We start from the raw sequence: 72,089 nt of genomic DNA, 5'->3' as shown, positions 1-72,089 counted from the left end.
AAATAAAAAGACATGGATGATTTCTACAGCTAAAACAAGCAAATTGTAAATTTTCTTCCTTAAAAGAAATTAAGTTTACCTTCTTTACCAGACTCAACAAATCTAACAGCATCCATAGTGGTGATATGCTCCATCACGACTTTTAATCTTGGAAGCCTTTGAATTAAAGGTTGCAAAACAGTGTTAATGAACACTTTCTCACGATCAAAGACATCAACATTAGAATCTGTGACCTCTCCATGAACCTATAAATAAGATAAGATTTCACACACTCTCTTACCCAAAAAAGAATTCATTATTTGAGTAAGCTGTAAGCAACAAAACTAAAGCATAACACAATGTTTTGATGTTTTGAAAAGGTGATTTAGGCTGGTTTTGTTTTTCTAATTGTATCTCAGAGATCACATATTTGGGAAAGCAGCTTTAAAAACTTCAACATATAAGCAAGAAAGAAGGAAGCTGCCTGTTTATAAAAGTCATTTGTCATTTTAGAGATAGATGAACACTGTTGTATAAAATGTTAAGGTACTATATTACCAAGTTCCATCATATGCATTGGTATAATGTTGCTTGTTCAAACATTCTAGTTTCTACTGCATGCTAACTCATGATCTTTCCCAATGTACAAGAGCCTTGTAGTTAACCAACAATTATAGTGACCTTAATACAGTTCAAATTACCAGTAATGGCATGTTTTGCTCAACCATCTCTTCAAGAACTGGTAGGCATTTCCCAAACAGATCAGTAACACCATCTTGAGAATTTGTGGTTGCGCCAGCAGGGTACAACTTAACAGCAAAAACAACTCCACTTCTTCCTGTCAATACATCAAGCGAGAACAAAAAGTGCCAAATTACGAATAAGAGGAGTCACCTTTTCAAGTTAGTTGCTCTATTATTCTAAATGAATAACTATATTTAAAAGGGCCAAAACTGCAAAAGCCTCCAACAGCAAAGAAAGAAAGGAACTAGGTAATGGTTTTCTGCATGTGAAACAAATAAGAGTCCTAGTTACCATATTGAATATAAGCTAGACTTACTAGCAAGCTTGATCTCATCAGGACTGGTAGTATCTGTTAAATATAGTGTCATTAGTGGAGTGAAGTTGCTACCAGCAGACACTGCTTTCAAGATGGATTCTCGATAAGCAATAGCTGCAGCAGTGGTCGTAATGGGAGGCTTCAAATTTGGCATCACTACTGCCCTTCCAAAATGATTTGCACTACAGGTATAATACTAATTAAAAATAAAAATGAAAACCACAATCATAAATGTATAAACAGATAATTTCCTCCTAAATTGAAGATGTAATTCAAGTTAACTAGATGTGAGGAAATGATCAGTTTGGTTAATTAGGTCAAAGATTTGTTAAAACCGAATTAATCCAACATGTAATTTTTTAAACCAAAACAGACCAAGTGATTAAGATAACCACTTAACTGAGAAACTCAAATGTGTCAATTAATTCAGTCACTACGTTCAGAAACCAAAATATTAATAAGTAGATCTTAAACCTGGAACTGATATATATAGATTGTAAGAGTTTCCTTAGACTGAACTTAGATCAAAGCAAGAAATGATTAATCTTTTTCTTCTCTGTTTAAGAATAAAAAATGGCTAGAAACATTGATGCTCAATTAAGATTAATAAAAAAATACAAGGCAGCAAGCGGATTAAACATTCTCGTTGCATAAGGGGGACTTGGAGATTTTGCACAAACAAAAACATGCACACATCTAAAAAATGAATTATAAATCCACTGAAATAGAAGAAAATGGGGAAAAGTATGATAATTTCAATGGAATAGATAATTAGACACTTAAAAAAATCAATCAATAGTATATAATAAATTGTGTAAGGAAATTTTTATAAGGATCAACACATCATAGAACTGAAAAGAAGGTAGTACAATTGTTTTTTTTTTTTGTTGGCCAAAAATCAGTAACATTTAAAGCGGGAAAGAAGAAAAGTTCAAAACAATGTATTTGTTCTAATTGCAAAAGGAATTCATATAAACGCCTTTCGTAGAAATGAAAAAATTCAACTAAATAAAGCATTTATGATCATAGATTGAAAAAGAAAAGAGACGAAATAAGAATTGAAAAAAAAGGGATTAAATTCTCAATCTTAAGAAAATGCAAGACTCTAAGCTCAATAAGAAAGGAAGAAGAAAAACTAAGTACAAGCATGCCCACAAGTTGGCACTGATGTCAAGAAAGCAGTAAATGTTACTATATGGACGGACTATAGCAAAGGAGCAGCAAGAGCTGAGACTTAAACAGAGCCATGAGGTTAGGATCTGTGGACAAAGTGAAAATATAATATGGGGATAGTTTCAATCAGTATCTGATAAATAGTTTTCAAATAATAAATTTTAAATTTTAAATTTCAAATTGGTTTACCCAGTATATAAATTTCGAAACCATAAGTGACCGAAAAACTCAATGAAACTTTAATTATTTAAGACATTAACCAAAACACTGGTTTAACTGACTTGCAACAGTGATTTTAGTCAACTTGGTTATAGGAAAATTTTGAAAACTCCTAAAGTCAACTATGATATAATGTTGTTAGAGTAAAAGAACTTGTAAGTAGGGATGTCAATCTTACCCCATATCCAATGGGGAACCCGATTTTTTATTGGAATGGAGATGGGGATAGATATTATATTATGGGTACCGGGATGAGAATGAGTATGATTTTAAATTTTGATTGGATATGTACCCGTCCCGTACCCATACCTTATAAATATTTATATATATATTTAGTAAATAATTTTTTTATTAAATAATATAAATTATTATTTTAGATTAATTAGAATTAATATATTTTATTAAAAATATATATATTAATATATATTTATAAAAAAATTACCTATATATACAAGATAAAAATTAAAAAATTAAAAAAAATAAATTTTATTTTTTATTTTCTTTTTTAAGTTATGGGTATAAGGATTACCCATACCCATTAAATACTCATGAGGATGGGGATGGAGATAAATTTAAAATATCCATTGCATATGGGTACAGGAATGGGTATAATATAAAAATTCGGAGATGGGAATAGGAAATGCTCTATCCTATCCATTGACATCCCTACCTGTGAGGGGCCACAGCTTCAAGAAGGTCACCATCACGAAGGTGAAGATGCCAATCATCAGGTTGAGTTAGGGTTAGCTCCATCTTTGGACCCCTGTACTTTGATTTCGTTGATCTGTCAACTTTTGTAGAGGAGAACTTCAATGCCTAAAACAAAAGAAACAAGTTCCAGGTATTAAGGCAAAGCAAAACCACCAAACTGAGTAATGGTCAAACATCAAAGAACAGTGAATGAAGAACCCATTATCAATGGATATAATATCTTATTATTAATTGATAAGAAACTTCATCAAAATGATTCTTCTGTTATATAAAACTAGGACTGAATTATATCATATTGTTGCATTATATTGAGGAAAAAACTTAGAATAAGAGATATCAATCACAATATCACTATTATGTACCAAGTAGCAGCAATGAGCAGTGCTTTTTCTTTTTTTCAACCATCACTGGTATACCTGTTTAAAGAAGCAAACATAGTTTACAAGAGAATCTGATTTAGATAAATAAAGCTCCTTTCCTTTTAAAACTAAAATGGTTATAACCAGTAATATCAGATTGCAAAAGCATCCGCTCTTAATGAAAAAGAAAAAAGTGGAAGTTGATAATAATGAAGATCATACATACTTTGCTAGGCCTAGGCAGAACCAATGTATTTATCATTTTTAGTAGGAGCAGGCAGCCTATAGTCCCTCTCAAAATTTGTCTGTTCAAGTAGAAGCGATGAGATAGCATCAAGGAAAATATTTTATCACATTCCAACAGTTCCTTTACCAAAATATCAGATCACCAAAACAGAAAATCTTTGTCCAGATAATTGTATTCTATAAATGAAGGATAAATTTGGGAGAAGCTTTCTTGTAGACAATTTAACAAATAGATTGTCTACATACGCGCCGTGTCCGAATGACTAAACTACCTAAAATTTTCCGACTATGAGTGGACTCGAAGCTCTAGGGAAGAGTGTTGCAATGACATAACTGCATGGAATTAAATAACGGTGGAGTAGCAGCGTAGCTGCCGCTATTCCGCGGTTGGGCCACAGTCGGCCACCGTTATCGAGGAAAAACGGAAGTGAATTTGACACAAGTTTAAAACTGTACGTAACGGCCGCTGAAAAATGGCATGACGGGGATAGAGGAAATAACAGTCTAATATTGCCACCTTCCCCGTTTTCCGGTTCTGAATTTTAAAACGAAAAAAAAAATCAATCCGCTAAAAGCAAAAACAATCGTTCAATCACATGCCAACCAAACAGAAATCACATAAAAAAACAAAAACCAATAATTCAATTCTTAGCCGAAGCCGAGAACGTGAGAAAGAGAAACCAAAAAACATAAAACAGAACTGGCAAGCCCAGATCTTGAATCAACTCAATTCACCCAACTTCATCCCCAATCAAACCCAATCAAGATCAAGTGCGGAAGAATAAGTAGTTTGAAGGTAAGAGCAAGTTAAAATTACCCTTTTTTTTGTTGAAAATTGCAGCTAATCGCTGTTGAATGGGATTGGAAAAAAATCCTCTGAATCTGTCACTAGGGACTGGGGGAGTTTGTGGCCTGACTGTGTCGTAATCGGTGTGGAGGAAGGAGGCGGAGGGCCAGAGGTTTGTGAGTGTGTCGATTAGCGGAGGGGATTTACCGATTTAGGGTTATATGGAATTAGGTCTTTGTGAGAGAGAGACGAGCAACATTTATGACAGAGTCGAGAAGCCAGAGAGTGACTGAGAAAAGCGGAAGAGTTTGTGAAGAGTGAGTGAATTTTGTGTAGCGTAGTCTGGCTAAATTGGGAAGAGTAGAGGCTGGAGGGTTGTGTGGCGTGTGCGCACTGGGCAGTGTGGCTATACCTAGTGTGGTTATTTTGAGCCTTCGAGGTTTTGTGGGAGTCTGCCTGTCATGCATACGTTTCTTTTTTTAATTTATTGTTTAATTTTATTAAAAGATAAATTTGGGAAATGTTAGTTCTTATGAATTAAAAAATAAGAATTAATATGATATATATAAAAAGATTTTAGATGAAAATTTTCATAAATTTTTTGCATAAGATTGTTTTGTGTAATTAAATAACAATTGAAGATGTCATCTAATATATATATATATATATATATTATAACATATAAAGTTATATGATAAGTTACTCCACATAGACATTTATGTGGATAGTTTATGATTTTTACACATAGGATAATAATTTAATTTTAATTATTTACTAAATAATCTTATTCAATTAATTATTTAATTTTAAAAATATTTGAAATTTTAAAAGTTAGGATTATTTAAATCTTTCAATTGTTTTATCTAATATCTTAATTTAAATAAGATAAAATTTATCTCAAAATTTACTCTTTTTAAAATATATATATATAACATTTAAAATTTAAATAGCTTTTTCATATTAAATTCCTTAATATTAAGAACAATTAGAGCATTTTATATCCATTTTCAATTAAAACTACTAAGTTCATGTCTAATCTAATCTAATATACATATATATTACAGGATACAAAATTATCGGATAAAATATGTTGACATGGATGCCTACATGGATAGTCTCTCTTTATGAGACATAAGATAATATTTATATTATATTATTTATTAAGTAACTCTATTTAATAAATTATTTAAATTTAAAATGTTTGGATAATTATGTAAATTTAATATATTTGGATAATTATTTAAATTCAAATCAAAATCTATAAAATGTTGAAAATTTTACATAAATTTTAAATTCGAATATATTAAATTATAAATTATCTTTCTTTTGTAATTTAATCATAATTCCAAATATATATAGGCTTAACAAACTTTTATTTGTTGTTAAATAATTTTATTTAATAAATTATATAAATTAAATATTTTTGGGTAACTATTATATATATTATATGTGTATGTGTAAGCTTAATACAATTTTTATTTACTAAAATCAAAATCTCAAAATAAAAATAAAGAGCTCATAAAATGAGAGCATCACCCGATAACCAATATTATTTTATTTGTTATTATTAGAATAAGAAATTGATCAATACAATCTTTTTTCTATTTGACGATTATGGTTTATGAGTTTAACAGGAATGGGTAAAAATTAGAAAGAATAATAATCACTTCATACTCATGAACAAGTAAATTCATTTCATGTCTTTATTATTCTTTTATTTCTTTTATTATTTTTTTTTTAGTTTTAAAAATAAGTTTGCGATGGTGTTGGATTGTTTTTTCTTTGTTTTTATAATATTTATTTATTTATTTAAGATTTCAATAATGAAAGGAAAATAAGTAAATATTTAGATTGGTTTCAAGTAGGTAATAGGTATAGTTCATTATTTTTTTCATATTCTATTTTTTTCCTCTATTTGGTTGTTTCATCCAACATTTTATTTGGTTTTATTTACATTATATGATATATACATTTTGATTTGATTTATTTAAAAAAAAAATTGGTTCATATGTTTATATATATATATATATATAAATGGATATTTACTATGCATAAGTATAAGAAATTTAAATTATATATACGTTCTCAATTTGTATATTTGGTCAAATCAAAATCTATAAAATATTACAAATTTTATATAAATTTTAAATTTAAATATATTAAATTATAAATTACTTTTTTTAATTTAATCATAATTCCAAATATATATATATATAGGCTTATCAAACTTTTATCTATTGTCAAATAATTTTATTTAATAAATTAAATAAATTTAATATTTTTGAGTAATTATTTAAATTCAAATCAAACTTTATCAAAAATTAGAAATTTTACATAAATTTTGAATTTAAATATATTAAATTATAATTTATCTTTTTCTTTTTAAAGTTAGTCATAACTCTAGGTGCATATGTGTGTGTATGTGTGCTTGTGTGTGTGTGTGTGCGCTTAATAAATTTTTATTTGCTAAAATCAAAATCCCAAAATAAAAATAAAAAAAAACTCATAAAGTGAGTGTATCACCTTTTAACCAATGTTATTTTATTTATTATTATTAGAATTAGAAATTGAAGAATGTAATCATTTTTCTATTTGATGATTATGATTTATGGATTTTGACAAAAATGGACAAAAGCTAGAAAAAATAATAACCACATCATACTTATGAATAGGTAAAGTCATTTTATGCCTTTATTATTCTTTTATTTTTATTCTTTTAGTTTTAACAATAAGTTTATGATGGTGTTGGATTGTTTTTCTTTTTATAATATTGATTTTTGTTTTTGTTTTTTTATATTTCAATAATGAAAGGAAAATGAGTGCATATTTGGCTGGGTTTCAACTAGGTAATAGGTATAGTTCATTACTTTTTTTATATTATATTTTCTTTTTTATTATTTTCCTCTATTTGTTTGTTTCTTCAAACTTATTAGGTTTTATTTGCATTATATGATATATGCATCTAGATTTTATTTATTCTAAAATAAATTGGTTCATATGTTTATATATATATATAGAGAGAGAGAGTTAAACTAGATATTTGTTATGCATAATTACAAGAGATCTAAATTATATATAATTCTCAATTTGTATATTTGGTTTATGTTCTAATAAAAAAACAACTATGTATGTTAAAGTATATATGTAAAAATAAGAACTAATAAAATGTAAATGGTTATGAGCAAATTAATAATTATGTTTGGTAGTTTAATCATTATTATTATTATTATTATTTGATGTTTTATTTTTGGTTTAGCTTTATAAGATGTAATAATTTAAGAATATTTTGCTAATATAAATTACTTTTACAATTTAATCTAATGATATGTTTTTTATATATTCATATCAATATATAAACAATTATTAATTTTGACTTTTTTTTAATAAGCCAAAGTAAAATTTTATTAAATATAGTGAAATGGTTATAAATATCTAACCATAATTAAAAGTACAATGAAACATAGAAAGAATATAAACTTTAAAGAAATTGTACCAACATCATGTGAGGAATCCAAAAGCGTAGATTACAACATATCTAACACTAAAAAAAAATAAAATAAACCAATAATAAAAATCTTGATTATTTAAAATTAAACTTTGCTTTTTTGACCGAATAAGAAAAAACGAGTAGTAAAATTTTCATTGTTTAGTAAATGAATTGAAAAAATAATTTTTATGAAAAAGAAAAAAATTTTTATAATTCTTTGAAATTTTACAAAAATTTTGACTTTGAAAAAGTATTACAATATGTATAAGCTTTTATTTAGTTGTTCCTTAACATTTATGAATGTATAATTATACATAATAAAATCAATAAATGTTTGCATTTTTTATTGAAGTAATATAAAAAAATTAAGATTAATAAAATTTTTTAATTATTAAAAACAATAAAAAAATTCCAATGCATGGCACAAATTAAAAAACTAGTTTCAAATATATATATATATATACACACACATGGCATTTAGAAGGAATTGGATTTCTTTTTTATCATTTATTATGTTTATTTAAATTCAAACAATTATCCATATATCTTAATTGCCATCCAAGAACTATCTTAAGATTCTAAATCTTTTATTTTTTTATTTTTAGTTTACAACTTAATTTTCCTTCAAAGGTATGATGCATGTATCATATGCAAATAGGTATGATACAAAAATTTTATGTAATTTGCTTTTTTGTTGACAAGGTTGACAAACCAAAACCTAAGACTACTATTGTGATAAGCTCTAATGAAAATATTGAGAAAAGTAAACTTGTTAGCCGAAGAGAATAATTTTTAAGGAAGTTAAAACCCTCACTTCACTCCTTTCTGCTTGAAGCAAGATAATAGATAGATAGATAGATCAAGTGAAGAATTGATTACATTTTTTTTCTTGCGTTATTAATTTACTATTTGTTGATTAATTGATTTCACTTTAGGCTGCTTGTAGTCTTACAAATAAGCATAAAGATTCCATTGAAAACATTAATGGAGCTGATGTTGGCAATGAATTGGCTATCACTGAATATGTGAATGATATCTACAATTGCTACTAGCTCCCAAAAGTAATAATCTTTCGCTTTTAATAATTTTCTATATATTTCATATTCTAACATCATAAGTCTTTTTATACAAGATGATGGTCGAGTACATGATTATATGGATATGCAGCTAGATATCAATGCAAAGATGAGATTTATCCTCATGGATTGGTTGATTGATAGTCCACCAAAAATTCAACCTTATGCCAAGAACACTCTACCTTACCATGAATATTGTTGATCGATTCATTTCAGTGAAGGTTGAACCAAGAAAAGAACTTCGGTTAGTAGGAATCAGTGTAATGCTTAATCATAGCATGCAAGTATAAAGAGATTTGGGCACTAAAGGTACTCTTTGTGCGAATTTGTATAATTAGGTTTTGCTTCCGCTAATATTGATGTTTCTATTACTTTACCTTATGGTTTTCAATTTTTCAAGTCAATTACGTACATTCAATTCTTTTTATATTTTTAGTATATGCTTATAATCTTTTTTTATATTTTTTTAGTAATTTGATCAATTTACAATAATCAAGGTATGGTAATACATGCGCAATAAATATTTTTGTCCTATAAAGAATAAATTTTCTTTTTAATTTTTTTTTATTTTGGTAAACGTCTCCTATCATTTTTCTTATTTTTTTTAACAATTTAATCAATTTCACGAAAATAAAATTATGCTAATAATTTTTTATAACTAAATTTATCATTCAACAATATTTTTGTTATTTTAAAAATAATGTAACGTATGTTCAATTAATTTTTAAAAATATAAAAAGAATTTGAATTTCTTTAGTTATGAACTTAGAGTATTAGATTTGTATTAGACTCGTGGTTTTTTCATCATCTTTTAAAAACATTTTTAGGATCTTGAATTGAATTTTTATAATCTTCGTGGGAGGGGTGACCTTAATTGAACAATTTTTATAGAAGTTCTTCCCTTCAATATACAAAATAATGAATGATGAAACCAAACATGAAAATGAGTACTACAAATTTGATAGCTAGCGATTTACCCTATTCACCTCTTCCCTCTACCTTGTTGCTTTGGTAGCTTGCTTGGTTACTTCAATGTTAACAAGGATTTTTGGATGAAAACCTTTCATGTGTTTTAGAAGCCTTGCTTTCCTTGTTGGCTCAATTCTTAATGGTATTGCCATGAATGTTTTAACTCTTAATCATTGGCCGTTTGCTGCTTGGTGTGAATGTTGGGTTTAAATTTAAAGAAATTTAATTTAATTATTGTTTAATATATATTTGAAATTTTTTCATTTTTTGTTTTTCAAAATTTTAATTTTTCATAATATATATGATATATAAGTTTCTAAAATTTAATTATAAGTTTAGAAAGAATAATAATTTATAGGTACTTATACATATTTAAATAGATAAATTAATTTGTACATCCCATGAGTCTCAAACTTGTAATATTATATCACAAAGTACAAAAGTATTTAATAAGTATTGCTTACATAGATGCCTATATGGATAACTTTACTATTTGACACATAAGAAATTCCTCAAAAAATTGCTTAGTTGATATTTCATAAATTTCTTTCAATTTTATGTACATTAATTTTTTTTGTATACATTTTCTTTTTTTTTTAATTTTTTTTAGCATTTTGATTAAGATTATAATAATAATGCTATGTCAAATAATTTTTTATAATTTCATTCTTTTTATTCAATTTTTTTCAGGAAAAAAGTTAGAACAAGAAATGACTTTTCAAAGATTTAAATTATGATATAGTCCATTGGTAGGCACACTCCATGATAAAATCTAAAACAAATTTAATTCAATTCATCATCTTTTTATTTTACTTATTTATTATGATATTTACAGTTGTAGACACCAAATTTTATCCAGAATATTTTAGTATGGTTAACCCAAACCCATTTGAAGCCCAAAAAAAGCCCTTTAAAAAGCTCATAAAATGCATCATTATTAGGTTTAATAAATAAAGAAAAATGAGACCCGTATGGTTACTATCAAACTCTTTCACATGAGATTTATATGGATGATACATTTTCACATGAATGCATAAGAAATAAAGAATAAATGAAATGAGTAAATCCCAAAGTCAACTTTGGTCAAATCCGATCAAACTTAGTCAATAAAGTTAAAATTAGTCAAACAAAGTCAAAATTGAATAAAACTTGGTCAAATTAAATAAAACCAAGGTCGATACTCAAAGTTCACAACCTAATTAGAATCAATGTGGTTTAAAATTAAATTTGGAGAATTTTAAAACACTAAAAATTTTTATTACACTAGGGAAGTATAAAATTATTAAAATACCCTTATAAGGGTATTTTCATAATTTGACCTTCCCAAGCTTGGATTTTCATAAAACTTTTCATACATTAATTTAATAATATTTCATGATTTTTGTTGCATTTGACATCATAGAATACCCCAGAAAGTGTGAAATTACCAAAATACCCCTATAAAGGTATTTTCATAAATTAACCTTTCTGAGCTCAGATTTTTCATGAAACTTTTTAGATCTCACTTTTATAATATTTCATGATTTTTGGTGTTTTAAAATCCTAAAAATGAGTGTGGGAACATTAATTTCTAAGAAAATGGACTAGATACCTAAAACTTTGCATTAAGGGTAAAATAGTCTTTTCATGGGTTTAAAGAATATAAAAATCTAACTTTTATAGTGAATAATGTGGGCCATTGGGTCTTTTATTGATCTTGATCCAATGACTAAATGTGGTTCCTTGAAAAGAAAAGAAAAGAGAAGCTTTGACCCTTCGATGAGATTTCATCGAAGGGTTTATATTCATTTAAAATGAGATTTTTTAGGGGGTTGATTCTTGAAGGAGGCTAGAGAGTTCAGTCAAAAAGGAAGGAACTGGATGAGACTAGAAAAAAAGAGACAAACATGAAAAAAAAAAGGAAAAAAAAAACTACTAAAAAAAATAAGGCAAGCTGAATAGAGAAAGAAGGAATAAAAAAAAAAGAAAAAATGAGAATAGTCTACCAAATAGCTAGGAAGAAGGTATGCTGAAAAAGAAAAAAAATGAGGCTGGTGGAAAGAAGAGGGAATGACATAAAAAAAGGAAAGGTTTACTAAGAAAAAGAGAGCCGAAACTTAAGGTAATCTTTTCATCTTTGCATTTTTTGTTCTTCTTTGTAAATGACACCATAGCAGTTAGCATTCTTGCTAACTTTGCTTTAGTTTCTTGGGTCTATTTTAACTATTTTTTTCTTCATTTTATTGCTTTTTATTTCAGCTTTATTTTATTTTCTCAACATTTGCATTTTGTTCTTCATTTAAACTTTGTTTATTATATCTTAATCAATGAAATTTCTTGTTTTCAGTTTAGCCCAATTTTTTTTTTCAAGTTTAAATTACTTTGCTTTGAGCTTGTTTCTTGTTGAAAATTATGGCTTTTAATGGTTGGATGGACCCTTGTTCATCATTGGGCATCTAAATAGCTTGATTCTTGAAGGTTTGACTTTTTTTTTTGCCATTTAACTATGGGTCTAATTGCTTTTGTTTTCTACCCAACCTTTGTTTATTTTGTATATTAAGCTTGTTTTGGTTACTATTTACTTGTTATTTTAATTTAGTTTCATGTTATTTTACTATGGTTTCATGATAGTTTAAGACCTTCTCTTTTTAGCACTTGCATTTCATTTATTCTCCTTTAATCTTCCATATGATGTACGATTTTAAGAGGGCTATTTCCATGTCATTTTGTTCAATTTTTGTAGCAAGTTGCCTTAATTTTTTTTTGTTTGTTTTTGAGGGTCCATAGTTGATGATTAAAATGTACTTATAGATGAAGGAAAATACAAGAGTTCATGTTTATTACTTATCTGTTTTGTGGTTGTTCATAGAATATAAAAATATAAGGATAAAAAAAAATTTATCTAATGATGAGATATTAAGAAATTTTGAGTAGTGATTCTTTAAAGTTTCTAAGTGAAAATATTTTTCTAACAATACTACCAAAGTAATGGAGTATTTAAGAAAATATTTAATATGAAAAAATTCCGTTTATCTATTTTTCTAAGATTATTGTACATTGAGAATAATATGTGATGATTAATATTGTGATCAATTAATTTTATTTATTACAAATTTTAATCAAAATTAAAGATTAGAATTAGAGTATTAATTAAGAAAAGAAAAAGAGAATTAAATTTTCGAGGATAGAATTCTAAGGAAGTCTTAGTGAAGATTCCTAAGAAATCCCTAGGTGAGAAAATTTTTCTAAAATATCATCAAAATATCAGTGCATATAGGAAAATTTTCAATAAAAATTTTTATTTACTTTGCTCCTTTTAAAATTTTTAGTGGTAATTGGAAAATAATTAAAGAAGATTAAAACATAATTAAAATGAATAATAAAGTGGATAACATAATAATAAGTAATGCATATTTTTCATGTGCATATTCTATTCTATTGTTTGCATTACATATTAATAAATGATAATAAAAATTTTCAATGATGGGATTCCGGGAAGTTCGAGTAGTGATTTTCGAGAATTCTTTAGGTGGCCTCCAATAAAATTTTAAGTACAGTTTAGCTGGCACATAAACCTAATAAAGACATTTAACTTGCATGATGTAAAAAAAAAAAGTCTTCTCATTTGCATTACTTGCATTCACATTTGTATAATGATAAGGTTACTTGATATACATATTGCAAAAAATGAAGAAAAAGACATTCGCATTTACATCACTTGTATTTATACTTGGCTGTGCATCACGAGAAAGATGTTTACATTCACATCTACATCATAAAAAAGACATTTGCATTTTCATCACTTGCATCTTCATCATAAGAAAGACATTTGTATTTGCATCACTTGCATTTATATTTATAAAAGACATTTGCATTTGCACCATAGGAAAGAAATTTGCATTTGCATCATGGCATCTGTATCCTAAGAAAAGGTATTTCTATAGGCATTTACATGAAAGGAACATTATCATTTGCATTGTGCAAAAGTCAAATGTATTTGCATCAAGCATTCACATTCTTGCATTTGCATTCGCATCGACATTTCCATTAGCATCATTTGATGAGAATAGATATTTGTATCATGATTGTGTTTATCAACTTTGTAAATATTAGAAAAATAGAAAAAAAAACAAAACAAAACAAAAACAAAGCAAAACGCAGCAAAAATAAGATTTAAAGCCTCTATTTGGAAGGAGTCATTTTCAAACTTTCAAAGTCTCTGTTTAGGGGGAGCCATTTTCAAATTTTCAAAACCTCTACTTAAGGAGCAAGTTTCAAATAATATTTTATTTTTAAAAAGTTTCAAAGCCTCTATTTAGGGGGTCATTTTTAAAGTTTCAAAGCCTCTATTTAAAGAGAGCCATCTTTAAAGTTTCAAAATCTTTGTTTAGGGAAAGCCATTCACAAAAAAAAAAAAAAAAAAATCTCAAAAACATCATTCGAACAAAATTGTTGTCTATGTCTTTGCATTATTTCTAATTCTTAGAAATATATAAAGAAGGGCAGTTATAGACACCAAATTTTATCCAAAACATTTTAGCATGGTTAACCCAAACTTATTTGAAGCCCGTAAAAAAGCCCCTTAAAAAGCTCATAAAATACATCATTATTTAGGTTTAATAAACAAAGAAAAATAAGACCCATATGGTTATTATCAAACTTTTTCAATTCAGATTTATATGGATAATACCTTTTCACATGAATGCATGAGAAAAAAAGAATAAATGAAATGAGTAAACCACAAGTCAACTTTGGTCAAATCTGGTTAAACTTGGTCAATAGAGTTAAAAATAGTCAAATAAAGTCAAAATTGCACTATACTTGATCAAATTGAATAGAACTAGGGTTGATTATCAAAGTTCACAACCTAATTAGAATCAATGTGATTTATAATTAAATTTGTTGGTTTTTAAAATACTAAAAATTTTTATTGCACTAGAAAAGTATAAAATTACTAAAATACCCTTATAAGGGTCTTTTCGTAATTTGACCTTTTCGAGCTTGGATTTTCATAAAACTTTCTAGATTTTAATTTCATAATATTTCATGATTTTTGGTGAATTTAAAATCATAGCAATACCTAAGATGTGTAAAATTACCAAAATATCCCTATAAAGGTATTTTCGTAATTTGACCTTCCCGAGCTCAGATTTTCACGAAACTTTTTAGATCTCAATTTCATAATATTTCATGATATTTTATGCATTTGAAATCATAGTAGTACCCTAGGAAGTATGAAATTAGCAAAATACCCCTACAAAGGTATTTTTGTAATTTGACCTTATCGAGCTTAGATTTTTATGAAACTTTTCAAATTTCAATTTTATAATATTTCATGATTTTTTGTATTTTAAAATCCCAAAAATAAGTATCAAAACATTGATTTCTAAGAAAAGGCTAAATATTGAAAACTTTGCGCTAGGGGTAAAATGATCTTTTCTGGGTTTAAAGGATATAAAATCCAACTTTTGAAATGAATAATATGGATCATTAGATCTTTTATTGATGTTGATCCAATGGCTAAAGGTGGTTCTTTGAAAAGAAAAAAAAAGAGAAGCTTTGACCCTTGGCTAAGATTTCATCCAAGGGTTTTATTCATTCAAAATGAGATTTTTTTAGGAGGCTGATTCTTGAAGGAGGCTTAAGAGTTTGGCAAAGAGGAAGGAACTGGAGGAGATTGAAAAAAAAAAAGGAGACAAACACGATAAAAAAAAAGAGAAAAAATTGCTAAAAAAATAAGGTAAGTTGAATAGAATAGAAAGGAAGAAAAAATGAGAAAATGAGAGGAGTATGTTGAATGGCTTGGAAAAAGGTATGCCGACAAAAAAAAGAAGAATAAGACTGGTGGAGAGGAGAGGGAAGGACATAAAAAATGGAGAGGTCTACTGAGAAAGAGAGAGCTGAAACTTGTGGTAATCTTTCCATCTTTGCATTTTATGTTTTATGGTTGATGATTAAAATGTACTTATGGATGATTTTCATGCTTATTACTTATTTGCTTTTGTGGTTGTTCATGGAATATAAAAAATAATAAGGATAAAAGAAATTTTTTATCTGATGATGAGATATTAGGAAATTTTGAGTAGTGATTCTTTAAAGTCTCTAGGTGAAAATATTTTTCTAAAAATACTACCAAAGTAATAGAGTAGTTAGGAAAATATTTAATACAAAAAATTTTCATTTATCTATTTTTCTAAGATTATTATACATTGAGAATAATATGTGATGATTAATATTATGATCAATTAATTTTGTTTATTACAAATTTTAATCAAAATTAAAGTTAGAATAAGAGTAATAATTAAGTAAGAAAAGAAAAAGAGAATGAAATTTCCAAGGATGGGATTCTAAAGAAGTCTGAATGAAAATTCCTAAGAAATTGCTAGGTGAGAAAATTTTTCTAAAATATTGTCAAAGTATCAAGGTATATAGGAAAGTTTTCAACAAAATTTTTTATTTACTTTGCTCCTTTCAAAATTTTTAGTGATAATTGGAAAATAATTAAAAAAGATTAAAACATAATTAAAATGAATAATAAAGTGTATAACATAATAATAAGTAATATATATTTTTCATGTGCATATTCTACTTTATTATTTACATTACATATTAATAAATGATAATAAAAATTTTCGATGATGGGATTTCGAAAAGTCCGAGTAATGATTCTTGAGAATTTTCTAGGTGAAAAGATTTCTAAAAATTACCAAAGTATTGGAATATTTAAAAAAACTTTTTTATACAATTTTTTAATTAATTTGAATAATTCTCATAAAAAGGTAGAAAGTATAAATATTCATAAAAGCATGTTTCTTTATTAATTAAGTAATAAAAATTTACTATGATGGGACTTCGAAAAATTCGAGTAGTGATTTTTAAGAATTCCCTAAGTAAGAAAAGTCTTCTAAAAATTGCTAAAGTATTAAAATATTTAAAAGTTTCTTTTCAATATGAAAGATTTCTATTTTATCATTATTCTTAATTTGAGTAGGTTGTTTTATATATGAAAATATACACTTTTGGAAATAAATTTATTTATAGAAAATAATAATATTACAATATTTTTAAAGTAATGAAAATTTTTGATGATGGGATTTTGGAAAATTGGAGTAGTGATTCCCGAAAATTCTCTTAGTGAGAAAAGTCTTCTAAAAATCATCAAAATATTAGAATATTTAGAAGCTTTTTTTCAATATGAAAATTTTTTATTTTTTAATTATTTTCTTTTATTTGAACAATTTTTCTTAATAAATAAAAGTGTGTTTCTAGGAAATAAATGTATTTGTAGATAATTATATTATTGCATAACTTTTAATAATTTTTATAAAAAATTGATGAAAATCTTCGAGGATGAAATCCTAAAAAAATTCAAGTAGTGATTATTTATAAATCTTTAAGTAAGAAAATCTATCTATAATGCTGCCAATATATTGGAGCATTTAGATTAATTTTCAATAAAGATTTCTCCCTCTTTTATAAACGGCATAAAGGAGTTTTTAGAAAATACTATTTATTTTTAAAATTATAAATATCATAAATACTGAAAATAAATATGAACCACTAAGTATAGGATTTTTAAGAATTTTGAGTAATGATTCTTAAAGATTCTTTAGGTGAAATGGTTCCTTTTAATGTTATCAAAATTTTAGAAAATTTTTTAAGAATATAAGGTTCTTATTTATTTTTCAAGCTTACTAAAAAATAAAAATATGTTTTTTAAAGAAAATTAAGAAAACTAAATTTAAATACCAAAAATTAAAACCATTTTAGTCAATATTAAAGGATAACACATAATTAATTGGTACCATTTAAAACAGGCATTGTAGGGGTAAAAATCATTCCCTATGCATAATCGACTCTAGGACCTAAACTGTTCTCGCATACCCAAAAAATATCTTTTTAATAAATTTTAATTAATTTTAAAATTTTATTAAGAAAGTAAGTTTTAATAGGTAGCCAATCACACTTAGCCAAAAAAGATTAATGATGACTCCATTTTTTTGTTTTTCAAATTCGTTTAGCGGTTCCCAAAACCATTACAACAATAGTAATAAAAATAAACATAAATTTAATTTGTGTTTATACATACATATTTAAATAAATAAAATTAGTTCATGCACCACACGAGTCATAAACTAGTTTATTATATAATAAATTGAAAGTAATTTGTGATAAAAATGTTAAATCAATTAATGTGACAAAAAATTAAATTATTTAATAAATTGAGCGTCTCACAATCTATTATTCTTAAGATTTAAAATTAAAAAAATTAACATAGATTTAATTTTAGAGATGGAATATATACATAAATATTTCTAAATAGAAGTTTATTTTGCCTTTATACAACATAGCAATCCTATCAATACGTGAGGAATTCCTGAGTAAAGAAGTAGGTGGTGCATCAAGTGATAATATAGGTGGTATTGAAATATCTATGACAAATACGAAAAAAAATGTTTTATGTAAACTATGTGGTAAAGCTATAAAAAAATAATAATAAAAATAAATAGCACGCTTCAAGAAACACATTGCTTATAAAATTAATAATGTTGCACCATGCCCTGATATTATCGGTATGTTATGTTTTAATAATTTATTTAAAATATATTAATTTCTCAATAAAAATTATAAAATAATATAAGTATGTGCAACTAGCTTTTTCTTTTATTTTTTAAATTATATTATTAATAGGTGTGGTCAGAGAAAATATAATTAAACTCTTTCAAGAAAACCAAATCAAATAAAATTGACAATAAAATGAGAAAAAATAAATTCTTATATCAATTAAAAGGGTAGGATTGTGATTATGAAGGATTCATTGATAAATATGCTATTATAAGGTAAGTTATGTGAGATAATATTCAATTACAATATGAATGGCATAGAAGACAAAATTTTAAACTAAGAATCGGTAGCTAGGGTAACATTTATGAAAAGAAACAACAATCTTATGGCTTAGTTGCTAAATATTATGATGAAAGAAAAAAGAAATATGTTTCATGTAAGTTTATATTTTTTTTTTATGGGGAGTTTTAATTGAATCAATTAGAAATAAAATTTAAAAGCAATTAAGGCAAATGACTTATCTTTTTTAATACATTAAGAAGAAAAATGGGTGAATTAGTATCTAAATTTTTTATATATAAGGTCTCAAATATGTATTTAGAGTTAGAGTATCAATAAATCTATGAATGGGTTAATAGATTAAAAGTTCATTAGAATGAATTAAGTGCTACATTGACGTGTCATGGGTGCACCAACAATTTGAATCAAATGCATATCATTAATTTCCCTATTTATTATAGTAAAGGGACCATTCTTAGATTATCTGTATATGTCTCAAGTGTTTGTATAAGAAATGCTAAATTTTATTACAGTTGTTAGATGAAGCTATGAAAGAATTTAAAAAAAAAATACATTGTTCAAATAATTAGTGATAATGAAGCAATAATTAACGCTGCTAGAAAAATTAATGGAGAAAAGACAACATTTATATTGGATAGCATGTTTAGCTCATTATTTGAACTTGTGTCTTAAAGATATTAGTAAAAAGAAAAATGTGACAAAAATGTTGAATAAGTAAAAAAAAGTGGCATGTTTTATAGACAATCACATTTAGGTTGTTGATTTGATGAAGAAGTATACATAAGGAAAGCAAATACTTCATCTTGCTTTTACCTGATTTACCACTTATTTTAGACAACTAGAAAAAAGAACAAGACAAAAGCAAGGTTTGAAAGAGTTATTCAATTCAACGATTATTACTTAGCAATTAGTGCAATTATTTAGCCCTAGCATATTTTTATGATACCATTGTTTAAAATATTTATTTAAAATATATTACTAAAATTTATTGATGAATATACAAGAACTTAAAGAATTAAAATGGGGACAATAAAATTTAAGAGTTACTTATGAAGCTAAAAATATTATTTTGAAAAAAAGATTTTTGAAAAGAGAGCCAGTGAAATAATAAAAATTTATGAGTCTTTGGTAATAAAATTGTGCCTTGTGAAGGGTAATGAGAAACCAACAATGGTGGCTTTATTTATGAGGCTTTAGATGGAGCTAAACAAGTAATTTAACAAAATTGTTGCTATTCTGTTGAATATGCTAAATATGCATTTTCCTTTTCATACTTGTTGAATATTTGCATTTGACATATTCAGCAGAAGATCAACAATTTTGTTGAATTGTTTATTTAGCTTTATCAATGACCTTATAAGTAAAGTTCATTATTGGTTTCTCATCACCATCCATAAGACGCAATACTTTTACAAAAAATTTATAAACTTTTGTTATTTTATTTGTTTTTTCCAAAAATCTTTTATTAATATAACTTTTTGGCTTCATAAGCAATCTTTGACTTTTGTTTTCCTCATTTTAATCCTTTAGATTATTGTACATTCATCACTAAATTTTTGGAGTAATATATTTTAAATTAATATTTTAAACAATGGTATCATAAAAAGATGCTAAGTTTAAATAATTGTAATAATTACTACATACAAACCTTTGAATCAAACATCTATCTCAAACCTTACTTTTGTTTCGTTATTTCTTTTAATTGTATGAAATGAGTAGGAAATCAATAAAGAGCATAATGAATTATTTGCTTCCTCTGTGTATACTTCTTCAGCAAATCAATAGTCTTAATGTGATTATATATAAACAAAATTTTACCACTTTCTTTGCCTTATCCAACACTTTTTCTAGATGTTTTTCTTGTCATTATCTCCAAGGCACAAGTCCATATAGTGAGTTAAACATGATATCTAATTACAAATGTTGTGTTTTCTTCATTAATTTTTTTCAGCAACCTTAAATGCTGCCTCATTATTAGTGGCTATTTGAACAATATATTTTTCTCTAATTTCTTTCACAGTTTTATCCAAGATTTTATAGTAAAATTTGGCAATTTTAGTACAAACACTTGAAAGATCTATAAATTTTAAAAAATGGTCCAATTACTTTAATAAATAAGGAAATTAATGATATGCCTTTGATTTAAACTATTGGTCCAACCATCATATATAATGGTGACACTTAGTTCATTCCAATGAACCTTTAATGCATTAACCTATTCATGGACTTGTTGATACTTTGACTTTAAATACACATTTGAAACTTTATAAGGTATTAAAAGCTTTACACGTTGTCAAATTTTTGTTGCTACAAAAACTAAACTATGCAATCATGGGGAGTTTGCTATTTGAAAAAGAAGTTGATTATATATATAAAATTAGATACTGATTCACCTATCTCTTTTCTTAATGTCATTAAATAAGAGTCATTTATCTTTGGTTGCTTTGAACTCTTCTAACTAATTTAGGTATAACTCCCTTATGAAAATTCAGACTCATTTGGAGTGAATTTTCTTATTCTTTCATCATAATATTAAGCAACTTAGCCCTAAGAGCTTCGTCCTTCTTTATAATTGTAACTTCAACCATCAATTCTTTGTCTAAATTGTTGTCACCTATGCCATTCATATTGTGATTGAATACTATCTTACACAGCCTTGTAGCAACTCTTCATCAATGAATCATTCATAATCATAATCCTTCCCTCTTAATTGAGAAAAAAATCATCTTTTCTCTTTTTGTTATCAATTTTATTTTATTTGTTTTTGAAAAAGTTTCATCATACTTTCTCTAGCTATACCCATTAATAATATAATTACAATAAGGAAAATAATTAAGAAAAGAAAATTAATTAATTACACAACTAATGTAATTTAATAATTTTTATTAAGAAATTAACAATAATATTTTTGAAAGAACTATAAAAATTTAACATGCTAGTAACATTATGGCATGGTGCAAAATTGCTAGTTTTATAAGCAATATGTTCCTTGAAGTATGTTGTTCCCTTTTTTACAACTTTACCATAAAATTTACATGAAATATTTCCTTTTATATTTGGCACAAGTATTCCAAAATGACAACCTATATCATCATTTGGTGTACCTTTTATTCTTTTACTCAGAAACTCTTCAGATGGTGGCATGTTTGATATTTTGTATAAAAGAAAAATAAACTCATCTTTAGAAATTTTTATGTTACTTATTCTATCTTTAAAAGTTTCCTATTTATAATAACAAAAAAATAGGAGTATATCACTTACAACCATTGAATTACAATTAATCAATCATAATTTAGAATTATGTATGAAGTATCAAAATTTTATATGGACCCAAACTTCTATGTAGTAGACCCTTACATAATTTTTTATTGTGATTGGATAATTGTAAGATTATAGTAAAAAAATTTGTAGGTGAAATGCTTTCCAAAAGAATATAAATACACAACAGATAAATAGAAATAAGTTTTTGGTATCATCTTTGTTATTAAGAAAACACACTTTTGTTAAGGGGAAGGTGGGGAAATAATGTGTATAACTATTTCTTAGTTCATTGAACTAACTCATTCTCTCACCTAACTTTGCCAAAGAAAATAAAATACAATTTAATTAATAACTTTAATGAGAATTTGAGACACCTTTATTATTAGATACAAGTGTTTTTTTTTTTTTTTGTGCTATAAGATGTTTTTCTTCCTTTAAAATAGATTGTTCCCATTCATGGATATGACATATTAAATTGAGATTAAAATTATTATTGGATATTTAGATTGTAATTGTACCTTAAAACATTTTGGAAAAGCACACCTTGTTACTATGAATAATAAAGGTGCCATTCGTATAACATTGAAGCAACTGCAACTCTTGAATGACTCAAATGTGGCTTTAAGAAAAGGATCAACAATGGCATTAGGCATTTTTACCATATGAATTATTGGCTAATCAGTGGTGAGATGTGTTTTGAAGCTTTATAGCTCTTGTGAAGTTAATGTGCATTTGCTACTAGTTCTCATTCTGAATAAGGTTTTCATTTAAAGAATTGTGGATGTTTGTTTGATTTATGTGTATATCTATGTGTATGATAATCCTAAGGATAAAGATATTGAAGCACAGTTTATGTTTGTTTGTGACACATTAACTTAGTCAAAAAAAGTTTTTGATATCCATTTTAGAAAGGATGACATCTCTCTATTCATCTCATCAAGAATAAAGTGATGGTTAGTTGTTTTAAAGCTCTTGGTGACTATTTTGTTGACTGATGTAAGTTCTTAGGTTACATGAGATTGCTATGTAGGCCTTGAAAGATGTACATATATCTTTTGTAAAATAGATACATTCCACTAGGAAATTAGACATGCTTGAATCTATGTCAAAACTACCTAATAGCAAAGTTGATGAAAAGAATCAAATTTGCTCATTTTTTAGTGTAAAGCTTGCTACCAATTTAGTGGGAAGAATGTAAAACAAGCTATACAAATGACGAAAAACTAAGAGAAGTGACTGTTAAGGTTCTTTAAAGGATTTTGTACTACAAGGAAATGTTCATCCCTTTGCAACTTAAAGGAAAAACATAAAAGAAATTGTTCACAATGAAATAGATTTAAATTGAGGAATAAGTAGTTATGTGCCATTTTGCTTCTTTAATGCTTTTGAATTTGACATTAATATCCACATTTTGTGGAATTACTTTAGTTTAGTTGTAATATCATACCAATGCTATCTAGTTTAGCTATTTCCATTGGCTGATTGCAAGATTCTTTGAAGAAGGAATTGCTATATGTAATTTTGAAGTATCTTAAGATGGATGAAGGCATTAATAAAGAATTCAAAGTGTGCAAGTTATCCATTGACATCCATTGGATTCTCCAAAAGTATAAGCAATGTGATAAGGTCATTATACCTACTTTGAAGGTAATTGAATCTCTTGATATCATTTTCACAAAATAAAAAAAGGAAAACTATTGATTCTATATATTTGAAATCAAGTACCAATTGTTTTGTATCTATTTGTTTCAAAATTGGTTGCTAAGTAAAGATATAGCAAAGGCATTCCACAATATGTTAAACCCTTTAATTTGTCTTTGTATGAGTTTATTATGGAATATTATTTTATTTTTCTTATCGATATGTTGATGATGATGCATATATTGCAAACAAATGATATTTTTTTATCAAAAAGATATTTTTGGATATAGAGGTTAGTTTTTATATCCTCATTTTGCTCTTGAGCTGTATAGTTTATGTTGTTAGCTTATCTTTTTCCATTCAATATTAAGAATGTTTTATTTGCTCATTTACCAAAACATATGAATTGTTTTCTATGCTTTTTTATTTATCAAATTAGTATATCTTTTACATTCTCTTGATGTAAATAGTAATGAGATGGTTCTTTTATAGGCATTGTGTTATAAATTAGCTAAGTTTTCTTTTATAGAAAGGGAATCATTTTAATATTTGATATTATTTTAAATTTCTCTTAGGCAAGACTAATTCTAATTCTTGCTTTATGGTGGTAAGCAAACCATGTTAACTAAAATTGCTTTGCAACATCCTAATTCATAAACATAAAATAATGTGCTCAAACATGTGGTTCTAACTATACTTGATTAAGAGTTGTGATTATGGTATATGTATTTGTTTCTTAACCTATTTTTCATCTACTAGATTCATAAAGCTTTTGCTAAACAAGTTTACTATGTCTTGCTGAGAAATGAAGTCTAGTGTTTGAGGAAAACACATGTAAGGCATTTGAAATTATAACAAAAACTTGTTGGGATGGTAAAATTGCAAAGATTATACAAGTGGAATTGTATCGAAATTATTGGTTTGAATCTGTGGGTGCAAATGAAAGTGAAGTCTGCTTTTCATTTATCAAGTTAGCTGGGTTTGACTACTCCTTGTTGTACATTTTTTAATTTTTTTCCTTTTTCTTAATGAGTTGAGTTTTTTTTGGGTAAAGATGCATGTGCGATGTTGTAGCTAAATTTTGTTATTAAAAATTAGTAATTTTATATTTTTAAAAATATTGATCTTTTCATATATTTTAGACTAATTTTTTTCTCTATGCAAATCAATTAAATTTATTTATATGAGTTACACTTAATAAAATTTCATCATATGCTTCAAGTTTTTAAGTAAGAAGAGAAATAAAATTGGATCCATCTTTCTATATTTTTATTAGAGCAAGAAAAATATTAAGTTTGAAAAATGTCTCAAGTAATTTTAGAAATCAAAGATGCTAAAAAAAAATGACAATCAATAAGTGTTGGGCCTTATAAAGATCTGTAGAGGAACTTCACTCACACATATAAACATTAAATGAGAAAGTAATTCACTATAACAAAGTAAAAGCATTTGCAACTAAAAGTTTAACACTCCTAATATGAAGAATATGGATTGAAAGATTAGAAAATAAGAAATGGAAACAAATGCTATTGATATGTAGATACCTAAAATGAATAATTTTTTTTTTGTTTTTGTTTTTGTGGGTTTTGATTAGCAAAAAGATGATGGTGCAAAAACACCTCCAAAAATGGTATACTCATTCTTTAACAAGAAAATAGATATGTGAAATAGTTTCATACTAGCTGGTAACCAACATTGGTAATAAGTAGTTTTGTAGCCAGAAGATGTTGAAAAAGGCAAACTTAATAAGAAATGGTCTAACCAATAAGACATCACACTTCCCTGGGTCTCATATTGCCTCTGTTTATTGAAAATAAATGCAGAAATAAATTAAACTTGAAGTCTCCTCTAAAAACCATGCATTTTTTGGTAAAAATAAAACCTAAAAGTATCTCTACTTGAAAATTTCACTCCAAATATTAACTTGATATGGTCCAGATAGAGGCTATCCTTTCCTTGATCTCTACACCCTTTCATTAGGAATCTCAATAGAAGCTATGATGCAAATGTATGAAAGATTAATAGAGTAACAATATTAGAATGACAAAAGAGTTTTTGTAAAAGAAAACTTAACTTTAATCAATTTTATTTGCATTCTACTTGAATTACATTAGAATGTAAATCTATATTCATACATTCCACCTCTTAAAAATAAAAGATATAAGAGTTACTCATCCCTTATCACCAAAATTGAAGATAGAATCAAAATAAAATCTAATTGTAATGATAAGATAATTTAAACTACTAAAGCCTTAGAAATTCAATAATAATAATAATAATAATAACGATATTATTATTATTATTATTATTATTATTATTAGAAGATAAATAAAGAATAATCCAATATATTAAGTTACCATTGCTTTAGATCCAAGTTTTAGCTTACAAATTGGTAGGGGTTCAAATCAACATGGAGTTATGATAGAAGAAATTGAAGGATTGATTAAAGTGTACTAAGATGGACATGTGGAAAGACCACAGATTGTTCTATATGCTCACTCTTCTTTACATTGCCTCCAAAGTTGGGTGTGACATTAAAAGACTTGGTTATGACAAGTTCACAAAAGTATGGGTGGGTTTTTATTTCCCAAAGTCAAATCAGAAGCTCCATTTGGTTATTTACTTCCATGGGGGAGGGTTCTATGTTGGCTCTAGCATTTGGAGTTACTACTACAAGTGCTATTGTTTAGCCTCAAAAAATCATTTTCCTGCTACTTATGAAGATGGGATCAAGTGTCCTTTATGGTTAAAACAGGAAGCACTAAATGGGTTTAGTGAATAGTGGTCTGAGTAGTAGTGATAGTATGGTCTAACTAAATGTCTTATATGGTTAGAATAGTATGGGTAAAACAAAGTGCTTGGTGACAAAAAAGGGAAAATTGCAAAAATAAAAGCTTCGCATAGATAGATGAAAAATATAGAAAATAAAATAAAATAAATTCAAAAAATATAGAAAATAAAAAATACCTTTGCTGTGATCAGTCGTTATTTGTAGAGGCGGTGGAATTTGAAGATGAGGTATAGATGAAATTTGAAAACGCGGTACTGATGGAAGGTGGAGAGAACTAAAAGGTAGTGAGAATAAAATAGGTTAAAAAAGAATGAAATAGATGGGATTTAAGCTCTAATTTTCTTTTCCCCAATATGGGCGAGTCAATTTTTTTTCAAGCTTCTACTGATAGTTCTAAAAATAACCATCAGTATATAACATATTTATACTAACTAATATTCATATGCCATTAGAAAATGTTTATCTATACCAATGATTGTACAAAGTGTTGGTATAGGTATTGTATATTCTAACAATATTATAAATCCATCAGTATAAATCTCTTTTATTGATGTAATTTGACAGTTAGTATAATCAAATATCAGTATATGAAAAATTTCTTGTAGTATTGCAACCTTTCAAGTAAATGAAAGAACTTAAAACCCCAAATAATCAATCAAAATTTGAATTTAATAAGCATGCAAGAAGCCTAAAACATTTGTTATCTAGCCCAACCATTTAAAACAAAAGTAAGCCCAAAAATAACATGCCACATTCCTAACATACAAAACCTTACAAAATCCAAAAATGGTAAAGCAGTGTTAACCCTAAAACTATTAAGGATTTTTTTTTTTTTGGTATTAGGTAGCATATATATATTTACATAATAATTTATATTTTCATTAAATCAACTAATGCAGAAAATATTTTATTTTTATGAGAATATAGATATGAGTTACATACAAGAAAAGATCAAATTGATTGGTGATTTCTACAAGCATGCAGTTGTTCAAGTAATAATAGTAACCTAAGTCAAAATATTGTTCCCACAAGGATTAGCTAAGAAGTCTAGGCTAAGTATCTATTATTGGCACTCTATCTAAAGTTAATTCCTGAGATTATAAGAAGCATCACTAATCTAACCACAACAAGAAAATAAAAATAAGGGAGTAAAGTACACATAACTGAAAGTATACTAAGTAAGTGTAAAGAAAACATACATGAAATCCTAAGAAAAACAATAGTTGAATTGCATTAATTGCACTCAAACATCTAAAAAAAGTAATTCTAAACTAATGAACATGAATTAATAAGTTTAAATAACATCCAAACAGTTTGTGCAATAATTGTATATGAAATTTTAGTGTAAAGCGAAAATAACTAACTATAACTAAATTAACTAACACTTTAGTCTTAGGTGAAAATGCATTTTAATCCTAAATGAATTCAACCTAAATAGAATCTTAAATGCAAAAATATGAATAAAACGTGATTTAAAATGCAATTGAATTGAATTTGTTTAAGAGAAATTGCAAAGGAAGATTAAAAGCCTAGAAAATTGAAACTAATTTTAGATCTGAAAAATGTAACAATTTCAAAATTAAAACCTAGATATACAATCCTAGAGTGTGAATGAACTTAAACTGAGCCATGACAACTTAGATCTATAAGTTAACTACAACATCAAATAAAGAAATCAGTCAACACAATGCATTTACAAGCTCAATGAACTTACTCAAAAATCAAGTGCAAAAAATAAAAAAAATAGAACATTCAAGATAAAATTAGCCAAATAGCCCTAGAAAACATAAAATTTAAAGCAAGGAATTGAATTAAGGCAAGTAAACAAGTAAAATAAGAAGTGTAGAAGAGATCAAGAATCACCCTACCGCCTAGCATGGAAAAAGGCCACCACAAGTGTTGTCACCACTTGCTACTTCCTCTGTTGCCAAATTTCCAACTTAAATTTTGATGATTTTTAAAAATTTTTGTAAAGTGAATTTGCATTCCAAATTTTGAGTAATATAAATTAAAAGTTTGTAAGAAAAACTTTTGAAGCAAAACAAGCAAGAAACCATTAAGATTTGAAATGAAAAATCACAAGTAGTTCAGTATTGAAAATAGATAAATAGCTTTGAGTAATCAATGAAAAAGCTTAAAATTATGCAAGAAAACTTAAAGAAAATTAAATTTCATTGCTTGAATCTTAAATTGTATGAAAAGTAAATGTAAGAAAAGTAAATATTATTGGAAAATTAAAGGAATTTTCTTCAAACAGCCCTTTAAAAGAACACGGAAGAAACTACTTAAGAGAAAATTAATATGTAAATGCAATAAATGTAAATCCTAAAATCTACCGTAATCTAACCCTAATCTCATTCCTTTTCCTTGGTTAGCCAGTAGTCCTATTTATAGGCCAAGAATGATGTATTCTAACTAATCAAATTACAATAAATAGCCAACTAGGATACCATATGTACAAGATATTTCTATGTCATCCAAGCTTGCTTCATAAGCTTCCTAGTTTGCTTCTCTTCTATTCAATTCTCTTCAAGCTTTCTTTCTTTGATCCATTAAGTTTCAAAAAGTCAGAATTATGACCAATAAAAAGCCTACAAAACATCATATCATCTACTAGTTATTGGTGTAGACACCCCAATTCGTCTGGGGTTTTACTTGTTTCTATTAATTAAGAAAAAAAAAGAAAAAACAAGTGACTGGGTTTGTCTGAAATTGTTTGTCTAGATTGAAAAGCTTGGGTTAAACTTAAAGGTTTGAATTTGGAATTTAGAAGGGAATCGAAAACATTTCTGGATTAGGGTTTTTTGGATTAGAACCCTATAAATACAAACCCTAATCAAGCCTAAAAAACCAACACAGATCAGAGAGAGATGACCAGAGAGATACATAAAGATAGGTAAAAAAAAGACTAGCAAAATTAAAAAAAAATTTGAAGATTTTTTTCTAGAAAAATTTGGAAAATTTTTAGATTTCAATAAATTTTTTCAGATTTCGGTGAAGATTCTTTCAAGATTTAAAGTTTTTGATGAAGTTTTCGGTGAAACTTGAAGATTTTGATGACTTAACCTAAATTTTGACATTGTTTTCTAGAATTTGATGAAGGCTTCAACTGGTTTTATTAAATTCTAGAGAGAAATAGAGAGAAAAAGGGTAGGAGAGAGAGAGAGGAAGCAAAGGAAATCTAAAGGAAAAGAAGAAATTTGGGTTTTTATACCCTACCAAAATGACTTCATTTTTACCTTAAGCAACCTCTAGGATCCATGTGTTTTCCCATCGGGTAACCCGACTTGAGTGCTAACCTATTTTGTTGAACTACATTTTGGCCAAGTCCTACAATTGAGTCGAGTCACACCAAGCCTTTAAGCCTTTTCTTTAAGCTGCCATCTGTGTCTTTAACCGAGTCGTTACAGCCACCAAGTCAAGTCAATTTTTTGTTATTTTTATTTTATTTATTTAGTTATTAAATTTATTTTATAAGTATTTTTTTCATTATAAAATTTTAGGAAAAACTTAGAGAATTTGTTTTCTTTTAAAATATAAAATAATTTATTTTGAAAATAAATACTAATTACCAATGATGGAATTTTTAAAAATTTCAAATGGAAATTTTTATAAAATTTCTAGGTGAGAAATTTTTTCAAAATTTATCTCAAATGGTGGAATAATTTTGATAAAATTTCAATAATAATGATAAATATTTATTTTCAATTTTTAAAAATAAAAAATAAAATATTTGAAAATATTTGACAATTATCCAATGATGAGAATCTTAAAAATTTCAAACGGTAAATTTTCTAAGAAATCTTTAGGTGAGAAATTTCTTTGAATTTGTCTTAAATGGTGGAAAAATTTAAATGAAACTTCAAAAAAATAGTTGTCATATTATTTTTTTTCCAAAGATAAAAAAACAAAAAAAAAGAATTTCTATATGGACCTAAATAGTGAAAAATTTAGAAATTAAAAAGAGAAGATATTTATAATTTGGCTCAAATAGTGAAATGATTAGATATATTTTCAATAAAAGAAACCAAAATAAAAAAATAATTAAACTTTTTTTCTGTGACGGAGCCTCTTCAAGAAAAACAAATGGGATTCTTGAATACTTTTAAGGAGAAGAAATATGTTTAAGAATTTTACCAGATTGATGGAGAAATTTTAAGAATTATTTTCAATATTCAAGACTATTAGCATTAAGACCTTAGGATAGTTTAAAATAAAATGGTATCATCATTTGGATGGGCATGTAAGGGTACTATAATATTTCTCATATGTAACCAAACTCCTAAACCATGTTCTGATTAGCAAACTAGAACCTATTTTTTTAGGGACACTTATCAAGCTTAGGAATTCCTTAAAAGGATAGATTCATTAGGTAGCCAATCACACCTAGTTAAAAAAGATTGGTGGTGACTCCTTAAGATAAGTCTAGCTATAGATTTATGGATTTATATATTATGATAGTTTGGTGACTCCACTGAGGATGCAATAGAGAGTCAGGCTATAAATTTTCAATTTATCCTATCTTTTGGTTTAATGGTTTTAAAGTGTAATGATTATGTTTGTTTATTAGTGTTTTTCCTTTTTGGTCTCTCATTTGATTTATTGGGGTTGAAAATTATATGTTCCTTCACACACATTACCACATGCAGTTACATTACATAAGCTCTATACCTAGGCTTTAAAGTACCTACACTCTCATAGAATGATAATCTCCACAATGGCTAGCAAATACTCCTACTTAAATTGAATCCTTTCTGTTGGTAGCCTGTGATGGGTGAAGATTGGAATGCTTTTCTAGTCTGTGAAGGACAATGATGCAAGGAACAATTTTGGAACCTTTAGTGGTCAAAGTCACTTAAGCCTACTATAATCTACACTTAAGAGGTTACCCTTAAGATAGAACCATTCCTGCCTATTGATAGATGTAACCCGAAGTTAGGACACAAGAAAGAACAGTTTGTGATATAACCATTTTGTTTGTTTAACTTTGAGCATTTGCATTATCATGTCATGCACCATTTTCATTGTCATATTTAACATTGTGCATTTGCATCATTTTCATATAGGAAATATTTGCCACATATTAGATCTCATCCATGGAAATGTACATTCCATTCATGCATTAAAACACCTAACGTAAAGCATGTCATTTCTAATAATAATACAATTACAGTACTCAAGGTTCAAGGATAGCTCCACCAAGCAAAAACCCCACATGATCAACTCACTAATACAATATAAGAGTTTGAGCTAGCCGAATGAAATAAGAAAATTTCAATCATCTTAAGAAGATAGAGAGAGCTCAAGATAAGCTTTAAAGGGAGTTGAATAAGATTTTGGATGTTTTGAACAAATTGAATAGGGGAAAAAATGTAGAAAAAAATACTAGCCAGTACGACCGTCCAGCACAAGAGGTGGCTAACCTTCTATACCTTTTTGGTTTTGGTTTGCATCAAGCCCAGTCCACACAAGATGTACCACCACAACAGTTTACATACCTTACATACCTTGAAATGCCATCAGCTTCTAATCTATGACATTACCAAAACTACATAAATCTTATCTTTATTGAGAAGGTAGTTAAACCAATCCAGGCCTTTGATCTAGACAATCCAAAAGAAAAAGAGACATTAAAACCAAAAGGGGGTGAGTTGCTAAGGGACTCAATAACTGATAAAAAAATGCATATGCTTAAAGAATGGTTGTGAGCAGTGGAGGAAATTAATTTTTTTGGTTCTATAGATGCTGCTGAGCTCTGTTTAGTCTTAGATATTATTATTCCTTCAAAGTTCAAGATATTAGAGTTTAAGAAATATAATGGTACAAAGTATCCAAAGACCCATATTATCATGTATTGTCGGAAGATGGCTACCCATGCTAATAATGAGAAGCTATTAATACATGCATTTCAAGATAGCTTTACTGACTCTATTGCTAGGGAATATGTTCAATTGGATAGGACCTGTGTTTAATCTTAAAGTGATATGGCCCGCAACTTCATTAGTTAGTATTGGCATATCATAGATCTAGCTCCTGATCGTATTTTTTTTTTTATAGAATATGGAGAAAAAGACAACTGAATCATTCAAGAGTATACCCAAAGGTTAGGGGACATAGCTACTTAAGTGCAGCCTCCTCTAATTGAAAAAAAAGATTATAGTGTTATTTGTCGGTACTTTAAAATTTCTTTATTATGAAAAGATGATAGGGAATACAATAAAAAATTTTACCAATATGGTGATCTCAGGCAAAATCATTGAGAATGCCATTAAGAATGGCAAGTTGAAAGGAAGGAAAACTTCCACTAAGAAGGCACCAAAGAAAAAAGAGACTAAATCTCAAGCTGTGAGCTTTGAAAGATAACAATTTAAGGGTTATCAACCTTATCCACCACCTTACTCCCTATATTATTCTGCAATGAATAATACCTCATTCTATTCATATCAGCCTACCCCATAACCATCTTACCTACCAACATATCAGCTCGCTTTTAAACCCTAAGCTACTATATATAATCCTAACACTCAACCTCATATAAGACCTCAGATTCATCCTGCTAGCCCAGTAAGTGGTTTGTGAGAGCTATGAACTACTCGAAAAAAATTAGCATTTGATCTAATCCTCGTGACTTATACAGAATTATATCGAAAGCTTTACAACAACCATTTAATTGCCCCTAGCCATCTAGAGCCACTCAAACTACCTTATCTTAAATGGTATGATCTTACAGCTCATTATGACTATCACTATAGAATTGCTAGTCATTTTATAGAAAATTGCATTACTTTAAACATAAGGTACAACGATTAATCAAAGATGAAATGATAAGCTTTGATACAGTAGGGGTAATCACACTTAATATCAGTGGCAATCTTTTGCCTAACCACAATATGAATGCTCTAAGTAAAGATCAAGAGTGTCAAGTGAAAAAAACTAAGACACTGCTCAGTTAGCTATTTGATGCTTTATATAAAGCTGATATGATACAGCCAGTGAGTCCACACAATTATCATGAGAGATATGTATCAGATAGCAACTGTAAATATCATAGTGGGGTATCTAACCATTCTATCAAAACTTGTGAATAATTTTGCTAAGAGGTATAAAAGTTTATGGATTCTTACCAAATTAAGCTTTATGAAAAATGAGAGGTTTTAAAAAGTGTTAAAGTGTCTATAACCGACAAGCCATCAAAATTATTTCCAAAGCTAGTAACAATTTATTATAGGGAGAAAAAAAGGTGATTGCAGACAAGCTCTTCTCTAGGCTAATAACTTTTAAAGTCCCTGCTCCATTCTCTTACAACGATGATAAAGCTGTGCCATAAAAATATAACTATGATATGATAATCCAAGGGCAAGAGAAGAATGTACCCAAGTCTGATACTACCAATATAACTAGTGTAGGAGCATTACCTGAAGTGAAAGATGCTATATTCCAGAAATGCTAAAGAGGGTTAGGAAAGAAATGGTTAAGGTAGAAGAACAACAAAATAAACCATAGGTGGTGCTTGAAGAAGAATGTCAAAAGTCAATGTTAGAAAAAAAGGCTTGTGAATTCTTAAAGCTAGTGAAGCACTGTGAATACTCTGTGGTTAAAAAATTGAATAAGATGCCAGCATGAATCTCATTACTATCACTGCTATTAAATTCTAAATCGCACCAAAATGCCTTGTTAAGTGTGTTGAACCAGGCATATATGCACATAATATGTCTGTTGAGTATGTGAATCATTTAGTTGGAAACATGGTATGCCAAATTCTATAGCATTTAGTGATGATAAGATTCTTTCAAAAGGAAAAGGCAACACCAAAGCTCTGCATATCACTGTCAGGGGTAAAAGTCATATTATAGCTAAGGTCCTTATCGATAATGGTTCTGCTATTAATGTCATACCTATATCAACTTTGGTAGAGCTGTCTATTGATTACTTGTACATGAAAAGTAACCATATGGTTGTTTGTTCTTTCAATGGGACTAGGCATGAAGTTATAAGAGATATAGAGATACCCTTACAAATTGGGCTGTACACATTTAATGTAAAATTTCAAGTGATGGATATCTCCCCATCTTATAGTTGCCTATTGAAAAAGTCATGAATCATATGGTAGGTGTTGTTCCCTCTACCTTGTATCAAAAGATCAAGTTTAATGTAGAAAGTCAATTGGTGGTAGTGTTTAGAGAGAAAGATATAATGGTGACCCAGCCATTAAATGCCTCATTTGTGGAGGTTGCTAAGGAAATGCTAGAATGTTCTTAACGATATTTTGAACTAGTCAATTTTATAGGCAAAAAACCTAAAAGCCAATAATTTTCAAAGATAGTGGTGAGTCAGATCATCAACAAGGGTTGGTATCCTGAAGTGGGGTTGGGTATAGATCTACAAATGATAAAAAAACCCCCGGTAATAATTGACAATAGCAAGAAGTTGGGCCTGGGCTATAAGGTAAAGGAATAAGAGATTAAAAAAAAGATAAGCAAACAAGAGAAAAAAAAAGATCCCGAGACTAATGGTCATCTTGCACCTTTATGATACCTTGAGGCCTAGAAGATTCATATACCTAAATACAGAGAAATATTTAAACTAGAGCATAAAAGAGGCATTGCTGAGTTGTCAATCCATGCAATTAGAAATGGAAAGGAGTATGAGCAAGAAATATGGGTTCATCTTTGTCCACTAGGTTATAAGCTAAACAATTGGAGCATCATTGAAATGCCTGCTATCTTTGAAACTGAATCAATTTAATTGTACATCTCAATAGCTTATGCCCAAAAGCATTAGGATGATCTTTTATGCAGAGGCCATTTATCTATTATTATTTTAATAAAAATTAGGAAGGATGTATTTTTATTCATTTTTTCTATTGCTTTCATTTTTTTTATTTTTTTCACACATCTTGTCAACATATCTCATTTCATTCAGTTTCAAGTCCTTCAATGAATATGAAGACAATCATAATAACGATCAAGGGGTTAATTTTGAAAAATCGATTAATATTGATAAACTTGATAACAAAGATGATTATGAAAAGTATGCTATTCCTTCGGACTTAATGAGATTAATTAAGCAAAAAAACAAACCAAATGAGCCTCATCAGGAGATAATTGAATTAATAAAATTGGCACGTCGCTTTCATTAACAGACAGGTAATGATTGAAAGATTTACTTCGATAATTTGTAGGTGTGTTTGCTTGGTCTTATCTAGATATGCTTGGGCTTAGCATAGAAATAGTGGAAAATAAATTACCCTAAAGCCAAAATGTAAATCAGTTTAACAAAAACTGAGATAATTGAAGCCTGAATGCTACTAAAGATTAAATATGAGGTGAAAAAGCAATTTGATGCAAGATTTTTACAAGTGGCTAAGTATTCAAAATAGGTAGCCAACATATTACTAGTTTCTAATAAAGATAGAAAGGTGCAAATGTGTGTCGATTTTTGTGACTTGAATAAGGCTAGCCCAAAGGATAACTTTTCTTTGCCTTATATTGACACATTGCGGATAATACAGCCAAACAATTTATATTTTTCTTCATAGATAGGTTTTCAAAGATAACCGGATAAAAATGGCTCAAGATGACATAGAAAAGACCACTTTCATGATTATGTAAGGTACATTTTAGTACAAAGTTATACGTTTTAGTTTAAAAAATGTTGAAGCAACCTATCAAAGAGCCATGGTGACACTCTTTCACGACATGATATATAAAGAGATTGAGGTGTATATAGATGATATGATTGCTAAATCTTGTAAAGACAAAGATCATATAACCTACCTTAAAAAATTGTTTGAAAGGTTAAAAAAATTCCAACTCAAGTTGAACCCAACAAAATGTATCTTCGGGGCAAAGTCAGAAAAGTTGCTAGGCTTTATCATCAGTGAAAGAAGGATTTAAGTCGATCTTCACAAAATATGAGCCATTCAGAATTTGTCACCTCTAAGCACACTAAAAAAAGTTTAAGGTTTTTTTGGTAGATTAAACTACATTTCTTAATTCATTTATCAACTTACTTATAAGTGTGATCTCATTTTTAAGCTTCTTCGCAAGAATAATCTTAGAGAATGGAATGAGGAATGCCAAAAAGCTTTTGATAAAGTCAAGCAATACTTGTTCAATCCTCTAGTTTTAATGCCACCTGTGCCAGAGAGCCCTTTGATCTTATACCTGACAATGTGTGAAAATTCAACGAGATGTGTGCTAGGACAATAATATGAGTTTAACAGAAAAAAGAGAGTTATTTACTACTTGAGTAAGAAGTTCATCGAATATGAGTCTAAGTATTCTCTTTTAGAAAAGATGTGTTGTGTATTAGCTTAGACTACTAAAGAACTCGGACAATACATGCTTTATCATACTACCTGGCTTATAACAAAACTGGATCCAATCAAATATATCTTTGAAAAACCCTCATTATCTAAAAGAATTGCTCGATGGTAAGTAATGCTCTCAGAATATGATATCATATATATGAGCCCAGAGATAATCAAAGTAAATGTTATAGCCAAGTTTTTCTAGATCGTGTTACTAAAAATTATGAGCCAATACGGTTAGAGTTTTTTTATGAAGATTTGATGGCTATTTTCCAACTTGAGTAGAAAAAGCATGATGACAAGTTTTGAAAAATGTATTTTGATAGAGTTGCTAATGCTTTGGGACATAAAATTTAGGTAATTTTGATTTCTCTTGAAGAGAAGTATTATCCTACAATAGTGAGGTTGAATTTCAATTGCACAAATAACATCTCTAGATCATGTTACTGAAAATTATGAGCCAATAAGGTTAGAGTTTTTTTATAGAGGTTTGATGGCTATTTCGCAACTTGAGTAGAAAAAGCATGATGACAAGTTTTGAAAAATGTACTTTGATAGAGCTGCTAATGCTTTGGGACATGAAATTTGGGAAATTTTGATTTCCCCTGAAGAGAAGTATTATCTTATAATAGTGAGGTTAAATTTCAATTGCACAAATAACATTACTGAATATGAAGCTTGTGTTATGGGTTTAGAAGCTGCTATAGATAGAAGAATTAGAGCATTGAAAGTGTTTAGAGACTTAGCTCTAATTATATATCAGTTAAAAGAAAAATATAAAACAAGAGATTCGAAACTCATTTCATATCATAAGTATATCCTAGAGTTGATCAAGCAGTTTGAAGACATTCAGTTTGATCATTTACCTTATGAAGAAAATCTGATTATTAATGCTTTAGCTACTCCGATAGTCACGATTCGAATTAATGATAACATTGACATTCATCCCATCAAACTAGACATCAAGAATATGCCAATTCATTAATCTAATATGGAAGAGGAGGAAGATAGAAAACCATGGTATTATGATATCTTGCAGTAAATTAAAAATCAATAATACTCAGGCCAAGCAACTGAGAATAATAAAAGAGTTATTCGAAGACTAGCTATGAGTTTATTTTTAGATGGTGATGTCCTGTATAAAAAGAACTATAATCAAATATTATTGAGATGTATAAATGTGACTAAGGCTAGAAAGATTATTAAGGAGGTGTATAATGGAATATGCAGGACACATGTAAATGGACATATGATAGCAAGACAGATCATGAAAGTTGGGTGCTATTGGTTGACAACAGAGAGCGATTGTATTGACTATACTTGAAAATGTCATAAGTGCTAGATCTATACTGATAAGATCTATGCTTCATCGAATACTTTACATGTTTTGGCACCACCCTAGCCATTCTTCATGTGAGGCATAGATGTCATTAGTCATATTACTCCAAAAGCTTTTAATGGGCATAGGTTTATTTTTTTAATGATAGATTATTCCATGAAATAGGTGAAAGCAGCTTCATTTGAAAGTGTGACACGATCTGTGATCTACAAGTTCATAAAAAAAGAGATCATTTATAGATATGGACTTTCAAAAAGAATAATTTCAGATAATGCCAAGAATCTAAATAGTAAGATGATATAAGAAATATGTATTCAATATAAGATCAAGTATCATAATTTGACACCATACCGCTCAAAAATGAATAGGGCAATTAAGGTAACAAATAAGAATATAAAAAGAATCCTTGAAAAGATGATCGAGACTTATAAAGACTGGCATGAAAAGTTACCATTTGCACTGCATGCTTATCGACATTAGTGTGTACCTCTACTGGGGTAACACCATTTTCCTTGGTATAGAGGATGGAAGTTGTGTTACCAGTGAAAGTAAAAATCCCATCCTTGAGAGTTCTAAGGGAGGTTGAATTGAAAGAGGTTGAATGGGTTTGAGAGCATTATGAGCAATTGAATTTCATTGAAGAAAAGAGATGATAGTGTTGTGTCATGGTCAGTTGTATCAGTGAATAATGATAAGGGCTCATTATAAAAAAGTTCAACCTCATTGCTTATGAGAAAGAAAGTTGGTTTTGAAAAGAATTTGTTTCAAGCTAGTATGATAACAAAGGAAAGTGGACCCCAAATTGGAAAATGCCATATGTAGTGAAATGAGCTCTCTCAGGTGGAACATTGTTATTAGCTAAGATGGATGGAGATTATTTGTCTCATTCTATAAATTTTAATGTTGTGAAGAAAAACTATGCTTAAAAAAAAAAAAAGGAAAAATGAAAAAAGAGGACTCAAATCAAAAATCTTTAAAAGGTGATTTCAGTCAAAGGGGATTCATCTAAGTTGAAAACCTAAAAAGGTGGCTTAGATAAGGAAAAAGATACAACATCGAATTTGAGAATTCACCAGCATGGAGGCTAGCATGTTCTAATGAGCTCTGAGTTGTTAAGTGTATTGGGTGGTTAAATTTTTGAAAAAGACTTCAAAGCATGTTATCATGATTATCTTATTGTTTATTTTAGGCATTGTTATCCCATACCCATCTTTGTAACTCTTTTTCTTTTTTACACTGTTCAATGGCCAAAGTTGTGCTACCATTTTTTTAATAAGAGATATTTTACTTCATTCCTTGTGTCTCTCTTTTGTTGATTATTTCTCATTTATTTCCAAGCTATTCCTACTCTTTTCCCTTTAATACCTTGCAATGGAAGAAAAATGTTATTGTATTTTTACTTTTTGAGATTGAATTAATGATTGATAAATGAATAATAGCATGAAAGATTTTTACATTACATTGGAAAAAAGTTGAGAGTGATAAAGGCAAATATGAAATGTTCAATTCTTGGTAAAGACATTGGACTTGAAAAAAAGATTTCTTTAAGAAAAGAAGATGGGAGATAAATGAAAGGGATGATTGAGAATTACATCGATTTGGTCTTAGTACCTAAAGATTGAAGAGTTTGGGATCCAATAAAAGAGCTTGAAAATTTTGAGTACCATAATTGAAAAGAAATTAATTAATTGACATTTGCATAGCATGCATCGCATTTTTGAATGTTTAGTGCATAGTATGCTTTGCATGTGAGAATGCCTAGTGCATGAAGTAAGGATATTTCAAGATTCCCCATGGAAAAGATAAATGTGAAGACTTTTCAATGAAAGGATTTCAAATTCTCATTTTGAAAAAAAAAAGGGCCTCTGAGGTAAGATTCTGATATTTGAAAAAGGATGTTCTAAGATACAGTTATAAAAGTTATGAAGCCTTTGCTTAAAGAAGCATTCTTCTATTTTAGAAATGATTTGTAAAACCTCTAGGCATAATCTCCTATAATTTCTTCTCTTGATTTATAAAACCCCTAGACATGATTGTCGATGAGCTTTATTTTTTTTTAAGTCATTGAGCTTCTGCTTAGAGGAACCTTATTTATTTTTTAAAAGTTGTTGAGCTTCTATTTAAAGGAGCCTTATTTATTTTTTTTAAAAGTTGTTAAGCCTCTGTTTAGAATAGCTTTATTTATTTTTCAAAAGTCTTTGAGCCTCTATTTAGATGCGCCTTATTTATTTTTCCAAAGTCATTGAGCCTTTGTTTATAGCCTTATTTATTTTTTAGAAGTCATTGAGTCTCTGTTTAGAGGAGCCTTATTTATTTTTTCAAAGTTGTTAAGCCTCTGTTTAGAGGAGCCTTATTTATTTTTTCAAAGTCATAAGCCTCTATTGAGAGGAGTTTTATTTCTCAAAAGTTATGGAGTCTCTATTTAGAAGAGTTTTTATGTTATTTAAAAAGTTTGAGTATGTTTTTAAAAAAAAAGGGTGTCGAGTTGATTCTTGATTGGGTTGTCTACATCTTTACATAATTTCTATTTTACAAAAAATGTGCAAAGAGAAGCAGTTGTAGACACCCCAATTTATCTGGGGTTCTACTTGTTTTTGTTAATTAAAAAATGATAAAAAAAAGAAAAAAATAGTTGGGTTATTACGAAATTGTTTGTCTGGATTGAAAAGCTTAGGTTGAACTTAGGTTTGAAGTTAGAATTTAAAAGGGAATCGAAAACCTTTTTGGATTAAAGTTCTTTGGATAAGAACCTTATATATACAGACCTTAATGAAGCCTAAAAAAACACACAAATCAGAGAAAGACACATAGAGAGATACACGAAGATAGGTAAAAAGAGGATAAAGCAAAAAGAAGTGATTAGCAAAATAACAAAAAATTAAAGAATTTTTTTTAGAAAAATCTAGAAAATTTCTAGATTTTAATGAATTTTTTCAAATTCCAGTGAAGATTTCGGCAAGATTTGAAGTTTCTTATGAAATTTTTTATTTATGGTGAAGTTTCCGATGAAACTTGAAGATTTTGGCGACTTAAGCCAAATTCTAGCACTGTTTTCTAGAATCTGGTAGATGATTCAACTGATTTTCTTAAATTTTGGAGAGAGAGGGAGAGAAAAAGGGAAGAAAAGAGAGAAAGAGCAAAGGAAATCTGGAGGAAAAGAAGAAATTTGGGCTTTTATACCCTACCAAAATGACATCATTTTTGCCTTAAGCAACCTCTATGATCCACGTGTTTTTCCATCGCATAACCTGACCCGAACGCCAACCCATTTTGATGACCTACGTTCTAGCCAAGTGCTATTGAGTCGAACCACGTCAAGCTTCCGAGTCACGTCTCTAGCTACCATCTGTGTGTCCAGCCGAGCCATTCCAACCATCAACCCGAGCTGATTTTTTGGTATTTTTATTTTATTTATTTATTTAGTTATTAAATTTATTTTATAAGTATTTTTTTGCATGATAAAATTTTAGGAAAAATTTAGAGAATTTGTTTTTTTTTAAATATAAAATAATTTTTTGGAAAGTAAATACTAATTATCTAATAATAGAATTTTTAGAAATTTCAAATGGTAAATTTCTATAAAATTCCTAGGTGAGAAATTTTTTCAAAATTTGTCCTAAATGATGGAATAATTTAGATAAAATTTCAATAATAATAATTAATATTTATTTTTAGTTTTTAAAAATAAAAAAAATAAAATTTTGGTTGAAAATATTTGACAATTATCCAATGATGAGAATCTTTAAAATTTCAAATGGTAAATTTCATAAGAAATCTCTATGTGAGAAATTTCTTTAAATTTGTCCCAAAATGGTGGAAGAATTTAAATGAAACTTCAAAAAAAATAATTGTCATATTATTTTCTTTCCAAAGATAAAAGAAAGAAAATTTCTAAATAGACCCAAATGGTGAAAAATTTAGAAATCATAAAGAAATTTATAAATAGGCTCAAATGGTAGAAAATTTAGAAGTTAAAAAGAGAAGATATTTTTAATTTAGCCCAAATGGTGGAATGATTATATATATTTTCAATAGAAAAAAAAACTAAAATAAAAAATAATTAAACCTTTTTCCAACGATAGAGCTTTTTGAAGAAAACAAATGGGATTCTTAAATACTATTGAGAAGAGGAAGTATGCTTAAGAATTCAACCAGATTGATGAAGAAATCTTAAGAATTATTTTCAATATTTGAGACCATTAGCATCAAGACTTTAGGATAATTTAAAATAAAATGGTAAAATCATTTGGATGAGCATGTGAGAGTGCTATAACCTTCTTTCTCTATATGTAACCAAACCCCCAAACTATGTTCTGATTAGTAGATCAGAACCTATTCTTCTAGGGACCCATAGTCAAGCTTAAGAATTCCTTAAAATGATAGATTCATTAAAATGGCCGATCACACCTAGTTAAAAAAGATTGGTGGTGACTTCTTAAGTTAAGTCTAGCTATGGATTTATGGATTTATATGTTATGACAATTGATTTCCCATTTAAATCCAAGAGAAAGCACCAACTCTTTTGATCTACACTTGATTGCATCTAACGATCAAGCTTCAATCCTTCATTTCCATTTAGATGCCAATTGTATTAGTTTCCTTTTTCAAAATTTAGCCAATAAACAACCACCTAAATGCCAAATAAGCCATGGAAAATTCCAAAAAAAATTAGCTCTAATGTTGGCTTTGAAACTGCTCATATTCATTTCTTCTTATTTAGCTCATGCAACGCTACAACAAAAGTGAAAAAATATTAATGAGCTAAAAAGAATATTTAAACAAGAAAATAATGAAAATTAAAATTTTAATTAAAATTCATTTAAGGCTCAATAAACAAAGGAAGTAATGAAGAAAAGATAGGAAAAATCTCCTAAGTAAAGCATTTAAGCAATGTTGACATTAAATTTGGCCAATTGTGGTTTTTTGTACCAAAATACATCCAAAATGACTCCAAAAATTAAAATTTTCCTCTTTTTCTATATTTTTACCTACATTTGAATATTTAAGCAATTAGGAGTATTTTTGCTATATATTCTCTAGGAACAAGCAAATATTTACTATAAAATGCCTTAAAAAAAAGATAAATAACTAAAATTTAAAATTTTAGTACAATTACAATATTCTCCCAAAAAAAAAATCAAAATCCAAAATCACATTTATAAGACATAGAACCCCACCTTAACAGAACATCCTGACAAGAAATTCAAGAAATTAACTAAAAGAATTGTGATTCACTTATTTTAATCTTAATTTTTTATTTTTAAGCTTTTTTTATTAATAATTAAGTTGTAATATAATACTTGCATCCTATTTAATAGTCGGTAGAACATCCAAAGCTATCATCTCACATATATCTTTTTAAATACATATGTGACTGTGAAATATTTTAATTGTATTCATCTTGTTTATATTTTTTTAAATACATATGTGACAATATGAGATATTTTATTTGTATTTAATTGAATGATTTATTAAATAAAGGAGAAATGTGCATTTTAATCTTAAAAATGAAAGAGTGGAGATTGAATCATCTTGTAACCCAACATTGGAATCAAGTTCTTTGCTGAAAAATAGATTTGTAGTCTTAAAAATCTGTCTCAATTCTTATTTTTAAAAAATCAAATGACGATGGAACCTCACAATTTGTCTTCTTTATCGTTGCCAATAACAACAATATCTCTTGAGGCTAGCTAGCTCTAAAATCATATTAAGGTCAAGTCTAATTAAATAAAATCTTTTTTTAAGGGAAAATTAATTTTATAATTGTCAAAAGAAGGAGATTCAAATTAGATTAGAAATAAAATGGCATTCATACAAAATATAGGACAACAAAGGGTTTACTCAATCAACCAAGATAACTTCAAATGAATTACAGAGTGAATCACTTAATCCATGACCCATTGCCATTCCCAAGTTGTAATTAAGGTTGAGTATAAGCCTTTTTCTTTTTATTGGGTTGACTCAATAGTATTCTTTGTTAGATTATTTAATTTTATAAATACAATTACGTTTGCAAATATTCTATTTTATCTTAAGTTTTTTTAAATATTTTTAAAAATTCTGGATTAATTTGAATTAAATAATTAAATCAATTGGATTTAAATCAATTTCATTTTAGTCCAAATTAAGACTAAATTCAGTTTTCATTTTCATGATCAAATGTCAATTAAACCGAATTTAAAATTTAAATTCTTGGGTTTCAAAATTTATGCTTGGACCTTTGAATTAGTAACTAGGCTTCAAAATTACTTCGGCCTTCAGTCTTTTTTTTTTTTTAAATTAGTTTAGTTGGGCCTTGAGCCCAATGAAGTTTTTATGTTTTTTAATTGTATCATTTTCTTTTTTATTTATTTTAATAATAAAAAAAAACAATTGCAATATTTAAATTTTGGTCATGTACGTATGAATAGTATATCATACAATATATGACCAAAATTTAAGCCAATGTCAATTTTTTTTTCCTTTTTTCTTTTTTTTTAAATATTTTAATATTTAATAAATATTTTTTTATGAATTTTATTTTTAAAGTAAGACCTACTTTACACCAAACTTTTTTCTTTGTTTTTACTTTTTTTTTCAAGACTTTAAATCCATTTGATAATAAGAGTACATAGGGTGTTTGCTTTTTTTCTATTATTTTTATTTTTATATTAAATAAATATTTTTTAAAATTTTAAATTATTTTTGTCTCACCAATACCAAGAGTATGTCATGTGCTATGTTATTTTAATCCTTTTAATCTCTTTTTATTTTTTTTTATCATTTTTTTTTTACTTTTAATTCCTTTTTCTCTTTAAATATTTATACATTTTTATAATATTTTACCTTGAGATGAGTCAAGCATGTATTTGATCATTTTGTTTTTAAATAATATACCTTGAGAGAGACCGAGTTTTTTAAACAAAAATGAGATTGAATTGGAAGCATATTTAGGATGGTTTTGTCTTAAGTTATTTTGAGGTATATATATATAAATTTATATTTTATTATTTATTTAATTTTATCCCATTTTTTTTTTTTTAATCTTTGGTCTTTTTTATTTTTTTTTAATTAAATCAATTTTAAAATTTTCAAAATTTTTAAGTTGCCAAGCCTCTGTTTAAATGAGTTTTTAAAAAATTCTCAAAATTGTCTAGCTTCTATTTAGAGGAATTTTTAAAAATTTTCAAAGTTATCAAGTTTAGAGAGATTTTAAAATTTTTAAAATTTTCGAGCCTCTATTTGAAGAAACATTTTAAAATTTAAAAGTTATCAAACCTCTATTTAAAAAGGTTTTTTACAATTTTCAAAATTGTCGAGCTTTTATTTAAGGGAGTTTTTAAAAATTTTTGAAGTTGTCAAGCATTTGTTTATAGAAAATTTTAAAATATTTCAAAATTGTTAAATCTCTAATTAAAAAAGTTGCTAAAATTTTTTGAAGTTGTCTAGTCCATGTATGGATAAGTTAATTGTTGAACATCTGTTTAGATTAACTTTTTAAAATCTTTGAAGTTATTAAATTTTTGATAAGAAGAGTTTTTTTTTTAAATTTTGAAATTATTAATCCTCTATTTAGAGGCATTTTTTAAAATTTTCCAAATTATTTAGAAAAGCTTTTAAAAATTTAAAAATTATTGAGTTTTTATTTAGAGAAGTTGTATTGAAAAAGAAAAAAAAAAGAAAAATATGTGTCCGTTTTTTGGATAAGTAAGAATTGAATAAAAATAGTTATTTATATCTTTACACAATTTTTTTTACATAAAATATAAAAAAAAAACATAAAATACGCAGAGAAATAACTGTTGACATTTTATTTTATTCGAAGTCCTTTAAATATCCTTAAAAAATTCAAATTAATTTGGATTAAGTAATGGAAATAATTATGCTTAAATCAATTTCATTTTAATCCCGATTCAAATTTGTATTAAGATGAAATTTAATTTTAAAATTTGTGATAAATTTCAATTAACTCGAATTTAAGGTTCAAATTTTTGGGTTTCAAATGGTATGTTTGAACCTCTAAAATTAATAACTAAGCTTCAAAATTTGCTTGGGCCTAAAGTCTGTATAATTTTAAAAATTAGTTGGGCCTTGAAGCCCAATGAAGTTGTATTATTTTCTTTTTATATTTATTTTGATAAAAAAATAAAAAAGGGGAAAATCGGGTAAATGATAGAATTCAAAAGCTCTTGGAGAAATCTAAGAGATTTGGATTAAAATGCCTTTGAAGATAAGTTTTTCCTTTTATTTAATCTCTTAAAAATAAAAGTCCGAGATAATGCAAATCGATTCTTACTGAATCAAAACTTTTTGTTGATCCACAATTCCCTTGGGATTGGTATTAGACTCCTATAAAAAAAAACAGCATCCACAATCGACAATGGTAGCAAGCAATTCAATAGGGGAAAAATTGCAAAATACTTTCTTATTTCATTGTTTTGGTTGTGGGTTTTAGATTTTTCTGGGGCATTCTAGACTAAGGGAGGACAGGACAATAAACATCAACAACCCCCGCAATAGAAAACAGCAGCCTAAGAACCTAGTAGATAGTCCCCAAACCCAGTAATAAAAATCTCTAGTTTGGTAGCCACCAGTCCCCAACGCCAGGTTTTCCATCAAATTCATACTCAATAATTCATTCAACAATTCCCGATACCAGACAATTCCATCAACAAACAGTCAGAAGCAAAATAGCCACAGAGGACAATAGGCAGCCACAATGTTTCAAAGCAAAAGATAATCGACTTAAGAAAACAACACAAACAAGAACACACAGAAAGCGATACAACAGTTTTCAGAGGAGTTTTCATTCAAATTTGTAGATATGCGGTTTTGAAGTGAGTCTTGAAGAAAAACCAATCCGTAAAAGATAAAAAGAGAAGCGATGAGGAATATTCTGGGGAAATTTTGGACAAGATCGGCGCTGGCAAGCGGCGGATGGCAGCTGGCAGCTGGTGACGTTGACATCGAAGCTTTGCCGATTTCTGGAAACTTCGAAGTTTCCTGTGATGTTCATCAGCTGGCTTAGAGAGAAGCTAGACAAACTAAACCTTGAGAGAGAATAGGGAGAGGAACAATGAGAAGAAGAAGGGGATGAATTTTGGGCTTTTACTACTATTGAAAACGCCAACGTTTCGGATAGAAGAATGGGAGCTGGCCCACGTGCAAAACTTTTTCCGACCCGCCCAAGACCCTCCATTTCAGACCTGTAAGCTTTCTTTGTTTTGGGCTCAAAAGAAAATCATTTCAGACCTAATAATCTAACCCAACCCAGACGTGAGTTGGGTTTTTAGCCCAATATTATGCTAAATCTTTACATTTTGTCTACTATTTATATTTCTCTTGTTTCAATCTTTTTTATGTCCTTAAATTAGATATATGCTTTAGTTATTTAATTAAAATAAAAATTTATATGGGTTGAAAATAATAATTTGTAGTTTTAATTTTCATCTTATAAATTAAAAAAATTGAAAGTAAATATAAATTACCAAATTATGAAATTTTTAAAAAGTGTAGAATGATTTTTTTTTAAAATTTTTAGATGAAGAGTTTTCTTCTAAATTTTCCAGGGTTGTGGAAAATTTAGTTAAAAATTACAAGAAAATAAAATTTCATTTCATTTATTTTCAAATGAAAGAATAATGGGTAGAAAACGCAAATAAAAGACTTTAAATTCTTGAAAATAAATTATAATTATTTTAATGATGAAATTTTATAAAATCAAGAGCAGCTATGTCTTTAGAAATTTTTAGATGAGATATATTTTTTTTAAATTATGATGGAAAGTTTTGTAGAAAATTTTAATAAAAAAATTGTCACTTATTTTCAAATCAAGAATATAAAAATAAAATATAGTTTTTGAAAATAAGTGAAGATTTTTTTCGATGATAAAATTTCAAAAATTAAGAATAGTTGATTTTTTAAAAATTTTTAAGAGAGAAGTTTTCTCCTAAATATTTTGATAATGATGAAAAATTTAATTAAAATTTCAATAATAATAATTGACATTTTATTTTCAAGTAATAACAAAATAATTATATAAAACTTTAGGAATTTTGAAAATTAATGGAAATTATCCAATTATTAAATTTCAATAAGTCAAGAATGATTGACTTAGGAAATCTTCAAGTAGGAAGCTTTTATTCTAAAATCTTCAAAATGGTAGAAAATTTAGGTAAAAAACTCTAACATCAGTGATTTACATTTATTTTCACGAGAATAAAAAATAAAAATACTAGAATTAAACCTTTTTCACAACACACTTAGTAAATCTGCTGATGGCATTTCTTCAAGTGAATGAATAAATTTTTTGAATATTTTTAAAGTCAAAAATTTTTTTTAAGTATTTCATAAAATGATAGAAAAGATCTATTTTTTTTTTTTTCAATATGTAAGTGATTAAATTAAGTAAAAATCATAAATAAAAGGATCATTTTGCAAAGATCTTTAATTTGATTTAAAATTAATTGGTCATTTGAAAGAGCTTATAAAGTGTTATAATGTTTTTTTAATATGTAATCAAATTTTTGAATTTAATTTTAAAACATAATTAATAATCTATTATTTTAAGGATCTATAACGAAACTTGAATTGTTTTTAGAAGATTCAATTAAAAAAGTATACTTTAAATAAAAAAAAATGATGATAATTCTTAACTTTATGTTTCATGATCGAGTTCACCGACAGCATTTTTTTTTATTAAGCACAATTTCGAAAGAAACTTAGAAGATTGAGTTAATTCTGGCATATGAAGGCAACTATAAAAGAAAAAAAAAATTCATATTAATAGTTGATTTACTAAGAAATAGACTAGACTAATTAGCTTGACTTGTCTACCTCTACGATTAACATTTAGTTGCAGGGACGTCAGCTTGCATATCAAGGGTCTATACAACGGTGCAAATTAGAAAGCTGCAACTTGATTAATGATGATAATAATAAAGCAAGGTAAGTAGTGCCATGTGCATAATTGATTGTAGTCTTAAAGAAAAAGGAGGAAAAACATAAAAAGAAATTGTTTATAGGGGGTTTCACATAAGAGAAAGGACATGATAAAGGACCAAATTTATCATTTCGAATATATCGTCCTAGGCCAACTTCTAGTGGGAGAAAAATGCTATAAATTTCGAGCTTTTGTAAGATTTTGACTTTGAATTAATAGTTTAATTAAGGTTAATATATATTTTACATGTACTTAGTGATACAGTGAAGGATACAAAGAACAACAGTAAAATGAATAGTGCAAGGAAAAGCCACCGTAAATCGACCAACAATATGTACCGCATAAGCAATAACAGGTCGTGTAATAGTAGGATAAATAAGACTCCCAACCAATTGTTGATAAAGGGTAGGATCATCCAAAGGTTTGCCATCAGTTGGCGTAACTTCAAATTGGATTCAAGAGGAGTAGGAGTTATCTCATTCAAACTAGCACAAGGTAAAAGATTTATGGCTTATTTAGCTTGGGAAATATAAAATCCAATACCATCAAAATATACTTCCAATCTCAAAAAAAAAGTAAGATAGACCAAGTCTTTCCTCTCAAATTATTAGCTAAGGTATTGCTTAAATTATGAGATACCCTAAAGATCAATTCCAGTAATAATCATATCATTAACAAAAAAATAACAAGAAAATAGATCCTTCGATAGTATTATGAATAAAAAAAAGTAGAATTGTAAAAGCTAGAAGTAAGTTAAAACTGCTTAACAATATAATTGAATTTGGCAAACCAAGCCCGAGGAGCTTGCTTGAGATCAGATAAGGCTTGTCAAAGATGACACACCTAATTAGGTGGGTGATTGTTTCTCATGAAAGGCTGCATATGTACCTCCTCAGTAAGATCTCCATTAAAGAAGGCATTTTTAACATTTATTTGAAAAATCCTCCATTGTTTAATAGGTGCAATTGCTAAGAAATTCCAAAAATATGTAAGGCGATCAGTAGGTGCAAATGTTTCCTCATAATCAATCAATCTCAAACTATTGAATGATACCTTTGGCTATTAAGCGGGCCTTTGCACGTTACTAAAGCCATTAGAACAAGTTTTAATTTTATACCCATTTAAAGCCATCCATAGACTTTCTAGGATGCAAGTCAACAAAATCCCAAGTATGTGTTTTCTTTAAAGTTTATAACTCTTCTGTCATTGCTTGTTGTCAAAGAGGGTCAATTTTAGCTTTTCAAAATGTACTAGGTTCAAATAAGGAAGACATGGTAGAATAACAATGTTAATTACAAAGACGTGTAGGTTGAATTACTTTAGTGGACCATTGTAAATGTTGTAACTAAAGAATAGTGGAGTGTTAGAGTAAAGTTCTTAGATTTAGTAGATGAATCAATGGTGGTTATATGATGATCACTTGATGAACAAGTAAATCCATGGAAGACAATTCTATTGAAGAGCTATTGGGGAAGTGATCAACATATGGATTACAAAATATTAAAAAGTTAGAGAGTGGATTAGAAAATCTAATAAGAGGAAAACATTTTATGTTTTTGTTAGGGGCATTTTTAGGTCCAAAGGGTAAAATAGTCATTTCCCTTCATTAAAGATTGTTAGTAGATAGCTAGGGGCATTTTTTACTTTTTAACCTAGCTGACGTGTCAAGCCAACCTTGGCCATAGACATTTTCTAAGGCATAGTTGAGGAAAGTACCAAGATCAGAAAACACCTTGGCTAACTTATTATCTCAATTGGCATCTGGGATAGCAATAGATTGCTTAGCCCATGTTCTGGTGGAAAAACTAATAGAGAAAAGCATTAATGAGATACAGGTTTACCAAATTAAAGAGAAAGAATCATGGATTATCTCAATTAAAGCTTATATCATGACTGGTGAATTACCCAAGGACAAAGTACAAGCTAAGGTGTTGATGAGGAAAGTTCTTCAATACAATATCATTAATGAGAAATTATACAAAAGGTCATTCAGTTTACCCTATTTGAGATGTGCAAATGAAGAAGTGGTAAACTATGTGCTTAGAGAAATCTATAAAGGCATTTGCAGAAGGCATTCAGACAGGGATATTATTGGTTAGCCATTAAGAAAGATACTATTGAACTGGTGAAAAGATGTGACAAATGTCAAAGGTTTGCACACATACAACATCTTTCTTTAACCAAGCTTATTTTCATCATTAGCCCTTGGTTATCCATATAATGAGGAGTTGATGTCCTAAGTCCTTTCACCTTAGCCATAGGACATAGGAGATTTGTACTAGTAATAGTTGATTATTTCACCAAGTGGCTTGAAGTTGAGGCCCTAGCTACCATAATAGCATCTTAGGTTGAAAAATATTAGCTCAAAGATTTGGAACAAACCAAGAAAAGGGGTGAATTGGTTTTAATGGATTTTTCAAAAATAATATTCAATAAGCATAAATCTAGCCAAATAGATTATCTAAGCAAATAAGCACAATAATTAAAAGTAAATAAAAGATAGGGTTAGAGAATTTGACACCAAGATTTATAAAGGTTTGATCCTTTTTTAGGCACCTATGTCCTCTCCCTTAGCCTCTCTTGCCAAGGAGTTCAATCCATTATGATTTGAAGATTACAATCAAGCTTCTCAAAGCTTTACAAACTCAACACTACACATTCTTAAGGGTTATCCTCCTCCTTAAGCTTGCAAACTCATAATACAAAATTTATGAAGTGTTTTACAAACTCTAAGAACCTCTCAAAGGTTGGGTGTTTGCTAATTTGAAGTACACAATAGTTTAGATAAGAAAATAGAGAAGAATTGATATGAATTTTGTATTTTTTAAACTTGGAATAGCTTTGAATGCTTGAGCAAATTGGTAGGTGAATAGCAATAAGTTCTCTTGGCTTGTTACTCTTGATCTACAGTTGAATGCTTGATTTATAGGTAAGAAGAAGTTGAGCATTGTTAGAATGCATTTAATGCTTCAAACCTGCAGAAATTTTAGATAAAAAATAGCTGTTGGGAGTTTCTGACCTTCAGAGGATCAATCCCCTCATTTAGGGAATCGATTGGTTCAGGTTGGAGGAAGCACGATTTTGTGCTTAAAAAGCTTTACCCAATCGATCCCTTCATTCAAGGGATTGATCCATTCTTTAGGTGATCGATCCCCTATGTGGGGGGATCGATCCCTTTTCTGGATTTTCAGATTTAGGGAGCATTCTGTTTGAGCAACCGATCGATCCCTTGAAGAGGGGATTGATCACTTACCTTAGGTGATCGATTCTCTATGTGAGGTGATCGATCCCTTTTCTAAAAAATAGCACGATGAAAACTTTCTGTATGAAAAAGTGTTTGATCTCTTGAATGAGAGGATCAATCTGGTGAGTTTGAAACCCCAACCAATTGATCTTTACTGGGAGGGGATTGATTAGTTTTTGCCATCATGTGAAGAATTTTGGTTGTAGAAGAAGACAAGATCAATCCCTTTTGCTAGGGGATTGATCTTTTTCGTTAGTAGATCAATCCCTTCTATCAAAACTTGCACTTTTCAGGTTTTGTTCCGAGAATTTGACTTGTTTTGGTTCTCAAATGTATTTTGGCAAGATAGAAGGGTGGAAAAATATTCAATTTAAGCTTAGAAAAGATTGATTCAAGTTAGACAAATTTTTGTTTTGTCAAATCAAAACTCTTTGATCAATTCAAGGCCAACAAAAAATTTATCTGAAAGAACATAATTTACCAATTTGGTTTACCTTGGGCCATAATAAATGGCAATAGGAAGTAGTTTGACAATTTGAATTTTACAAATTGTGTTTCAACCTCAGCATTGATATGAGGTTCACCTCAATTGCGCACCTTTAATCTAATGGCCATGTTAAGGTAGCTAATATTACTATACTCAAAACTTTTAAGGAAAAGTTAGATAAAACAAAGGGTAAATAGGTCGATGAGCTACCAGAAGTGTTGTGGGCTCTTGGGATGACCACACAAGTCCCTATAGAAGAAATTTTTTTAATTTAGCTTTTGGAACTAAGGCCATAGTGCTTGTGGAGATTAGCCTCCCTAGTCTCCGAGTCGAGTTCAGAATTGAAAAGGGAAACAATGAGGTTTTTAGGGCTAATTTGGACTTGACCAGAAAATAAAGAGATATAACTCTAACCAGAATAGTAGTCTACCAACAAAGAGTTTTCAATTTCTACAATAAGAGGGTCTGATGAAAGAATATAAAGAAAGGTGACCTGATGCTTAAAAAAATAAAAACCTTAGGAGTTGATGATCGAGGTGAAAAATTGGCACCAATTGGAAGAGTCCTTCCATTATTCAAGAAGTCATCTAAGATGCAAGCTATAGGCTATAAGATATGAATAAAACTCTTATTATGAGGACATGGAATGGAAATAGTTTAAAAATTTACTATCAGTGATGGTAAGGAGCCCAAGTCACATTTATAATTTTTAAGAATCTATTTACTACCAAAGTTTTAATCTGAATAAAAGTTCTAAATTTGTCCTGAACACTTGCTAGTTGTACGTTAGATCTGAACTAATAATAGTGCCTATAAAATTGAGCTCTATTAATAACCAAGCTAACACTTAGTTGTAGAAATTAAATCTTTCAATTCACATGTCTGAACTATTAATGAAGTCTTGCATTTAGATCGACTAAAATTCTTAAAATCGATATTAAACTTGTTTATTTCTCTGATTTTTCAAATAGTTCAGTAACTTTTATAATAGATTACTTATCTTTATAACATTCCTTGAATAAAATCGATCATAGTAGTTGGACCGACTTTATACTCTATTTATTTTTTAAAAAATTAATCACCATGTGAAAATTAAAGTCTGAACTATAATCTAACACCAAGTTGCTACTTGACTGAATGGTCTACTGGAAATCTAAAGTTATTATATTATTCACTCACTTGCACTCATCTTGCTTGTAAGTTATCGAGTTGAGACTAGAAAGAAAATTTTATCTACTTATTTTGAGAAGAATTATCAAATAAAGGAAGAAGAAAATTTTAAGCTAAGACTTATGCAAAAAAAAATTTTCTATTTCATCAAAAATGTATTATTTACAAAATTTAAACAAGAATTAAAAAATTTATCAAAAAGAAAAAAAAAATATCCTAAATCCCTTTCTCGGGTTACTTGCTCTTCAGCCTGCCCCTCAAGCTACTTTTCAACTTGTTTTTTAATTTACACCTCAACAGTTAATTTCGAGTTTCATGAGCTTTAGTCTTCACTTCAGGCTTCTTACCTTGTGAGGCTTTAGTTTTAACTTCAAAGGTAGCATTCACAATAGCCTCAATCTTCGTGCTTACCTCATCTTCAATAGCTTCAATTGGTGTTAGGGCTTATTAAGACCTCAAGTTATTGATGTTGATCAAGGAAAAGTCCAGATTAGCAAAAAAAAACTTCACCTTCTTTAACGCTAAGTCAAAAGTAGCCAAAGACTTGATTCTGAGCAAAAAAGTCCAGATCAACAAAAAAGAAGTTCACCTTCTTCAATGCTAAGTCAAAATCAGCCAAAGACTTGATTCTGAGCATAGTTAGTTTGAATGTTGTAAAACTCATTAGACTCAGGAGAGTTTTCCACAGTTTGTTGTTTAGCTTTTTTTTGGTAGCTTTAAGTTATTATTTCAGCCTCTCTAATTCAGTAGGTACTTTTATTTATGGTGAAAATGAGGTGAAATGAGGATGAATCTAGATAATTTTGAATCATTACAAAATCCTTCAAAATTTAAAAACTTTTTAATTTTGATAGGATGCAAATGCTAACTAGAGATTTTCTTACTTTCAACATTCTATGAGGTAGTTTGTATAACCATTTCCTTTCTTTGATTGGTCTTTGCTTGCTTATTTGATCATGATATCTTAGTTATCCCATTTGAATTTGAATGAGATATGAGAAAATGAGGAAGATTCGACCAATTTGAATGGATTGCATTGAATTTTCTAGCTTTCATTCACATGGAAGACTCATTTGAATCAACATTTGACTTGTTTCATAACTTTTTTACTCTTGGCTATTTTTTACTTATTCTTGTATGGATCATACATTGGCTAAACCTTTCTTAAACTCATAATCTTGCTTGGTTGAACCTAGCTTGTATGGTAGTGTAAGACTTTTGCAATTTGAATTTGAAAATCTCTCATCTTGGTGCCACTTCATGCACACACATGCACATTTTCTAGCAATGTCACATGCCATATTACATGCCACCTAGATGGAATGCCATGTCATCAAAAAGTATAATTTTATGTATGAGAACCACTAAAAGTACCATGATCTTGCAATCATTGAGATTGTTGAATTTGACCTTATCCATTATTGAGCTTGCTTGCATGGATTTTGAGCTTTGTCACCTTTCCTTAAGCTTGTTAGTTTGCATGCATCTTTAACTACCCATAAGTGCACCATATTCAACCAAATTGTAGCCTTTTTAGCTAATTTTCATCTTCTTACATATTTTTCTACAAAATAAACTTATAAGCATATTAGAATTAAAAATGAATAGAATTTGGCTAAGACCAAGATAAACTTGGTGGTTTAAGCTCTAGAATGGCCTATAAGAGTGTTATATAATTTAGAGTTAACAATTTTTTGATGTGTCCTTTCTTAATTTGACCTTTGTTTTTCATAATTCTTTCTCGTTTATATAGTCTGTGCATTATCTTGTTTACTTTTATGCATATATCATTATAACTAAGGTGAAATTTGAAGGTTTTAGGTTATTTAAACTCTTTTGGATGGTAATAATTATTTGCTTTGGACTAAATAAATGTCTAGCTTCTTAAAGGTAAGAGGCTTTAGGGATATGTCACTGATGAAATCAAAAGACCAACGTAACAAAAAGACAAGGATGCTATAAATTCTATGAGTGGTTTGAGGATTGGGATTGCAAAAAAAGTTTGGGATTTTCTTGCCAGGAGATATTCTACCAAAGGTATGCTATTGGGTGTAAATTATTTTGTGAACTCAAACATATTCAACAACAAGCTAAGTAGTGCATCCATTTTTTTTTTGTTTAAAATACAACCTTTTTGGCATCAAATGGCTCTAAGTGAGCTTGTTTTGGGCATATACCATGAAGCTAAAAAGTTCATTGAGTGCATAGATAGTATGCAAGTATATCAGTTTCCTATGGCACTCATTTAGAAGTTTGAATCTATCCATGCTTCTCTCCTTCATAGAGATACTCCTTGTTCTCTTGATAAAGTTATTGTAAAGGTTTTGTCCAAGGAGAGTTAACTTACCACACTTAGTTTACAACATTCTACTAGTGATACCAACATTATTGTTGTTGTAGTATCTTTTTCTTTAGCTTATTGGAAGAAAAAAATCTGCAATTATTGCAAGAAACAAACTACATGTTCAAATAACCAATTTCAAGGAAAGTTTTTTCAGGGATCAACTAATGTCACTATAATTGTCATTGAGGAATTATTCTCTTTTCCTTTTGAAAGTGTATCCTCCTCTATTTACTTTGAAAACCTTCTTAAACAAGTGATAGTTAAAACATGTTCTTTGTTCGTAATATCTACCATTGTAGGTACATCTGGTTCTTAGTACAATAATTCTAGTTATTATAATCATATGGCCCCTGACACCAATCCTTTTGTCTCTAAAATTGATAATTGTCATGCTTTTATTATCGATACTATTGAGAACTCTAATATACACATTAATCATGTTGGTAGTATATCTAGCTTCCATGTCACTTTACCTAATGTTTTTGATGTTCCTAAATTATCATTAAATCTCTAACTATGGTGGTCAATTAACCGAACTTAGCCTTAATGTTGCCTTTTCTAATCATGGTTCTAGTGTAATTCCACAGCGTGACAAATTTTTTGGATAACTTATAAAGTTTGGGGCTTGTTTGAATTAGTCTCCCTCAATATTCTTACAAAATATTTGGTTTCTTATGTTGCTTCTATTTTTTATAAGATTTGGGAATGCCTCTTTATTTATGTTGCATTCTTTAATTTCTAGTGGTAAATTGGGTTCTATTGAAGGAGGAAATATTGATATGTGTCTTGCAAACTTACAAAACAACATGTTCTTCCTTTCAATATTAACAATTATTTCTTGCTCTTATTGGTTTGATTCATTCTAATGGTTGGGGACTATCACCTCATGACACTATGGGGGTTCTAAATTTTTTTTTTATGGATGATTACTTTCCATAGACTTTGATATATCTCATTAAAAATTGTTTTGAAATCCTTGAAATTATTTCCAACTTTGCAACTATGGTCTAAAACCAATTTTCTTGCAATATCAAAATTTTCACATTGACAACACCAGGACTATGTATAAACAAATCTTCTCTTTTTTATTTTCCATAAAAGGCATTATGATTCAACGCTCTACACAGAAACCTCTCAACAAAATGAAAGTGCAGAATAAAAACACAAACATAGCTTAGAAACTATTTGTGCTTTACTTATTTTAGTTGCTTGTCTTGAACATTTTTTAGGGAGAAGCTACTCACAATGCCTGCACCATTAATTGTATCCCCTAGCCAATCATTAGCAATGTTTCTCCTTATAAATGCTTTTATGTTTCCCTTCCCAATTATAAACTTTTACATGTTTTTGGGTTATGCTTGTTTTATTTTTCATCAACCACATAAACACAATAAGCTTAAACCTCATGCTTAGTAATGTTGCTTCTTAAGGTATGAAATTGAGCATAAAAGGTACAAATATTGGAAACCAATTTTAAAATGTCTTTATATTTCCTGTCACGTGACTTGTTTTGAAACTATATACCTACTAAGTAGTTTGAGTATAAGATTGATGAGTGTAAGTTGGGTTGATCTAATCTATGTTTGATAATACTGGGCTTAAACTTTAGAGCATAGATTTTAGATGAAATTTTATTCTGTTATTTCAATCTTAGGTTATCGAAGTGGATAACTATGGGTATTGATGTGGATGAAAGTTGTTTTAGTCAAGCTAGCGGGCAGTAGTCAACATGTTTTCTATGTTTGGCATCATATTTGTTCATGATTTACTACTTTGTTATTGTGGTAGCTGATGTGGAACTTGTATATATTTTTTTTCTTTTCTACTTTCGTAGTGATATATGGCTGACTTAATGTGCTACAGGTGTTTGGATGATGTAAGCGCATATCTTTCTGAATAGTAGAATTCATGGTGGAATAACCAATGTGCCTTTCCTATAAATTCATTTGTATTTGCATTTATTAGGGAGAAAGAAAATATGATTTTATTGAAGAGAGAGAAAAATTAGTAGTCAAATAAATGTGGGTTGAGAATATAAAGGGTCATCTTTGGTAACTATTTATGTGACATGGTGCAATCTAGGGTATCCATCTGAACCTTGAGTTAGCTATATAAAGGGCCCTTTATGGCCTTCATGTCTCACTTCACAATCTTTTAGCTCTCAAGTCGACCAAATTTAATCGAATTCTAATACTTCTAGACTTTTTCAACCCATTTTCTCACTTTTAATCTCTTTGGTATATTTCATTTTTTTTCATTATGTCTTCTAATTCTAGCATGTCTAATAACTTTAGGGTAAAAGTAAGGGGAGGCCAGCTCGGTCGTAAAGCTTTTTATATCCCTTTTGTTATTGTAGGAAAGGACTATAGCTGAGCTACATATTGGTTAAATCTTATGTTTACTAAGGGCTAAAAACAAATTAAAGAGAATGCCCATATGGAGGGAGAATAGGTTTATCATGGGATGGAAAAGCTTCTTGTCGCATTAAATTTTGAGCTTCAAAATCCTTTAGCCCCAATGCCCAAAATAAGCTTGGTTGTTTTGGTTGACCTTTCTTCTTCTTCCATTACTTCCCTTCTTAGTAATCCTTGTCATTCGCACCTCTCTCAACTTTACCTTTTTTTTTTTTTTTCTCGACGAGCAAATAATCCAAGTTTAAAGCCTGACTCTAGCTCATTTTCTAAGTCTAATTAGTTTTCTACCTCTTCTTCAACTTTTTTTTCCTCTGACGTAATGGAGGTTTTTACCCTGCTTAATCTTAGAGGCCTACTTTCTCTTTAGAAGTCAAGCAATGAGATAATGAAGCTTTTGGGGTCAATTAAGCTCTACGTAATGAGTAAGGGGAAGGGTTTGACCAAGCTAAAGAAGAAGGTAAAGATGAAGAAAAGGCAGAGGTCTCCAATGAAAATTATGATGAAAACCTTCTACCCTTTTATATTCCTTGCTCCTTAGGATTGATCACAAAGTAGGTGATGCAGGGTTTAAAGGGCAAAACCAATTCTAAAGACTACCTTAATATATGCTTGATGCATCACTCTTTTACCTTAAAGCTAAAATTTAACTTTCTAAAGAAGGTATATAGTATAGTTTTGTCGACCTCCTACGATCAAGTCACTATGTCATGAGCTCTAATTTTTAAACCAGAATTCGTGCAGCCTTAGACTAGGATTGAGCTCCTTATGTCAAAGTCAGGCTATGAACCAAGTGTGCTGGCACTAGACCAACTAGAAAGGCAAAATACGCAAGCTAGAAGAATAAAAGAATGCTGGAATATGTTGTATATCATTAAAGACAAGTGTGTTTGATGATGTACAATTAAGGGTGGGATGACCCTCTATTTATAATTGAGGCCCCATGACTAATTATGGCTACTTTTTAAAATCAAAGGATTACATGATTTCTAAAAATAAGGGATTACACATTAATAAATAGATTACACCCTAATACTAAGGATCTCTTATTGATACTTAGGGTTGACTAGATCTTTCAGTTGTGTGCTATCGATCCTAAATGCTTTTGGATAGTTCTGGATTGGCCAGACTCACTTAGGTCTACCTAGGTGTGATGCAAACATGTTGTAAGCCTGGTCCTAGCTGTGCAGGTAGGTTTGGCTATTATATGGGTGGTCTGGATGCTTCCCTCATGCTTATTGTGCCAACCCTAACTTCTGTCCCTGGTGGTTGAGCCTTGGCTATGGTTGTTCAAGCCTCAGCTCTTGGTGTGCACGCCTTGACTTTGCCCATCCTGGATCACCTTCGTTCTTATGGAATGGCTTAAGTATATTAACATGGAAAATTGAGTGTACCTTTAGCTTAGGTGGCATATCCAGCTTGTAGGCAATCTTGCCTACCCTTTTAAGAATTTTGAAAGGTCCCCCATACCTTTGTACTAAACCTTTATGAAAGCCTTTGTGACGTAGATGGCTACAGCTTCACCAACACCAAGTCCCCTACTTAGAACTACATGTCCCTCATTTTTTAGTCTGCCTACTTCTTTGACCTCTTCATGACTTTATATAGATAGACTTTAGCTAAGTCAGCTTACTCCTGTCAAGCTTTGGTAAACTTATACGTTGCTGGATTAAGCCCTGCATAACCTAAAGTAATCGAATTGAGTGTTAGTGGTTGCTGACCTGTCATAATCTCAAAAGGACTCTGGTTTATTACTTCACTCCTTTGAAGGTTGTAAGAGAATTAGGCAACATTAAGTAGCTTCGGCCACTCCCATTATGTGGCACTCACATAATGCCTGAGGTAGACTTCCAACAATCCATTCACTCATTCAGTCTGTCCATCGTTCTGAGGATGCTTACTGGTGGAAAAAGTTCAAGTCTGACCCTAATAGCTTGAACAACTCAAACCAGAACTACCCAGTGAATCGCTCATTTTGATCAATATCAATGGTCTTCAAAATTCCCCAATACTTCACCATGTTTTTTAGGAACAAACGGGTTGTCTCCTTAGCTAGGCACTCCTTGGTTGTTGGAATGAAAATCTTATACTTGAAAAACTTGTCCACCATTACCATAATGCTCCTAAACCCTTCTACCTTGAGTAGATTGACTATGAAGACCAAAGTGATGCTCTCTCATGGTCACTCTGGTATGGGCAAAGGCTCCAAGAGACCACCTGGTGGCTTAAGCTCTACGTTGTCCTGTTGGCACATAAGATAAGTCTTCACATAGGCCTCAACATCATCCTTCATGTATGGCTAGTAGTATTGATCTTCTAGTAAGGATAAGGCGTGGTTCACCTCAAGTGACCAACCCACCTTGAATCATGGTGCTTTTGTAAAACCTTCATGTAGAGCTTCCCATGTTATGGCACAAACAAGCTATTGCCCTTGGTGTTCAATAAATCACTTTGTAACCAAAACCACCTAGTTTTGCCTTATTTGGCATGCTCGATGAGAGCCTTGGTTGTAGGATCATGTAACAGCCCTTTTTTGATACGTAGTACTAAGGACCCCTCTGGTTGGCTAATGGCAGCAAGGCTCACCTTCTTGTTCAGCGTGTTAGCTATTATATTTTCCTATCCAGGCTTGTACTATAACTTGTAATCAAATTCTGTAAGAAAGTCTTACCAACAAGCCTATTTAAGAGACAGCTTCTTTTGTATCTGAAAGTAGTTGGTTGCCACATTATCAATTTTGATCACGACTTTAACCCAATAGGTATGCCATCAAGTGTGCAAGTAGTGCACCATTGTTGTTATCTTTTACTCTAAGATTGTGTATTTATGCTCATCTCATTGAGCTTTCGGCTTTCAAATGGAATCAGATGGTTCTCCTACATCAGCACTCCCCTTATCACAAAGTCTAATACATTTTTATGCACCTCATACTATTTGACATAGTCTAGCAAGGCCAATATTGGCTTTTCGATCACTACTTGCTTTAACCGATCAAAGGCTTTCTAGCACTCGGTGCTCCATTTCCATGCTCTCTTTTTCTTGAGCAAATTAGTCGATAGTGTGGCTATAGCTGAATGGCCTTTGTTGAAGCACTGGTAGTAGTTGACTAGCCCAAGGAACGACCTCAACTCAGGTACCTTGGCTAGTAGTTCCCAATCCAAAATTGTACGGACCTTACCTGTATCCATGCATATCTTGCCACCTTTCACTATTTGGCCTAAAAATGATACTTTTCACTAGGTAAATGAGTATTTCTCATTCTTCGCATATAGTTCGTGAGCTTGAACACCTGTCTCAAATGGTCTACATACTCCCCCAATGTTCGACTATAGATCATAACATAATCAAGATAAACCACAGTAAAACAATCAAGGAATGATTGTAGTACCTTGTTCATGAGCGTGCAGAATGTTGCCTAAGCTTTGATGAGTCCAAATGGCATATCCAAAAACTTATACGAGCCATAATGCGTGACATATGCTATCTTGGGCTCAGCTCCCTCTGCGATCCTAACCTGATAATACCCTGACCTCAATCCAACTTGGTGAACCACCTCGTGCCTCCAAGTTGGTTGAACAAGTCTGTAATGAGTGGGATAGGATATTTGTTCTTGATGGTCAGCTTGTTTAGTGCCCTATAATCAACATATAATTGCAAGAACCCATCAAGCTTGTATTGAAATAGAATCGAGGCACCATACAGGGCTTTAGATGGCCTAATGTAGCCAGCATCAATCAGCTCCCTACGCTGCTTCTTCAACTCTTTCAATCTAGGTGTGACATTCGATAAGGGGCCTTGGCTGGCAGTATAACCTCGACCACCAGCTCAATCTTATGGTCCAACTCTTTTTTGGGTGGTAGCCTACTAGGTAGCTGTGCAGGCATTACATCGTTAAAGGTCTCCAGCATCTCTAACACCTCGAAAGGGGTGTCAAACCTTGTCTCCTTCAGTTTCTCATAGTCTTTATCCTTGTTCACTACCTTGGCAAATTGAATGGCTGATAGCACCTTAGTCCCAATCTCGGACTTGTGCCTCAATGGTACAAGGCATTGGCACCGTGCATCTAAAATGCATATGCAGTTGGCAAAAGGCACAAGGAAGGTGTTAATCCAAAAAAAGAAATCTAACCCAATCACAAACTCATAATCATCAAGGGTATTACTTTAATAGTCTGCTTGCCCTTCCAATCTTCAAGCTATATCTATACCTTATGCACCACTCCAATGGCTAAAACCTCTTTAGAGTTTATTGTCTTAACGGTACCAGTTTCGTTATGCACTTTCGGGCCAAGTTTTTGGGCTTCATCACCTGAAATAAACCAATGCGAGGCACCTATGTCCACCAGTGCATTCATTTTCTTACCTATAACCAACAGATCTGCATACATCAATCTCTTTGGCTTGCAGTTTCCCTTACCTTGGATAGCATTGAGCATAATCAAGCCAAGCTTTACAGTCTTCCTTTCTAGCTCTTCATTCAACCCATTATCTATGGTAACCATTTTACCCTTTTTAGGTAGTCCTGTGCTCTAGCGGCCCATCACATAAGTAACAAGAGATCGGCTCCCAATCTCCCTTAGACTTCCACTTCCCTGCTGGTGGCTTGCCTTGGATGCCCTTGTCTAAATGATCTTAGTTTCTCTCTTTGGACTATCAATCATGGTCTTTACCCTTGGACTATCGCTCCTAGTCCTTCTTATCCTTACCCTTCCCTTTGGGCTTGGTAGACTCTGACTTTTTTTGTGACTTGAGCTCTACCAAGGACTCAGTAATGGTCATGGCCTTGGCTAGCTCATGAACTCCTTTCCTTTGTAGATCATGCTTCACCCATGGCTTGAGCCCATCCATGAAGGCAAACAGACCCTTAGTCTTATTCAGATCAAAAATTTGAAGCAACAATTTAGAGAACTTTTAAACATACTCTTTTATGTCCCCTTACTGAGTAAGCCAGCATAACTTTGCCCGTGCCTCATCATTGGCATATTTTGGGTAAAACTGCTATCTGAACTCCTTTTGGAACTCCTCTCAGGTTTCAATCAAGGCACTTTCACGCCTTACATCATCACACTTATGCCTCTACCACAATAAGGCAACATCAGTAAGATATATTAAAATGGTGCTTACCTTAGTAGCATCATCTTGTATCCCCGTGGCTCTAAAGTATTGCTCTATCCCCTATAGATAGTTGTCCACTTCCTTGGCAGCCCTAGTCCCCTTGAACTCCTTAAGCTTAGAGATTTTCATATGGGACTTCTGCACTCCAATGATCATGCCATTCCTAATGGCTGTCTTGTAACCAGCGAGCTCACCCTTGAGCTCCTCCATCTCTTTGTGCATGGTCTCCACTTGGGCCTTTAAGGTTTCATTCCATTGGTTGATCATGTTGATGGCTTCTTTCAAAGCCGCTTGCAACTCATCTTTGAGTTCTTCCGTTATGGAGTCCAATGCTTCAATGTAAGTCTCCACCTCATCAAGCTTCTCCTTCATATCGTCTATTCTCATATCTACCATGGATAGTCACCCATCCATGGTAGACCAAATGTCCATTGAACTGGCTTTCTTCCCTTTTTCACGACTTTGCTCATAGGCCTTTGGTTGTCGGCGAGCAGCATCACTTTGGGATGCCATTTCTGTGAATGCCTTGAATGTGATCTGAACACAATCGAATAGAACCTGCTCTGATACCAACTATCACGGGCTTTGACTTTTAAACTAGAATCCATGTGGCCTTAGACTAGGATTAAGCTCTTTAAGTCTAAATCAACCTATGTACCAAGTGTGCGGGCACTAGACCAACTAGAAATGAAGAATACGCAAGCTAAAAGAACAAGAGAATGTTGTAATATATGGTATATTACTGAATACAAGTGTGTCTAATGATGTACAACTAAGGGCGGGGTGACCCTCTATTTATAGTTGAGGCCCCATGACTAATTATGGTTGCTTCCTAAAATCTAGGGATTACACATCAATACATAAATTGCACCCTGATTCTAAGGATCCCTTCTTGATTCTTAAAGTTGACCAGATCCTCCAATTATGTGCTGCCATTCTTGGATCCTTCTAGATGGTTTTGGATAGGCTAGGCTCCCCTAGGTCCACCTAGGGGCAGTGTGGGCATGTTATGGGCCTAGTCTTGGCTGTGTGGGTAGGCCTGATTGCTGTGTAGGGGGTCTAGATACTTTTCCCATGCTTATTGTGCCAACCCCTATGTCTGTCCCTAGTGCTCAAGCCTTGACCACAGATGTTTAGGCCTCAGCTCCTGGTGTGCCCGTCCAGGGTGTGACAGCTACACCCTTAGAGGACAATAAGATTTGGGTGTATTAAGAGTCTATAGTGGCCGGTTTTAGGTTTCCTTTACATTTTTTTTTTTGCATTGTAGAGCTTTTTTTTTCTTTTAATTTAACTATCATTCAGTTTATCCCAAATTATTTTTAGTACATAATAGGTTTTATTATTCTTTGTAGAGAATTAGGTTTAGTTACCATCATCCTTTTATTTAGCGAATTTTTTACGATGAAAAGTATCCACATGAGAAGAGCAAGTTTTATTTGACAGCTTAGCTTGTAAAAAGAATTTTTGCTAATTACCTAGGCTTAATAAAGAGTTGGAAGCTTATCTTACTTTGTATAGAAAAGGTGAAGGGGGTTTGGGAAATAAATAATGAGCTTGGCATTTTCAAAAAAATCTAGGTAGACTTCTTTCAAGGGGGAAGTTAATTATAGATGCTTATGAGTTGACCTCCTCCAGTGTCATTAAGGAGGTTAAGTACTAGGGTAGGTGTGATGTAACTTTACATTGTGTTAATCCTTCACAAAATTTTTTAACTACTAGTTTGTTTTCCTTTTACAGATATGTCTAACTGAGGTGAAACATTCGACATATCCCAATTTGTATAGCCTCCTAAGGGGAGAAATGAGGGCGAAAGCCCCTTTTCAGCTCAGTGCCCCTTTAAATGATATTAAAATAATTGATCCACCATCTCTTTAGTCCAGCCAGGTCAATGGTAAAAGCCTTACCACACCCTAGAATCTCAAGCAGAAGAGCATAATATAAAGGGCCCATAAGAGGTCGAGGATCGAGGTGTCCCTCCCCAGACCAATGGTTGAGCTACAACCCATCTCGAAAAGAGTGGCAATCAACTTGGAGTTTGACTCCTCAAAGCATGCTTATAAGGACCTTTAGGCGGTGAGCAAGAATATATGGGTCACCTTTTCCAAAAAAGTAATCTTTAAGCTTAGTCTACCTTTATTTTGTAGTTTATTTTATTCTGCAAAGTTTGAGTTCAATTTTCATGTTTTGTAGTCTCTAAATGGCTCCCTACTTCTATTTGCTAAAATGTGGGGCAAGGCTTGATGAATTGTTATCAAACTCTTGTTTATTACCACAAAATAAAGCAAGACCTTAGGACCTATGTTCGGGACCTCAACCTCCTTATAGAGACAAATAAGAAGCTCGAAGCCTCTTATGTTAACATGAAGAAAACCAATGATGAGCTCAACTAGAAGGTTAAGGACTTAACTTAAAGGCTTAGGGATATATTAGTTCAAAAGGCTATAGCTAAGTCCTTGTAGCAACAATTTGACCTCATGCTGAGTGAGATTCCTATTTTCATTACAAAAGTTTGAGTTCATTCTTTAAGCGCATTCGACATTACTTAAGCACATCATGGTTTGTAAATTTGGTAAGCACATGAAGGTAAGTACATGTGGACAAATGTGGTAATGCTTACCAAATTTGTAAAGCTTACCAAATTTATTAAGAAAATGTACTTATAAATTTATAAAGAAAATGTCCACATTACTTACCAAATTTATAAAGAATTATTAAGAAAATATCCACATCATGGTTTGCCTAAATGGTTATAGGTTCAGATTTTCTATAATGGTTTGGCCACTCAAATTAGAATCACCATCGACTCAACTACTAGGAAGCCTTAATGAGTAAGTCCACAAATGATGCTTATGGGTTGATTGAGAAAATAGTGACATATAGTTATTAATGGGCAACTAAAATGAGGCTTCTAAAGAAAGCTACTAGAGTTTATGAGCTTAATACTTTGACAACCTTGACATTTCAATTGGCAGCCTTAACCAAAAATGTAAAAGCCTTACTACCCAATCCACTATAGCTTCAATCCAAGCCATACAGAACCTTTTTCTTTCATGTGAAGTATGTGAAGAAACCCATTCAACCTACAGGTGTTATATTAGAACTTAAACCATCCAATATGTTGCCCTACCTACGCAACAATACAACCTTTAAATCAACACTTACAATCCAGGGTGGAAAAATTATCTTAATTACCAATATTCAACCTTTAACCCCTTAAAACCTTCAGGTTTCGACCAATAAAAACCACCACCTCAAAAAACCCATCCATGGAAGAACTTGTCACCTAAATCCTACAAAACCAGGCACAACCATTCAAAATAAAATTGCTTCTATTAAGTACCTTGAAATCTAAATGGGTTAGCTACCCAACGCCTTAATCAACAGTCTTATAGGAATTGGCCTAGTAATGCAGAATCAAACCCAAAAAGGGAAGGTCAAGAGGAATGCAATGCTATATTCTCTTATAGGGTTGTGATAATATATTATAAAAAGGATATAGGTGAACCTATAATGGTAAACATGCCCAGTTTTGTGAAGATGCTAGAAGAAGAAGAGATAGATGAAAACCTTGAGAAAAATGTAAAAGAGGTAAAGGTAAAAGCTACAAATGAGCTTTCAAAATTCCAACTGTAATTACAAAAATCCAAGAAGAACAGAGTGAAGTCAAAAGAATAAGGTTGACTCTGAAAATGTCCACATTAAAAAGACCATCATTTGTTGTAGCTCTAGAATTGCCAAAACTCAAATGGAAAGAATTGTTAAAATAGTTGAAAATGATTACACTTATTGATGAGTGTAATAGCGCACTATAAGAAGTTTTGCCCATAAGTTAGAAGACCGAGGAATTTCTGCATCTTATGCTTTATTGTTTCATTATTCTTTGAAAAAGCTTTATGTGATTAGTGTCAAGCATAAATTTAATGCTTTATATATGTTTATGCACCTTGAAGTTAGTGAACTAAAACCTCTAACATTCAACATTCTGGTTTATGGATAGATCCACTAGGCATCCACAAGGAGTGCTAGAGAATATCTTGTGAAAAGTTGGTAAGTATGTCTTTTCTATGGATTTTGTAATACTTGATATGTATGATGGATAAACCCTTATCCTTCTAGACAGAGCATTTTTAGTAATCTTTAAGGCTTTAATTGATGTTTTCAATTATAAGATAACTTTGAAATTTAAAAATAAGATGATTATATGAAAATTATAGGTCAAGGAATCATTAGGAATAAAGTTGAGGTGCAACAAATGTCTCACATAAAAGAGGAAAGAAAAGAAAAATCAATCCATAGGAATCCACCTCAAGACCAATTAGGGAAAGACAAATCCAAAAGCCTAAGTTTGAAAACATAGTTACCCTATGTCATTCTAGTTAGAAGGAAATAGAAAGTGAGGACGTCATTGTAAAGGGGGTGGCAAATCTGAATGACGTCTTGCAAATAGTCTAGCTATAGACTATAATTAAAGCACTGCTTAAAAGGCCATAGAGATTTTACATTCTCTTTTTGTTATTTTCTATATGCATTAGGACATGTATACTTTGATTTGTTTCTTTATTTTTGTTTTGCAAGAATGAGGGGAAATTGAAAAAGTTAGATCAACTTGGAAGATTCAACTATGGTAGCACAGTTAGTGGAGTCTTTCTTTCCCTTTAACTCTCAATTGCTTTATTCATACATAGTAAGGACAATGTATGATTTAAGTGTGGAGGAAGAAAATTTTGAAATTTTGTGAGTTTTTTTTTCAAAATTTTTGACTAAAAATTCTTTTATTTAAGCTTAAATGAATATGCTTTAAGTCATTATGATGTTTTCTTAGTCACTTTTTCAAAAGTCCAACATGATTGACTTTGGGTATAATCTTGGAAAAGCATGAATATAGTGAAAGCATAGGATAAGTTCTTAAGCATGATTCTTTAGTAATGAATTTCCACAATTTTGAGCACTTTAGAGAAATGCTATATGAGTATGAAGTTGCATAAATATTTGAAACAGGAGTTTATTTTAGAATTTGCTTAATAATCTCTTAAGGCAAAATCCTAGACTATATTTAATTAAAGATATGATTTAGATCATTTTTGGACAATTTGAGTCTTTCAAGCTAACCTTTACATTATTTATCCGTAGTCACCCTTGTTTGAGTGTATATGCTTTTCTTTGTTGTCACCTACATAGTTTAACCTAACCTTTTCTCTACACTTATCTATCTTTTTACCTAACCAACTTTGCTTATGAGAAAATATTGGAAAGAAAGGATGAGCTAGGAAAAAGAACAAAATGTTGTGGCAAATCAAAGCTTGTCATAAGAAAAAGCAAAAGGGAAAAGGGGTGGTGAAAACACCAAAGACAACCAAGTACTTATAAAAAACTATGTGATGAGGCTATTTAGTTCAAGGAGAAAAAGAAAAACCCAAGCTAAGAGGTGTACATTGTTTTTTAGAAAGCTTATAATTTGAAGTAAAGATCCTATATGAAGAATAGGTAAGGGTTCTTAAGCCTTAAATATCTTTCATCATACCTTTAACCTAAGCCTTACATTACAAGCCTATGAAGATCTAAGTGATCATTAGTTAAGTATGTGAGTTTACATTAGTAGAGAGGGTATAAGAAAAGCAAATCTATGAAGGTTGCTCATATTTTGAATTAATATATGATGGCATGTTTGCATAGTTTTTCCTAAATTGCATGTATGGATTTGAGATAGGCTAATCACATATATAAGAATTATGTAAGAAAAATATCTTAATCTTGAATGAATTTTGTGTTGAATTTTTTTTTTATAATTTTCCTTAAACTATACCATTGTTTAATTCTTAAGGATGTATGAAAATTTGACTTACAATATACATTTGATTTTCCAACATTATTGATTTGAGATTGTTTTCCTTAAGGACAAGTAAAAAGCCAAGTGTGGGGTTGTAATGACTCTAAATTACATAGTACTTTGATAGGCCATTCTAGAGCTCAAATCATTATGTTTATCTTGATCTTAGCCAAATTCCATTCATTTTTACTTCTAACATGCTTAAATGCTTATTTTGTAGGAAAATATGTAATAAGATGAAAATTGGCCTAAAGGGTGCAATTTGGCAAGATATGGTGCACTTATGGGCACTAGAAGATCCATGCAAGCTAGCAAGCTTAAGAAAAAGTGATAAAGCCAAAAATTCATGGAAGAACCCATACAAGCAAGCTCGACAATGGATGAGGCTAAATTCAACAATCTCAATGGTTGCAAGATCATGGTATTTATGGTGGTGTTCATAAACAAGATTACCCTCTTGGATAACATGGCATTCCATCTAGGCGACATGTAACGTGACATATGACAAGGCTAGAAGATAGGCATGTATGTGCATGAAATGGCACTAAGATAGGAGATTTTTAAATTCAAATTGTAAAAGTCCTACATACCATGCAAGCTAGGTTCAGCAAAGCAAGATTATAAGCTCAAGGAAGGTTCAACCAATGAATGATCCATGCAAAAACAAGTAAAAAATCAGCCAAGAAAAGAGTTGTGAACCAAGTCAAATGCCAATTCAAATGGGTTTTCCATGCAAAGAAAAATTAGGATATCCTGTGCAATCCATTCAAATTGGCCTAGTCTTTTTCTTTCATATCTCATTCGAATACAAATGGGATGACTAGGATATTATGGCAAAATAAGCAAGCAAGGACGAAACAAAAGTAATGAGGCGACACATGCTACCACATAAGACATTGAAAGTAAGAAAAACTCCTAGTAGGCATTTACATCCCATCAAAATTAGGAAGTTACTACCCACTTCAACTTTGGTTTGGTAGTCTTATTAGCTTTGGTTTATTCTTTTAGATTTCTCATACACTCTTTGTCTATTTTGGCATAGCTTGCCTTAGTTTTATTTAAACACTTCCAAAAACACATAATTTACCATCTTTCGAATATAAAGAAAAAGAGTACAGAGTTGGCGGTCTTCTTCCTTTCATCTATAATCCTTAAGCGATGATACTTTTCCATCACTTATATTACTTGATTATGATCTATACACTTACAAATATTCAAATAGTAGTAGTAAAAAATCTTAAAAACCTATTTAAAAAAGTAAAAATTAGTCAAATAATGCCTAAACGTAATTATATTTCTAAATTGTGATACTAATTGAAATACAAAGAATGTTAAAGAATTGTATTTTTTAATTGTGTATAGAATGTTCAATTTTAGGATATTTATGCAAAGTGTTCCATAAACTTAGATTATTTACAACATGAATAAATCTCTTAATAATTTATTGTACTTTTTTATGAAATAACAATTTACAATTATAATTAAATATAAAATAATTGAACAAACAAACTAATCAACAAACTAGAACATAAGTAGACAAATTCAATTTAAAGTTAAAACAAACCCATATTGTGGACACCTAATTTTTTTTCGAGGATGTTCTAATCAAAATTTGATATTTTAAGTCATGACCCAAGGCTTTTTCAAAAAGCCTTGAACGTCACGAGCGTTTTGAGTCTTTCGAACAAGTTGATCTGTAGACTTGATAGTCAAAGAAAATGGTGGAAGTTAACATAAAGTCAAAATAAACTCTAAAAGGTAACTTGGTCAAATATGAACTTTCAAGGCCAAAAATCAAGGGAAAAGTTTTGAATTTGTTTAAAATAAGGATCGTGGGTTGACCTGTGTGTCAATGCTTTGAAAAACTCTGGTAAAATATTTTGTCAAACTAGAGACAAATTTGGTCAAATTCAAGCTCATTTGATCAAACATGGTCAAAAAGTAGTATTTTGAAAGAATTTAATTAAGAAAATTTTAGATTATAATAAATAGATTTTGACCTGTGTGTCAATGCTTTGAAAAACTTTGGTAAAATATTTTGTCAAACTAGAGACAAATTTGGTCAAATTCAAGCTCATTTGATCAAACATGGTTAAAAAGTAGTATTTTGAAAGAATTTAATTAAGAAATTTTTAGATTAGAATAAATAAATATCAAACTTTTTTTGCTAGCTTTTCTTTAGAGGATAAACAATATTTTCCATGGTTGTCTTCTTCTACAACCTCTCTTGTTTCATTATTTCACCCTACCAATCAAATGTTAGGGATGTGAAATGAAAAAATAATAAAAAAGCACCATGAAACATCCTTGTAAAGTT

At 29.8% G+C, this 72,089-nt stretch overlaps 1 protein-coding gene and 1 long non-coding RNA gene across 7 annotated transcripts in view; one reads left to right on the top strand and one right to left on the bottom strand.

The window, feature by feature from the left end:
* LOC111292665 (dihydroorotase, mitochondrial-like) overlaps window positions 1–4,933 on the bottom strand; it is an 8,008-nt gene extending 3,075 nt beyond the window's left edge. Inside the window, exons 1-7 of one of the 5 annotated variants that reach the window (XM_022885157.2) lie at window positions 4,565–4,933; window positions 3,728–3,806; window positions 3,505–3,558; window positions 3,102–3,247; window positions 1,040–1,221; window positions 681–817; window positions 80–245 (exon numbers count right to left, since the gene is read on the bottom strand). In XM_022885157.2, the coding sequence (XP_022740892.2) occupies window positions 80–245; window positions 681–817; window positions 1,040–1,221; window positions 3,102–3,184 (568 nt within the window). In that variant the 5' untranslated portion in view covers window positions 3,185–3,247; window positions 3,505–3,558; window positions 3,728–3,806; window positions 4,565–4,933. Of the gene's footprint in view, window positions 1–79; window positions 246–680; window positions 818–1,039; window positions 1,236–3,101; window positions 3,248–3,504; window positions 3,559–3,727; window positions 3,807–4,564 lie in introns of those variants that run through there. The other 4 variants (XM_022885158.2, XM_089766854.1, XM_022885159.2 and 1 more) reach the window with 4 other exon arrangements.
* A 41,106-nt stretch (window positions 4,934–46,039) lies between these two features.
* LOC149516510 (uncharacterized) lies at window positions 46,040–70,415 on the top strand. Of its 2 annotated transcripts, XR_016345804.1 has the most exons (3): window positions 46,375–47,441; window positions 49,095–49,180; window positions 69,993–70,415. It is a non-coding gene; the product is annotated as an uncharacterized LOC149516510 (long non-coding RNA). The 2 variants fall into 2 exon arrangements; XR_016345803.1 differs by lacking the exon at window positions 49,095–49,180 and having other exon boundaries at window positions 46,040–47,441.
* Window positions 70,416–72,089: the final 1,674 nt, after the last annotated feature.

Source organism: Durio zibethinus, chromosome 10 (genome assembly GCF_047325235.1).
Source record: "Durio zibethinus cultivar Kanyao isolate XHJ-2024 chromosome 10, ASM4732523v1, whole genome shotgun sequence".
NCBI lineage: Eukaryota > Viridiplantae > Streptophyta > Magnoliopsida > Malvales > Malvaceae > Durio > Durio zibethinus.
Note: the sequence above shows the minus strand (reverse complement) of the source record. Positions and strands in the feature narration are given on the sequence as shown.